The sequence below is a fragment of the Triticum urartu genome, chromosome 2 (genome assembly GCF_003073215.2).
Source record: "Triticum urartu cultivar G1812 chromosome 2, Tu2.1, whole genome shotgun sequence".
Classification (NCBI taxonomy): Eukaryota; Viridiplantae; Streptophyta; class Magnoliopsida; order Poales; family Poaceae; genus Triticum; species Triticum urartu.
The window spans coordinates 41,028,766-41,100,854 of NC_053023.1; the positions used below are offsets into that span (position 1 = coordinate 41,028,766).

The 72,089-nt window shown below is 46.1% G+C and overlaps 1 long non-coding RNA gene across 1 annotated transcript; it reads right to left on the bottom strand.

Annotated features, from left to right (window-relative positions):
• Nucleotides 1-11,161: 11,161 nt before the first annotated feature.
• Nucleotides 11,162-45,529, bottom strand: LOC125540928. The gene is made up of 3 exons (XR_007297409.1): nt 45,357-45,529; nt 11,401-11,487; nt 11,162-11,176 (listed from the first exon to the last, which is right to left on the bottom strand). It is a non-coding gene; the product is annotated as an uncharacterized LOC125540928 (long non-coding RNA).
• Nucleotides 45,530-72,089: the final 26,560 nt, after the last annotated feature.

A 72,089-nucleotide genomic window follows, 5' to 3' on the forward strand; every position in this document is an offset into this window, starting at 1 on the left:
GTCCTTTCAAGATCATTGGCAAAAGAGGTGACCTCGCCTATCAACTTGAGCTTCCGTCCAACTTCGCAAATGTGCACGATGTGTTTCATGTGTCACAGCTTCGCAAGTGTTTCAAGACTGCTGAGCGCACCATCAACTTCGAAGAGATTGATCTTCAAGAAGATCTTTCTTATCATGAGCATCCGTTGCTACTCTTGAAGAAACTGAGCATAAGACTCGCAACAAGTCTATCAAATTCCTAAAAGTGAAGTGGTCACACCATTCCGATCGAGAAGCCACCTAGGAACACGAGGACCACCTCCGTTCCGAATATGTGGAGTTCTTTCAGTCCTATATCTCGGGACGAGATCCTCTCGTAGTGGTCGAGTGTTGTAACACCCCGGATGTAACTTGCCATATTTGTAACTCCGACTCTTGGCATTTTCGGCTTTAAGTTATGAGATTCCCTTCGTGGTTGGGTTTTTGTCTTCGTTGTGCATTTTGTTCATGTCATGCATTTCATATCATGTCATCATGTGCATCGCTTTTGCATTCGTGTTCATCTCATGCATCCGAGCAATTTCCCTGTTGTCTGTTTCGCAATCCGACACTCCCAGATGCACCGGCGCACCCCTCTTGTCTCTTTTCGTGAGCGGGTGTTAAATGTTCTCGGAATGGACCGAGATTTATCAAGAGGCCTTGGTACATCACCGGTAGACCGCCTGTCAAATTCCGTTCCATTTGGAGTCCGTTTGACACCCCAATGGTTAACCGGTAACCGTAAAAGCCTCTTTGGTGTTGCAGCCCAACATCCCTCCAAAACAGCCCAACAACCCATCTAAACCACTTCCATGTCCTCCGTCGTCAGATCACGATCGTGTGGGCGAAAACTACACCTCATTTGGACACTCCAAACTCCCTCTACCTATAAATATGCATCTCCCCATCCAAAATCCGGGTCCAAAACCCTAGTCTAGCCTCCCCTCCCGCCACCAAACACGTCCGCCGCCGCCACCCGGCAAATCCCGCACCGCCACGTGTCCCCGCGCCGCTCCCACTGCCGCCGGCCCGCCGGGCCCGAAGCGGGCCCGCGAGGCCCATCGCCTCCGCGCCGCCGCCCGCGCCCTCCCGCTCCTCGCGCCGCCTCCCGCCGCCGCCGTGGCACGCCGTCACCACCCGACCCAGCGCCTCCCGCGCGCACCGCCCGAGGTCCATCGCGGACCCCGCGCCGCACTCTGCTTTCGCGCCTACTGTCGGTGTCGAAACCGGTGGATCTCAGGTAGGGGGTCCCGAACTATGCATCTAGGATCGATGGTAACAGGAGACGGGGGACACGATGTTTACCCAGGTTCGGGCCCTCTCTATGGAGGTAATACCCTATGTCCTGCTTAATTGATCTTAATGAATATGAGTGTTACAAGAGTTGATCTACCACGAGATCGTAATGGCTGAACCCTAGAAGCCTAGCCTGTATGACTATGGTAATGAGTATATCCTTTCCGGACTAACCCCTCTGGTTTATATAGACACCGGGGGGAATCGAGGGTTACATAGAGTCGGTTACATAAGAAGGAATCTTCATAGTCGGTCTCCAAGCTTGCCTTCCACGCCAAGGTGAGTCCAATCCGGACACACGTATAGTCTTCGGCCTTCATGTGTTCTCAGCCCATTAGTCCGGCCCATGGATAACAGGTCGGACGCCCGAGGACCCCTTAGTCTAGGACTCCCTCAGTAGCCCCTAAACCTGGCTTCAATAACGAGGAGTCCGGTGCGCAGATTGTCTTCGACATTGCAAGGCGGGTTCCCTTCTATCCGAACTTCAAGATAGTCTTCGGATGCGATGATAGTATCCGGACCTGTCACATACACCATACACAACCATAGAGAGAATATATTCTTACACGAGTTCCATCCGCTGACAACTTTTTTGTAGCATGATATTACATCTGACCGGCCATAATTCAAAACCGCTTTCATGTTTCGACGCCCCATGTCCCGAGACGCGGTTGCCATTGGCACGTCTTGTCAAAGCAGAGATCGTGTCCCCTTATCACGGGATTCTCATCAATGTGGGCATGGGTAACCCAACCGTGTCATTTATACAACCTTTGGGAATAGGCGAATCTTAAGGCGAGTGAGCAGACATTTAATATTCGTTGCCTTTATAAGGGGATAAGGATTCCCTCTTCCTCTCTCATGCCCTCTCTCTGTCTCCGCCTTTCCAATATCGAGCTCCAGCGCCCAAGTTCTCATCCCCTTTCCACTCAAGCAACCATGTCCGGATCTGGAGGTCAAGGCAAGTGGATGGTCTCCTCCGTCAAGGAGGAGAACATTACGGAGATTCAGGCGGTAGGATACTTGGCGAAGGAGATCACTCACCGCCTGCCGACCGAGGCACAAGTCGTCCCCACGCCGAAGCCCACTGAGAGGGTAGTGTTCATCCCCCATTTCTTACGCGGGCTAGGGTTTCCACTCCACCCTTTCGTCCGCGGGCTGATTATTATTACGGGATAGATTTCCATGATTTGTCCCCGAATTCCTTCCTCAATATCTCGGCATTTATCATCGTGTGTGAGGCCTTCCTCCGCATCCAACCCCACTTCGGGTTGTGGCTCAAAGTCTTTAACATGAAGCCGAAGGTGGTGGATGGCCAGCACGCGGAGTGCGGAGGAGCCATGGTGAGCAAGCTTTCCAACGTCTCCTGGCCCAAAGGAACTTTTGTGGACACGGTAAAGGAGTGGCACAAGCAGTGGTTCTACATCACAGAACCTCGCGGCACCACTTGGGCCGCAGCTGCCGAATTCCGCTCCGGCGCTCCCATGCGACTCACCTCCTGGGTCGAGAAGAGTCCGGACTGGGGTTCCCCTTACGAGGTGATAGCGCTGCAGACACGTGTTCAAAGCATGGTAACCAAGAACGTCAAGCTCGTTGATGTGATCCAGGTGATGCTAGTTCGCCGGATCCTTCCGTGCCAGCGCCGAAGCCATCCTCTGTGGGAGTTCAACCTGAAGAAGCACCAGACCCTGGTGAGGCTCTTCAAGACTACTCACGAAGGTGCATGGAAGTTGCTCTCTAAGGGCAATGAGAAACTGCCGGCTGCAGATTCAGATCGCGGGCACAACGCTAACCACCTCGCTAGCGAGGTATGTCTCTTTTGATGCCTTATCCACTTGTTTGTTTCAAGGATGATGCATGAGCTTTTATTGTTTCTTTTTCAGGACTGGATGGAGAGGGCGAAGCGGATCCAGTGTCCGGCTCCGCTGCCCGAAGAACCGGTCATCCCACGTCTAGCGAAGATGCTGGTGCCGGTGCCTTATAAGGCGCCGGAGAAGAAGGCCAAGAAGAAGGCCAAGGGGGCCAAGAGTGGCCCCCGTCGCAAGGGTACTTCGGACGTGACGTCCGAAGACGACGAAGATCATTCCTCTGTCCCCGAGGACAATGGCGAGGAAGAGGTGGAGGAGGAGGAGGAAAACAATCCTCCCCCTGAGGAGAGGAAGAAGAAGAGGGCGGCTTCGGCGCATCCGGAGGCGGAAACGCCTAAGAAGGGGAAGGGCGCCCCAGCGATCAACACTGCATGGGACGTTGCCAGCAGTCCGGAACGACGCCCCCGCACTAAGCCCCAGGCCACATCGTAAGTGACATGGCTCGCTCATGCGTGCATCCGGCCCTTTCTCTTCATTATCTTGACATAGTTAATTGTATTATTGCAGTCCGGCCCACGACCTTATCCAGCGATCCTCATCTGGAGGTTCGTTGGCTCCATCGGAGATGGCGAGCATGTCGCCACCGCCTACTTATTCCCCCAGGGCCAGGGACGACACTGAAGTGTTATCTCGGAGGACCGCTCCAATCCGGGGAGGAGCCCAGGACACTGTTCGGGAGGTGCCACAAGGCGAGACCTCCACTGCCGGATACATGGAGGAGCCGATCCCCATGGAGACTGGTGAAGAGGGCCGCATCCAGTTCGTCCCTCAGCCAAATACGATTCTGGAGGCCCATATGGCTCCGGAGTCGGCCAATCAGCCCCCTTTGAAGGAGGGGGGTGCGTCGCTTCCACCGGTGGCCCTTGTCCATCCAGGGGCGCCGGATAACCTGGTGGAGGCGCTTCGGGGCGCCTCCGTCGTGGATGAGCACCGTGTCCTTATGGGTGCGGTGATTGAGAAGATTCAGTCCGCCAAGAGTGGACTGAATGAAGCCTGCAGCAGCCTGTTGACAGGTGATACGTCTCCAACGTATCGATAATTTTTTATTGCTCCATGCTATATTATCTACTGTTTTGGACATTATTGGGCTTTATTATCCACTTCTATATTATTTTTGGGACTAACCTATTAACCGGAGGCCCAACCCAGAATTGCTGTTTTTTGCATGTTTTAGGGTTTCGAAGAAAAAGAATATCAAACGGAGTCCAAATGGAATGAAACCTTCGGGAACGTGATTTTCTCACCGAATACAACTCAGGAGACTTGGACCCTACGTCAAGCCAACTAACAGGAGGCCACGAGGTAGGGGCGCGCCTGCCCCCCCCCCAGGTGCGCCCTCCACCCTTGTGGGCCCCCTGTTGCTCCACCAACGTACTTCTTCCTCCTATATATATAATCATGTAACACCCTCGATGCGACTATAGCTCCCACATGTCGAGGCACGACTTAGAGACATAATCGCATTGAAGGCATATGTCGCAAGTTAGGCAATCTTCACAACATCCCATGTAATATGATAATAAAAGGGGAGATAACATAGTTGGCTTACACTCGCCACGTCAATCAAGTACATAAATAACATTACATCATCCAAACACTCATGGCCCGACTATGGTGCCAAAATAAAAGAGAACCCAACATGCGACAACGGTCCCGTTCACCCCAACTGGGCACCACTACTGATCATCAGGAAAAGAAACATAGTAACGTTGAGAGTCTTCGTCGAACTCCCACTTGAGCTCAAGCGCGTCACCTGGAGCGGAATCATCAGGCCCTGCATCTGGTGTAATAGTAATCTGTGAGCCACAGGGACTCAGCAATCTTGCACCCTCGCGATCAAGACTATTTAAGCTTATAGGTAAGGCAAGGTAAATTATATGTGGAGCTGCAGCAAGCGACTAGCAAGTATGGTGACTATCCTAATCGCAAAAGAGAGCGAGAAGAGGAGGCAAAGCGCGAGCGAGAAACTAGAGAGCATCCTGCGCAAACATTACTCCAACACCGTGTCTGCTTCCCGGACTGCGCCGAGAAGAGGCCATCACGGTAACACACTCAGTTGATTCATTTTAATTAAGTTAAGGTTCAAGTTATCTACAACCGGACATTAACAAATTCCCATCTGCCCATAACCGCGGGCACGGCTTTCGAAAGTACAAATCCCTGCAGGGGTGTCCCAACTTAGCCCATGACAAGCTCTCACGGTCAACGAAGGAATAGACCTCCTCCCATGACGTTCCGATCAGACTCGGTATCTCGGTTCTTCAAGACACTTCGACAGCTTAAAACAAGACCAGCAACACCGCCTGAATGTGCCGACAAATCCCGATAGGAGCTGCACATATCTCTTTCTCAGGGCACACTCAGATTGTCTAAACTTCCGGTAGGCCAGCCCAGAGCTGCCCCTGGTAGCCACCGGCGGCTGACAGTTTGGACCAACACTCAGAGGAGCACTGGCCCGGGGGGGGGGGGTTAAAATAAAGATGACCCTTGAGTCTGCAGAACCCAAGGGAAAGAAAAGGCTAGGTGGCAAATGGTAAAACCAAGGTTGGGCATTGCTGGAAAAGCTTTAATCAAGGCGAACTATCAAGGGGTTCCCATTATAACCCAACCGCGTAAGGAACGCAAAATCCGGGAACATAACACCGATATGACGGAAACTAGGGCGGCAAGAGTGGAACAAAACACTAGGCGAGAGGCCGAGCCTTCCACCCTTTACCAAGTATATAGATGCAAAGTTACGGAGCTATGAACAGTGGCACTTGAAACTGAAATTCCAAGGACTTAGTCGAAAAATCAACCTCCGAGATCTAGGGTTACTGTTCACCCGCGCGATCACTGTTCACCGGCGGCGGATCTGCAGCTCGCCAGCGTCGAGGGCCACGGCGGCCGGACCTGGAGGTGGCGGAGAGGGGCGCGGGCCCGGGCGGCTGGACCTAGAGGTGGTGTACGTATACAAGAAGATAATAGGTGCACCGTGCACGTACTCACGCTTCATGCCCAGCCACATCCGCGCAGGTACACGGTGGAGCTCATTTCTTTACGAAATGGTAGCCCACGTGCTAATTTGAACGCTTGTAGCGGTTGTGTACCTAGGGAGGTCGTGTACCACGCGTGCACGAAACAAAGTTCGACTTGACGCGTTGCCGCGTTATTTTTAAATAAAGTTATAGCGCTCAATGGCACGTACACAGAATATAAAATGATTTTTATGGAGGAAAAGGTAGTCCGCTCTTCAGAGTATCTCACACAAGGCTCCGGTGGCCTCTCTCTCTCTCACCGTTGGTCACTGATCCGGCCGCATCCCGTCCGTCGGGGGAAAGGGAGTGCGGTGGCCTCTCTCTCTCACCGTTGTTCGTTGATCCGGCCGCATCCTGTCCGCCGGGGGAAGGGAGTGTGGTGGCCTCTCTCTCTCACTGTTGGTCACTGATCCGGCCGCATCCCGTCTGCCGGGGGAAAGGGAGGAAGTGCATCGTTTCTCCGTTCGACGGCGCCGAGGCAGCACGTCCCGATCTGCGGTACACGTCGTTCTCTCTGACCAAGCTCCGGCGCGGCAGGGCCTATGCCACCTGCTCGCAGATTCCGCCCGCTGCCGCTCACCTAGTTACATCCCGACGACGTCCAAGTATCCCCTCCGGCCTTGCTCCACTGCCCGTTTTCCCACATTGCTGCATGTGGATCTTCCATAGTTCTTTGCCCAAAACGTAGCTCGTCTAGCGTACTTTCCATATTGCATTCTCGTCCTCACACCGTTTTGGACAAACACAATCGTGTTGTTATCTTCCCTTAGGACAAGGAATATGCTTCTTTTTTGTCATCGCATGTGTCATCAACTGTTATTGGCCAGTAATTGTTTCCTTTCTACCTCTTTTTTGCAAACAGGGCTATCCATTTCACGTCGTTGCTATTGCGACCTTTTGGTGAACTCCACAAATCACTTTTTTCTTAAGAGTGTTTTGTGCAGTTGTACTAAAATGTCACACGGGCAACGTCTCTACATTTCAGTGCGACTGCACAAAGGGAGATTGGTTTTGCTCTATCCTACTCATCCAACTCCGAGCCTAATCATCTCCAACTAGTTAGTCTTAAGAGAGACTGCAAAGGTGACCGGCTTCTATTTGTGTGTTTATTGTTTCATCACCAGTCCTCTTTTATCGTAATCACACTTGATATCTTTGGAACAGGGACCTCGGCTCTATTTTAGTGGAACTGCACAAAATGATCGGAATGTTGCATGCTCCAGATAGCTACTTTTTTCCCAACATGCCATGTTGATTTAGACAGAGCTGGGGGGACGTTGCTGCCAATGAAAGCATGTATCTATTTTAATTTAACACCTTCTCACAAACTTGTCTTCAGTTGTGATGTAATTATTAGCTCTGATCTGCTAATAATTGACATGCATTAGCAAGGAAGTTAGTTTTTTATTGTTTCCGAAAGAGCATCGATGGCAAGACACGCGAAACAAAAGCTGAAAGCTCACACCATTGTACAATTTCATGTCGCTGGAAAATTATTTGTATAGTATGTCAATTATCTAAAAAAATGATGGAAGCTTGATAGCATTGCCAGGAGCCTCTTCATCATCCGGGTCCATGTGCCATGCACAAAATTATACTCCTTCGTTCCTAAATATTTGTCTTTTTACAAATTTCAAACGGGCATATTTTAGAGTGTAGATTCACTCATTTTACTTCGTATGTGTGCTCCCTCCATTCCTAAATATTCTATTCGTCTTAACAGAGATTTCAACAAATGACTACATACGAAGCAAAATGAGTGAATCTACACTCTAACATATGTCTATATACATCCGTATGTGCCAGTCCATTTGAAATCTCTAAAAATACAAATATTTGAGTAGTCACTCGTTGAAATCTCTAGAAAGACAAATACTCCGGAGTATATTTAAGAACTGAGGGGGTAGTGCACAACCGCATGGGAGACTCAGCCCGGTCGTTGCGCCGCATTAATAGTGAGTAATGAGCAGTCAAATCATAAGCCCCACCTTTCCAACTGTAAGTTGCTCTAAAGAAGCAACCATCAATACGCTCTTCTTTGAATCCGCTCATACTACTCCATCTGTCACTGTTTATATAACGCGCTTCAGAAAAAAGAAAAAAAAATATATGGGACCAAGGCGACTAGCGATCGACCTGAAAATAGAATTGGTAGTTATAGCACGGCGTCTATTACTAGAGGGAATAATGCGTACACACATGCATGCATTGCTTCCACCCCGAGTACACACATGCATGCACTCCGTAGTAGTACACTACATGGAGAGAAAATTGTGGACTTGATTGCGGTTACCACGCACTAATTAATTAAGCATTATACCAAACACGTCTAAAGTCTCTCTGGTGGTGGAAATGCATTGAGAGAAACGCATCATAATGAAGCGCGCCCTGTAAACTGTGACGGGGGGCACTACAAGAAATATGTCAACTTGTGACCACCACTATTGGTCACTGAATGGTCACAAATTTTCATTTGTGACCTTTTTGTGACCAAAAACAGAAGGTCAAAAGCTGGCCGTCATAAACTGACTATAGCGACCTTTCTTATGGAATGGTCGTAGACGTTTATGACCAAAATACGTCTACTATGGCGTTTTGGTCACTAGCAACCTCCCCAGGCCACGTAGGCATCCAGCGTGGCAATCTGACGTGGCACAAGATTCAGCCCGGTCCAATTCGGTGTTTATATGGGCTGAGCCCATTAATTCAGCCCATTTATATTTTTTTCTGTGAATTTTTTGTCAGCTTCATGGACCAAGCCCAACATTGCAGCCTTTTTATTTTTTGCCCATGGCCTTCATTGCAACCTTTTTATTTTTTTGGCCCATGGCCTTTTTGTCTCAACAGTTTCATTTTTTCTTTTTTTGTCAGGGTCACATTCTTCATTTTCCAATTTAACGTAAATAAATACACAATATTTAAATTGGCACAGAAAACACACAAAATACTTCAAATATTACCAGCCAGTGTTGCTGCTGTACAGATATTACCAATCAATACAGAGTTGCTGCTGTACAAATAACTCTAACATACAATAGTGGAAGTCACAGTTACATGCTCCACAAGTTCAATAACATGGTACTTTACAAGCTCTACAAGTGTTATGTTCTTCAGCATGGAGCTCCTTCGACAGCGATTACAAACTAGGCACATGCTCTTCTTGCCACTGTGAGGAGGTCGATGCTCGCCATGGTGTGCTTGATGATGCACACGACCATGATCTTCTTGCCACTATTGCATCCGTGCGCGCTCGATGATGGGGGTACCAATGCATACAAGTAGAACAAAATTACAAGCATTAGCCCACAACTTCAAGTACAAGCTAAGTATGTATCAAGTGACAACAAAAACAAGTTTATATGCTAGTACAAAATCACCGTCATTAAAAAATTTATATGAGAATGAAAACAATCATCAGTACTAGATTAAACACAATGCTATCTTCATATTAGCAAACAGAATATCTTGTTTTCATATTCTCAGTAGGCAAGTACAGTCTGCTTCAACCCATGTTCTAAAAAAGATGTTTATCCCTCCCAGGAGTACATTTGATGGTTTATTATGGGACGGAGGTAATATGTATCAAGTAACTACAAAAACAAGTTGAGTAAAACAGTAAAAATGTTGCATGGAACAGACTTCTTTTATATGGGTATGTTTCAATTGCATACAACAAGACAAGTCATTAATTCAATGTGAATATCAATTCAAATTGCTGTAGCATATCTTCCAATGACAGATTATTAGTAGTCTTCCCAGGATTCAAGATGCATTATTTTGTCACCAAACTTTTAGAGTGGGCATCAGCGCAGATTACAAACAGAAACCCATACATCATCGATGGACTACCTAACAAAACCAGCTTCCCACAAACACAAGACAGTGTGCATGCGTGAGCAGGTGCAGGACCGAATGAACCATGGCGGCAGCAGCAGTGATTATGGGTGTTAAAGGGAAGGCGGAGTGGGCAGCAGCAGCAATGATTACCAGGAAGTTGTGGTAGACAAACGCCCTGGGCTCCCACGAGATGACCTCCATCCACTGTGCACCGCGCTTGCCCAGCCCCTTGCTGCACCCACCCATGAGAATATGGTATGCAAGATGCCTGCAACACATTCATACATGACAATCATTAGGAACACAGTAAATCTTGCTGCTTGTGAACTAACTTCCATTACAAGTTTTTGGGACATCCCGCCACAAACAGACAAAAGGCTAGCAGCAGGTACTTAACATACAGATCCTTCGATCCATCATCCATGCTCTTGCATCCTTAACTTGCTACTCGTCTTTCCTCGACTATAGCTAGGTAACCGCAGGATCATGGCCCATGCATTCCTCCTCATAATTATCTTGGTTGTCTACATTCTCCTCACCCTTTAATCCCCTTAGCGGAACCTAGAAGCTAAACAAGACACTACTCCCTCCGCTCCAGAATAAGTGTCGTGGTTTTTGAACTTGAGTACATCTTAAGACTCTCTCAGACCCTGTCAAGCAAACCAAAAGAGTAAGTATTCAGGCCCTAGCATACCGATGAACTACTATATACTAGGGAGGAATCAACAACATGAGATTAAGAAAACAGATTAAGTGATTAACCATATATACATACTGGAAAAGAGAAAACAAATTAACAACATATATTACCTGCCTAAGGAGGTCCACATCCTCCTCATCTCAAACCCATGATTCTATCAGGGGGAGATACGAGGAAATACGCCTGCAGACCTTGACCACTCCTGGGAAGCAAAAAAGAAACAGTACGAAGTGCATTTTCAGGCTCTAGTGTACCGATGAACTATTATAGCAAGACAGAATCAACAAGAGGAGATTGAGAAAACAAACTATTATACATACTGGAAAAGAGAAACAGATTACCTAACGATTCAGAACTATGTTTGTCTCCATGCTGTAGGCACCTTGATCTGCATAAAGAACATCACATCATGAACGACATCAACCCATCAAGCGACATTGCTGCAATTACAGAAAAGAGGAGCCGCAATCACGGATCCAAACACGAAATGGCGGGAGGGAGAAAGAGAGGGGCGCTGTGAGGAGTGGAGGGACACCAATGCCTAGTGTAAGCAGTTTGCACAGAAACAGACACCAATGCCTAGTGTAAGCAGTTTGCATAGCAGACGCCAATGAGCAATCCAAAAAGAAATAAGTAAGAGGTTAGGAGTGTTCAACTTGCATACCTCCCTTTTGAAGTGGCGCATGAGACAGCAACTTGATGGTGGTTTTGCTTCGTCTCCAGTGGCTTGGCATTCAAATTCTCTTTAAACCTGAACCAGAACACATGTGTTAAATAGAATATAGTGAAGGGAACAGAGTTATCAACACATTGTGTTTTCTAATTTCTGTAAATTTTAGAATCAGAGAATGTTTTTGGAATGAATAGACTGCTCTTTTTGCAGTACTATTCTTAGCCAATCACTAATGCACCCTGCAGTGTAGAATGTTTACTTTTTAAGAACAAAATCAGGCTAACCACATGGGAACAGAAGAATTAATGATACCCATTTTTCAGGGAAAAACAGTTTGGAATATAAACAACAACGGACAAGTTAACACCTATGGGACTGGCGGACCGAGTCCCTTTTAGTTCGGCGGGGGAGAGGGTCGCACGAAGAGCGGATCGAGGCGAAGCACACGAGCAGTTTACCCAGGTTCGGGCCGCACGGATGCGTAAAACCCTACTCCTGCTTTGTGGTTTGTATTGAGTTCTCGCTCGGGAGCGCGGAGTGCTACAGTACCCCCCAGCAGCTAACGAGACCGAGCGTGAATGTTCTCCTCTTCCTCTACGTTGCGCACGGGCCTCCTTTTATATGCTCAAAGGGTCACCGACAGGTGGCAACGGAGACAAAGGGTAAAAATGGAAAGGTGCTGCGGTAGGTACAGCTACCTGCTACAGTGTATCATACCTAACCCTGACGGCAGGGGACAAGGGCATTAAATGCCCGTCTGCGTCGCCTAAATAGTGCAAAAGGAACCGTCAGGGACGCCACCGCTCGCCACGATGGCAATCTTGTCAGCGCCGCTTGCCACCACGCGCCGCTGGCTGCACAGCCTCCCGCCACGTACGCCTAGAAGGGTCCAAGAGCGACACGTGGGTGGATGTGCTGGAGTGCGGGCACAGAGTGGTGGCTTGCCGCGGCAAGCGCCTTGCCGCGGTCGTTGTCTTGTCGCGTCCGGGAGCTTGTCGCTCACCGGGCCTTGCCGGGACGCGTGGCGCGTTGCGGCAAGTTCCTTGAGGTGCCTTGGTTGGCCTTCCCGGCAAGCTCCTCTTGCCGGGGTCTTGAGGTGCCTTGGTTTGGATACTTTGTCCTTGAATGGCTCCAAAGGAACCACGGAGGACCTTGGCGGTCACCCGGCAAGCCTTGCCGCGGGATGCTGCGACTGCCTGTGCACAAGTTCGGGATACTAGGGTACCCCTACTCTAGTACACCGACACCCTGCTCATGTCGGCGCCGCCCGAGCCTCTCCGGCTCGCCACCTGCCCCCTGGAACAGCGCGAGCTCATCCACAAGCGTGTCCACTAGCGCTCGTCGCCGCCACGACGCCCTATCTACAGAATGGCGGTCGCCGGCGACCTTATCCGCGGCCACCGTCGGAACCGACCCCGATCGCCTATTTAAGGAGCCCCGAGCTCGTCTCCGCACGCAGGCAGTCCCAAGCCATCTCCCTAGGACCCCCATTGGCAGCCAATCGACCCGGGGAGGTCTCCTTCCCATCTCCGGCAACCACGGCCGCCGCCACTGCCTCGTTCATTCCGGCACCACCAGGGCCTCCCCCTTTCCGTTCTCTTCACCAAGAACTCCCTCTTCCTCCCGTGAACCATTCCCCCTGCTCGATTTTGATCGGGACTCACCGCGGGAGAAAAATCACTTTGCCCGACGGCCACCGTCCACCGCGAAGCTCGCCGCCGGCTGCTCCGTCCACCCCCGAGACCGTAACGACTACCGGAGTGACCGTCTCCATCCCCTGAGCCCGCGGGTGACCTCCGTTTCCCGAACGATGCCGCCGTCCACCCCCGAAATCTTGACCGTTTCGACGAGGCGAACAACTTTCATGTTGAACTTTTTTCATCAGAGGTCATCTCGAGGGTCAAATCGCTCGTGCAAGACAGCTAATTATTCAAGCAGCACATCAGACATACCCACATATGTGTCTGGTTCCGGACGTCATATTTTTGCTCACTGGAGGGTCGCGCTGTGCGGGCTCTAACTTTTGCATATGACCTCGGATTGAGACGATCTTTATATCAAAATCAATCGTTTCGACGAGACAAAGACAATTCCTGTAGATCAGTTTTCAATATGGGGCAGTCTGGGGGTGTAATCAGCCAAATAGTTTTCTGAATACAAAATCTAAGTACTTCGAACACAACTTCGGCCTTAGAGATGAGACCGGATGACTATGGCCCAAATATCAAAGTTTTTCCTTATGACGATACGGAACTTTATCACTTTGAGCACTTCTCCATTTGAGGCAATCTTAATTAAGTTCTGCGCCGTGCCAAAATCTGGTGTCAACAGGTATGTCTTGACTTGATGCAACCTCCCCGGCAATGGCGCCAGAAATGGCTTGTTGGCGGGAGATCAAATCTTGACTTGACTGGTGCAACCTCCCCGGCAACGACGCCAGAAATCCTTTTTGCTACCTCTTGAGCTTGCGTTGGTTTTCCTTTGAAGAGGAAAGGGTGATGCAGCATAGTAGCGTAAGTATTTCCCTCAGGTTTGAGAACTAAGGTATCAATCCAGTAGGAGATAGCATACATGTCACCTAGTAACTGCACAAACAAACAAGAACCTCGCAACCAACTCGATAAAGGGGTTGTCAATCCCTTCACGGTCACTTACGATTGTGAGATCTGATAGAGATAATAAGATAAATATTTTTGGTATTTTTTGTATATATTGGGAAATAAAGATTGCAAAATAGAAATAGCAAATTGATAGGAAAATAATATGATGGAAGATAGACCCCGGGGGCCATAGGTTTCACTAGTGGCTTCTCTCAAGATAGCAAATTCTACGGTCGGTGAACAAATTACTGTCGAGCAATTGATAGAAAAGTGCATAGTTATGAGAATATCTAGGCATGATCATGTATATAGGCATCACATCTGCGACAAGTAGACCGAAACGATTCTGCATCTACTACTATTACTCCACACACCGACCGCTATCCAGCATGCATCTAGAGTATTAAGTTCATAAGAACAGAGTAACGCATTAGGAAAATGACATGATGTAGAGGGATAAACTCAAGCAATATGATATAAACCCCATCTTTTTATCCTCGATGGCAACAATACAATACGTTCCTTGCTGCCCCTGCTGTCACTGGGAAAGGACACCGCAAGATTGAACCCAAAGCTAAGCACTTCCCCCATTGCAAGAACGATCAATCTAGTAGGCCAAACCAAACTGATAATTCGAAGAGACTTGCAAAGATATTTAAATCATGCATAAAAGATTTTAGAGAAGAATCAAATATTGTTCATAGATAATCCTGATCATAAACCCACAATTCACCGGATCTCGACAAACACACCGCAAAAATAATTACATCGAATAGATCTCCAAGAGAATCGAGGAGAACTTTGTATTGAGATCCAAAGAGAGAGAAGAAGCCATCTAGCTAATGACTATGGACCCGAAGGTCTGTGGTAAACTACTCACACACCATCGGAGAGGCTATGGTGTTGATGTAGAAGCCCTCCATGATCGATTCCCCCTCCGGTGGTGCGCCGAAAAAGGCCCCAAGATGAGATCTCATGGGTACAGAAGGTTGCAGTGGTGGAAATAGGGTTTCGTGGTGCTCTTGGATGTTTTCGGGATATGTGGGTATATATAGGAGGAAGAAGTATGTAACACCCCGGATGTAACTTGCCATATTTGTAACTCCGACTCTTGCCATTTTTGGCTTTAAGTTATGAGATTTCCTTCGTGATTGCGTTTTTGTCTTCGCTTTGCATTTTGTTCATCTCATGCATTTCATATCATGTCATCATGTGCATCGCTTTTGCATTCGTGTTCGTCTCAAGCATCCGAGCATTTTCCCCATTGTCCGTTTCGCAATCTGACACTGCCACATGCACCGGCGCACCCCTCTTGTCTCTTTTCGTGAGCGGGTGTTAAATGTTCTCGGAATGGACCGAGATTTTTCAAGTGTCCTTGGTACACCACCGGTAGACCGCCTGTCAAATTTCGTTCAATTTGGAGTCCGTTTCATACCCCAACGGTTAACCGGGTAACTGCAAAAGCCTCTTTGGTGTTGCAGCCCAAGATCCCTCCAAAACAGCCCAATAACCCATCTAAACCACTTCCATGTCCTCCTTGTCGGATCACGATCATGTGGGCAAAAACTACCACCTCATTTGGACACTCCAAACTCCATCTAACTATACATATGCATCTCCCCGTCCAAAATCCGGGTCCAAAACCCTAGTCTAGCCTCCCCCGCCGCCACCGGACGCGTCCGTGACGGCCGGACACGTCCGCCGCTGCCGCCCGGCGAATCCCGCGTAGCAACTTGTCCCCGTGCCGCTCCCACCGCCGCCGACCCCGAAGCGGGCCCGCGAGGCCCATCGCCTCCGCGCCGCCGCCCGCGCCCTCCCGCTCCTCGCTCCACCTCCCGCCGACCCCACGCCGCACTCGGCTTCCGCGCCTACCTCGCCGCCCGGCGTCCCCTACCACCGCTCGCAGCTCCGGCGAGCTCCCTAGCGCCGAATCCGCATCCTCCAACTCCGGTTAACTCCAACTCCGGCGAACTCCAACTCCGGCGAGATCCAGTCGTGCATCGGGAAGCGTGAAAACCCTAGGTTGACCCCGATTTCGTCCAAGTCCTTTTTTCTGTGATATTATATGCCCCTATTCATCGCATCGTATCTCCATGCTCGGTGCTCCAAATGATGCATATGATATGTCGATTTGTTCATCTCGTTGAGCTCTTCATGCCAGTAGCATTTCCATGCATGTTCATGTTCATTAGGATGCCATTTCCATTGATGCAAGAGTGCTATAAAATGTTAACTGCTGGTACTTATCAGTTTATGAGGTTTGGCATTTTTGTTGCATTTGATGTGTCATCATATGAGCTTGAGGTCTACATGTGTTTTGAACTACAACAAGCCATCTTTACAAAGGTGCTTGTCTTGTATTTTGGTGATCTATGTGTTGTTATGCTTGTTTTGTCATGCAATGCTTTGTGGTGAGTGATTTGAGCTCGCAAAGTTGCTATCATAATTCTGTTTATGCCATGCTCTATTTTTCTGCTAAGTCTGAAACTGTTAATAAAACTTGCTATGTTTACATGGGTGCCATCATACCTTCCATGCCTTTTTGGCTCATGTTCATTAAGGGACTTTTCTACTATGCTTTTAGTAGAATCATGCCATGCCTTTGTTTGCTATGATATGTTCCTGTAGCATGATGTTTGCTTGCTCTAAACATTGCTTCTTGATGTTGTTTTTGACATGTTAGTATTTTCACTAAGTCTGTGAAGCTGATATCTTTTGCACTTTTGCCATGCTTGTTTGAACCTGTTTTAGTGTGATTTAGCCGTAGCTCAGTGTTCATATTTTGTCAAGCATCTCTTGTACATCACTTCCGTATGCTTTGTTGTTATGTTGGAGTGCAGTAGCTTAGTTTCTTGTTGCATTCTAGATGGCATCGTGCTGTTAATAGCAGAATTGTGTCATCCTTGTTTTGCTTGCCATTTGCAAACCGTACATCCGTTTCTGGTGATCTTTATATTGATTTCAATCGAAATCATCTCATCTTTCCAGTGGCATACTTGGTTGGCCAAGTTTATGCCTTGATCATTCTTTCCCTTCAGGAGCTTGCATATGCATTGCATATCACATCTCGCATATCATGCCATGTATTGCATCATGTTGCTTGTGCATTGCATCGTGATTGATTGTTGTTCCATTTCTTGTGTTCTTGTTTTGCGTAGATCCGGGAGACGAGTACGTGAACGAGGAACCTGTTGAGTATGCTTACGAGGATCAAGCTTTTGTCAACTTTGAGAACTTTGTAGGCAAGATGACCATACCCTCGAAATCACTTCTATCTTTGCTTGCTAGTTGTTCGCTCTATTGCTATGTAGCTCTACCTACCACTTGCTTATCATGCCTCCCATATTGCCATGTCAAGCCTCTAACCCCCCCTTTCCTAGCAAACAGTTGTTTGGCTATGTTACCGCTTTTGCTCAGCCCCTCTTATAGCGTTGCTAGTTGCAGGTGAAGATGAAGTTTGTTCCATGTTGGAACATGGATATTGTTGGGTTATCATTATTATCTATTATTTACTTTAATGCATCTATATACTTGGTAAAGGTTGGAAGGCTCGGCCTTATGCTTGGTGTTTTGTTCCACTCTTGCCGCCCTAGTTTCCGTCATACCGGTGTTATGTTCCTTGATTTTGCATTCCTTATGCGGTTGGGTGTTATGGAAACCCCTTGACAGTTCGCCTTGAAAAAAACTCCTCCAACAAGGCCCAACCTTGGTTTTACCATTTTCCTACCTACCACCATATACCTTTCCCTTGGGTTCTGCAGACTCAAGGGTCATCTTTATTTTAAACCCCCCAGGCCAATGCTCCTCTGAGTGTTGGTCTGAACCGAGTAGGCTGCGGGGCCACCTCGAGGAAACTTGAGGGTTGGTTTTACTCGTAGGATGTCTCATCCGGTGTTACCCTGAGACTGAGATACGTGCGACTCCTATCGGGATTTGTCGGCACATCAAGCAACTTTGCTGGTCTTGTTTTAGCATTGTCGAAATGTCTTGTAACCGGGATTCCGAGACTGATTGGGTCTTCTCGGGAGAAGGAATATCCTTCGCTGACCGTGAGAGCTTGTGATGGGATAAGTTGGGACACCCCTGCAGGGTATAAACTTTCAAGAGCCGTGGCCACGGTTATGTGGCAGATGGGAATTTGTTAATATCCGGTTGTAGAGTACCTGACACTTAACTTAATTAAAATGAATCAACCGCGTGTGTAGCCGTGATGGTCTCTTTTCGGTGGATTCTGGAAAGAGAACACGGTCTTGTGTTATCCTTGAACGTAAGTAGTTTCAGGATCACTTCTTGATCACTTCTAGCTTCTCGACCGTGCGTTGCTTCTCTCCTCGCTCTCTTTTGCGTATGTTAGCCCCCATATATGCTAGTGCTTGCTGCAGCTCCACCTCATTACTTTCTCCTACCCATAAGCTTAATTAGTCTTGATTGCGAGGGTGTGAGATTGCTGAGTCCTCGTGACTCACGGATACTTCCAAACAGTTGCAGGTGCCGATTATGCTAGTGCAGGGGACGCCACCGAACTCAAGTAGGAGTTCGATGAGGATTCGGGCCGCTACTATGTTTCTTTTCCGGATGATTAGTAGTGGAGCCCAGTTGGGACGATCGGGGATCTAGCATTTGGGGTTGTCTTCTTTTATTTTGGTTCAGTACTTGGACCTTTGATTGTACCTTGGATGATGTATGAATTATTTATGTATTGTGTGAAGTGGCGATTGTAAGCCAACCCTTTATCCCTTTCTTATTCCGTACATGGGATGTGTAAAGATTACCCCTCTTGTGACAAGCCTACCATGCGGCTATGCCTCTAAGTTGTGCCTCGACATGTGGGAGATATAGCCGCATTGTGGGTGTTACAAGTTGGTAATCAGAGCCATCCCCGACTTAGGAGCCCCCTGCTTGATCGAATCGCTGACGTTGTTGAGTCTAGAACAAAATGTTTTGGGTCTTAGGATTATATATATATATATATATATGAGAGTAGGATTCTTTTTACTTCTCAGTCTCTTCGTCACTCTAGTGAGGCCTCCTGACGTAGAAGTTTTGACTCTTCTCTCCTCAAATTTCATGAATTTTTTTAGGGTCACGCGGGTATCTTGGAATCATTCCGATAGTCTTGTGACGAGAACATTGTTCTTGGTGCCTCCTGCATTTAGGGCAGTGTCCCGGGGAGTTGAGCTCCGAGATGTTGTCATCACAATTTTATCTTTGCAGTTCTGGAATACCTGAGTTCGCTGACATCGAAAATCTCTTTTATGGAGTTGTTGGTGAGATAACCTCGATGCCACCCAGTACTGGGGCGGGAGTTCGGGAGTATTGCCATAACTCGTATAACGGATGCTCTTCGAAGGTTGAGGCACATGATTTACGAAGGTTTCTTGTTTATGTGTTGAAGGATGGATACAACTCGATGTAGGAATTGCTAGTTTTGGGTGAGATATTATGCTTCCCATGTATCCCCAACACCTGATTGCATAACCAGAAAGTTTCGGGAGTTTTATAGGTGGGAATTCAAGTAGCTCTAATATATTCTTCCCGCAGATATTTTGTTTGTGATTGGGTAATCCTTACCACTTATTTGTTCATATCTGTACCTTGTTGCTTTATTCATCTACCTTTATCTAAGTGGCTTCTCAACCTTATGGACGTGTGATGATTTACTTTGGAATTCATTCGTTCATCCTTGTTTGAATTTTTATTGTGAGACTTTATGTTGCATTTCCGATCCATTGATTCAGCTTGAATATCTGCCTTTCAAAATTTCTAACGGATGTCAACCTCTTCGGGATGGCTCCTCCAACACGCCAGAATCCGGACCGCAATGATGGGGATCAGTCGAACCCTCCGCCACCACCTCCACCTCCGGAGGCATGGCAAGCTGTCATGGCAGCCACCAACGCCAACACTCAGATGCTTTTGCAACTCTTGCAAGAGCGCAACCAAGGGCAAGGCAACCAAGGAAATCAAGGCCAAGGCAACAATCAGCCTCAGTTTGCTACCCTCAACCAGTTCCTTGCAAACTAGCCGAAGTCCTTCAGCAACTGTGTCGAGGCCACAAACGCCGACGACTGGCTCGTGGACATTTGCAAACATTTTGAATGTAGCAATGGCAGACCTGAGGACTTTGTCAAGTTTGCTTCGTTTCAACTCAAGGACCAAGTTGCTGATTGGTATCAACAATACAGAGATTCCAGAGGAGGTCTTGTGATCACCTGGGATGATTTCCGCTGAGACTTGAAAGCTCATCACATCCCACCAAGTGTTGCTGAGAGCAAGCGTGAGGAGTTCCGCAATCTCAAGCAAGGCAGCATGTCTGCGTATCAATACAATATCCAGTTTCATAAACTTGCTCGCTTCGCTAAACAAGACGTTCCTGATGAAAAGAGTATGATCTATCAATTCAGAGGTGGCCTTAGAGAGGATCTGCAGTTAGCTCTCGTGCTTCTTGAGCCAACCAAGTTCGGTCAATTCTACAATATGGCACTAAAGCAAGAAGCTGCTCAGCTCAAGTGTGAGGAATCTAAGAAGAGAGTCAGGGACGCAGTTCAGCCTTCTTCCTCACAAGTGGCAGCTAAGCAAGAGAAGTTTTGGTTGCCTCCTCCTCCTCCGTTTCGTCAGCCCTACCAAAAAAAGAGCAAAGATGGCAATGGATCTTCCCACCCACTCAACCTAGTCTATCAGAACAAAGCTCAGCCTCAAGCTCCAAGGTCAAGTGCTCCTTACCACCGTCCGCTCTCAGAGGTTACTTGCAACAAGTGTTAGTAGAAAGGGCACTATGCAAACAAGTGCTTCAACCAAAGGCGCCTTCCGCCTCCTCCTCCTGTGAGATCTGCCAGCAATGTAGTGGTCAAGCATAATCCCAAGCATGCTAAGGTCAACATGATGAATGCAGCTCAGGCAGAGGATTCTTCAGAAGTGATCATGGGTAACCTTCTAGTTAACTCCATTCCTGCTAAAGTCTTATTTGATACTGGTGCATCGCACTCTTTCATGTCATACCCATTTGCATCGGAGCACAATGTTGTCACAGAGGTTTTGTCCAAAGTTGTGCAAGTTGTTTCTCCGGGAAAGCTTATGACTTCTAGTTTGGTTGCTCCCAATGTCTCTGTCCAGTTGGGAGACTATAAATTTCTGTCTTCTCCAATTGTTCTTGGTGACTCGAATATTGATCTAATTCTCAGGATGGACTGGCTTTCCAAGCACAAGGCTTAGCTTGATTGTGCTACCAGGCAGATTCAATTGACACACTCTTCTGAGGAGGTGATCATCTATGCCACTCGGGACAAAACCATTCGACTGTTTTCTCTCAATGAGAAGGGCGAGTTGGATGCAATCTCTTAGATTCCAGTCGTTTGTGAATATCAAGACGTCTTTCTAGAAGAGCTTCCGAGAATGCCTCCTCACCGGCCAGTTGAATTCGTTATCGATCTTGAGCCTGGCACAGAACCTGTTTGCAAGCGTCCTTACAAGCTTGGACCAAAGGAATTGAAGGAATTGAAGAAACAGCTCGATGAACAAGAGCGTCTGGGTCTGATCAGACCGAGTTCATCTCCATGGGGTTGTGGTGTTCTTTTTGTCCAGAAGAAGGATGGCACGGACCTACTTTGTGTCGACTACCGCCCATTGAACAAGAAGACAATAAAGAACAAGTATCCACTTCCGAACATCAATGAGCTATTCAAGCAATTTAAAGGGGACAAAGTAGTCTCCAAGCTTGACCTCCGTATGGGTTATCATCAGATTCACATTCATGAACAAGATATTCCCAAGACAACATTCATAACAAGCTATGGTTCTTGTGAATATACTGTCTTATCTTTTGGCCTTGTCAATGCTCCTCCAACGTTCTCTCGCATGATGAACTTAATCTTCAACCCTTACACAAATGATTTCGTCCTGGTGTATCTCGATGATATCTTGGTCTTTTCCAAGAATAAGGAGGATCATGCCAAGCATTTGAGATTGGTGCTTGACAAACTCAGAGAGCATCAATTCTATGCGAAGTTTTCCAAGTGTGAGTTCTGGCTTGACGAAGTTCTTTACCTTGGTCATATCATCTCCGCCAAAGGCATCGCTGTTAATCCTGAGAAGGTGTCTGCAATTGTGAATTGGGAGCCTCCTCAGAATGTCAAGCAGCTTCGCGGTTTCCTTGGGCTTGCAAGCTATTGTCGAAGATTCGTTGAGAATTTCTCTAAGATTGCAAAGCCTCTTTCCAACCTCCTCTAGAAGCATGTCAAGTATGTCTGGACGCCTGAATGTGATGTTGCTTTCAACACCCTCAAAGAGAAGCTGGTCACAACTCCTGTCTTGACTCCTCCAGATGAATCCAAGCCATTTGAAGTTTTCTGTGATGCCTCCTTACAAGGTCTCGGTGCTGTGTTAATGCAAGAGAAGAAAGTTGTGGCCTATACCTCTTGTCAGTTGAAGCCCAACGAAAGGAACTACCCCACTCACGACCTTGAGTTGGCGGTAGTCGTCCATGCATTATTAACATGGAGACATCTCTTGTTGGGAAGGAAAGTGGACATATTCACAGATCATAAGAGCCTCAAGTACATCTTCACTCAACCTCAGGCAGACTCGTTGGGTCGAAATGATTCAAGAATACAATTGCTACGTCTTGAGCTTGCGTTGGTTTTCCCCGAAGAGGAAGGGATGATGCAGCAGAGTAGCGTAAGTATTTCCCTCAGTTTTTGAGAACCAAGGTATCAATCCAGTAGGAGGCCACGCTCAAGTCCCTCGTACCTGCACAAAACGATAGCTACTCGCAACCAACGCGATTAGGGGTTATCAATCCCTTCACGGTCACTTACGGGAGTGAGATCTGATAGATATAATATTTTTGGTATACAGATGCAAAGTAAAAAGTAAAAGCAAAGTAAAAAGCAAAGCAAGATTAAAATGATAGAGATTGATATGATGAGAATAGACCTGGGGGCCATAGGTTTCACTAGTGCCTTCTCTCAAGAGCATAAGTATTCTACGGTGGGTGAACAAATTACTGTTGAGCAATTGACAGAATTGAGCATAGTTATGAGAATATCTAGGCATGATCATGTATATAGGCATCACGTCCGTGACAAGTAGACCGAAACGATTCTGCATCTACTACTATTACTCCACTCATCGACCGCTATCCAGCATGCATCTAGAGTATTAAGTTAGAAACAGAGTAACGCCTTAAGCAAGATGACATGATGTAGAGAGATAAATTCATGCAATATGAAATAAACCCCATCTTGTTATCCTCGATGGCAACGATGCAATACGTGCCTTGCTGCCCCTTCTGTCACTGGGAAAGGACACCGCAAGATCGAACCCAAAGCTAAGCACTTCTCCCATGGCAAGAACTACCAATCTAGTTGGCCAAACCAAACGGATAATTCGAAGAGACTTGCAAAGATAACCAATCATACATAAAAGAATTCAGAGAAGATTCAAATATCATTCATAGATAGACTTGATCACAAACCCACAATTCATCGGTCTCAACAAACACACCGCAAAAACAAGATTACATCGAATAGATCTCCACAAGAGAGGGGGAGAACTTTGTATTGAGATCCAAAAAGAGAGAAGAAGCCATCTAGCTACTAACTATGGACCCGAAGGTCTGAGGTAAACTACTCACACTTCATCGGAGAGGCTATGATGATGTAGAAGCCCTCCGTGATGACGACCCTCTCCGGCGGAGCTCTGGAACAGGCCCCAAAATGGGATCTCGTGGATACAAAAAGTTGTGGCGGTGGAATTAGGTTTTTGGCTCCCGTTCTGATCGTTTGGGGGTACGTATGTATATATAGGAGGAAGAAGTACGTCGGTGGAGCACCGAGGGGCCCATGAGGCAGGGGGCGCGCCCTAGGGGGGGCACCCCCCACCCTCGTGACTGCCTCTTTGACTCCTTGGAGTAGGGTCCAAGTCTCCTGGATCACGTTCTGTGAGAAAATCACATTCCCAAAGGTTTCATTCCGTTTGTTCTCCGTTTGATATTATGTTTCTCCAAAATACTGAAATAGGCAAAAACAGCAATTCTGGGCTGGGCCTCCGGTTAATAGGTTAGTCCCAAAAATAATATAAAAGTGGAAAATAAATCCCAATATAGTCCAAAATAGTAGATAATATAGCATGGAGCAATCAAAAATTATAGATACGTTGGAGACGTATCAGGCATCCCCAAGCTTAATTCCTGCTCGTCCTCGAGTAGGTAAATGATAAAAAGAGAATTTTTGATGCGGAGTGCTACTTGGCATAATTTCAATGCAAATCTTCTTAATTGTGATATGAATATTCAGATTCTAAATATTCAAGACAAAAGTTTATATTGGCATAAAAATAATAATACTTCAAGCATACTAACAAAGCAATTATGTCTTCTCAAAATGACATGGCCAAAGAAAGTTATCCCTACAAAATCATATAGTCTGGCTATGCTCTATCTTCACCACACAAAGTATTTAAATCATGCACAACCCCGATGACAAACCTAGCAATTGTTTCATACTCTAGCTTTTTCAATCTTCACGCAATACATGAGCGTGAGCCATGGATATAGCACTGTAGGTGGAATAGAATGGTGGTTGTGGAGAAGACAAAAAGAAGGGGAAGATAGTCTCACATCAACTAGGCATATCAACGGGCTATGAAGATGCCCATCAATAGATATCAATGTGAGTGAGTAGAGATTGCCATGCAACGGATGCACTAGAGCTATAAGTATATGAAAGCTCAAAAAGAAACTAAGTGGGTGTGCATCCAACTTGCTTGCTCATGAAGACCTAGGGCAATTTGGGGAAGCCCATCATTGGAATATACAAGCCAAGTTCTATAATGTAAAATTCCCACTAGTATATGAAAGTGATAACATGAGAGACTCTCTACTATGAAGATCATGGTGCTACTTTGAAGCATAAGTGTGGTAAAAGGATAGTAACATTGTCCCTTCTCTCTTTTTCTCTCATTTTTTTAAATTTTTTTTAAATTTTTTATATATTTGGGCCTTTTCTCCCTTTTTTGGCCTCTTTTTATTTGGGCTTCTTTGGCCTCTTTTATTTATTTATTTTTTGTCCGGAGTCTCATCCCGACTTATGGGGGAATCATAGTCTCCATCATCCTTTCCTCACTGGGACAATGCTCTAATAATGATGATCATAACACTTTTATTTTTCTTACAACTCAACAATTATAACTCGATACTTAGAACAAAATATGACTCTATGTAAATGCCTCCAGCGGTGTACCGGCATATTCAATATGACAATGATGAATGTGTCATGAAAGGAACAGTGGAAAGTTGCATGGCATTATATCTCGGAATGGCTATGGAAATGCCATAATAGGTAGGTATGGTGGCTATTTTGAGAAAGGTATATGGTAGGTGTATGATACCGGCGAAAGGTGCGCGGTATTAGAGAGGCTAGCAAAGGTGCAAGGGTGAGAGTGCGTATGATCCATGGACTCAACATTAGTCATAAATAACTCACATACTTATTGCAAAAAACTAGAAGTTATCAAAGCAAAGTATTACGCGCATGCTCCTAGGGGGATAGATTGGTAGGAAAAGACCATCGCTCATCCCTGACTGCCACTCATAAGGAAGACAATCAATAAATAAATCATGCTCCGACTTCATCACATAACGGTTCACCATACGTGCATGCTACGGGAATCACAAACTTTAACACAAGTATTCTTTAAATTCACAACTACTCAACTAGCATGACTTTAATATTATCACCTCCATATCTCAAAACAATTATCATGCTTCAATATTTTCTTAGTATTCAACACACTCAAAAGAAAGTTTCACAAATCTTGAATACCAAGCATATTATTATTAAGCAAATTACCATGCTATTAAGGCTCTCAAAATAATTTAAGTGAAGCATGAGAGATCAATAGTTTCTTTAAAACAAATCCACCACCGTGCTCTAAAAGATCTAAGTGAAGCACACATAGCAAAACTACATAGCTCAAAAGAGATAAGTGAAGCACATGGAGCAAAATTATAACGCTCAAAAGATATAAGTGAAGCACATAGAGCAAAACTACTTAGCTCAAAAGATATAAGTGAAGCACATAGATTATTCTATCAAATTTTAATTCATGTATGGATCTCTCAAAAGGTGTGTACAGAAAGGATGATTGTGGCATACTAAGACACAAAGACACAAATAATACAAGACGCTCCAAGCAAAACACATATCATGTTGGTGAATAAAAATATAGCTCCAAGTAAATTACCGATGGAAGTGGACGAAAGAGGGGATGCCTTCTGGGGAATCCCCAAGATTCGACTTCTTGGTGTTCTTGGATTATCTTGGGGGTGCCATGGGCATCCCCAAGCTTAGGCTCTTGCCACTCCTTGTTCCATAATCCATCAAAAGAATTCACCCAAAACTTGAAAACTTCACAACACAAAACTCAAAATAGAAAACTCGTGAGCTCCGTTAGCGAAAGAAAACAAAAGACCACTTCAAGGTAGTGTAATGAACTCATTATTTATTTATATTGGTGTTAAACCTACTGTATTCCAACTTCTCTATGGATTATAAACTATTTTACTAACCATAGATTCATCAAAATAAGCAAACAACACACGAAAAACAGAATCTGTCAAAAACAGAACAGTCTGTAGTAATCTGTAGCTAGCGCAAGATCTGGAAGCCCAAAAATTCTAAAATAAATTTCGGGACGTGAGGAATTTATCTATTAATCATCTTCAAAAATAATTAACTAAATATCACTCTCCAAATAAAAATGACAGCATTTATCGTGAGCGCTAAAGTTTCTGTTTTTTACAGCAAGTTCAACAAGACTTTCCCCAAGTCTTCCCAACAGTTCTACTTGGCACAAACACTAATTAAACACAAAAAACACAACCAAAACAGAGGCTAAATAATTTATTTACTACTAATCAGGAGAAAAAAGCAAGGAATAAAAATAAAATTGTGTTGCCTCCCAACAAGCGCTATCGTTTAACGCCCCTAGCTAGGCATAAAAGCGAGGATGGATCTAGGTATTCCCATATTTGGTTTTAGAGAAAAAGAGAGAAAAATTGTTATCTATGGAATTAATCTTTCTATTTTGGCAAAGTACATGTCCATTAGTGGTAGAAGAAAGATTAAGAATGTTGCGGAAATTGGCATCTAGGCTAGCTTTTATCTCTTTAATAGATTCGTTTTGGTAAGAAAGCAAGAGAGATGTGATTTCAGCTTTCTCATTAATGGGGTGCCCAAATATAGTTTTCATCCTCTCATAGGTATCTATGGGGTCCCCTTCAAGAAAACCCCCTCGAAAATAGAATCTAAAACTTGTTTGAACAAAGCGGGTAGCCCAACATAAAAGCTTTTTAAGTAAACCTCAATTTGATATTGGGGTACATAGCTAGCCCGGATCCTTAACAGCCTATCCCAAGCATCTTTCAAAGATTCATCAAGTAAATAATGAAAAATTCCAGAATCATCTTCATCAAAATTACTAAGGTTCTCATTGATAACTCTGGCAAGTTGTTCTATAGCATTCGTATTTATGAGTTTAGATAAGATAGCAGGATTGTCTAAAGCACTAGAACTTGGGAGAGAACCCCCAACTCTTTTTGGTTCTGACATGGCGAGGAAAAATAGGAAAATAGAGAGGGAGGATAGAGAGAGAGAGAGGGTGAATAAAATGGCAAGGGTGAAGTGGGAGAGAGGAAAACGAGAGGCAAATGGCGAATAATGTAATGCGAGAGATAGGGATTGTGATGGGTACTTGGTATGTTGACTTTTTGTGTAGACTCCCCGGCAACAGCACCAGAAATCCTTATTGCTACGTCTTGAGCTTGCGTTGGTTTTCCCCGAAGAGGAAGGGATGATGCAGCAGAGTAGCGTAAGTATTTCCCTCAGTTTTTGAGAACCAAGGTATCAATCCAGTAGGAGGCCACGCTCAAGTCCCTCGTACCTGCACAAAACAATAGCTACTCGCAACCAACGCGATTAGGGGTTGTCAATCCCTTCATGGTCACTTACGAGAGTGAGATCTGATAGATATAGTATTTTTGGTATTTTTGGTATAGATATGCAAAGTAAAAAGTAAAAGCAAAGTAAAAAAGAAAAGCAAGATTAAAGTGATAGAGATTGATATGATGAGAATAGACCCGGGGGCCATAGGTTTCACTAGTGCCTTCTCTCAAGAGCATAAGTATTCTACGGTGGGTGAACAAATTACTGTTGAGCAATTGACAAAATTGAGCATAGTTATGATAATATCTAGGCATGATCATGTATATAGGCATCACGTCCATGACAAGTAGACCAAAACGATTCTGCATATACTACTATTACTCCACTCATCGACCGCTATCCAGCATGCATCTAGAGTATTAAGTTAAAAACAGAGTAACGCCTTAAGCAAGATGACATGATGTAGAGAGATAAATTCATGCAATATGAAATAAACCCCATCTTGCTATCCTCGATGGCAACGATGCAATACGTGCCTTGCTGCCCCTTCTGTCACTGGGAAAGGACACCGCAAGATCGAACCCAAAGCTAAGCACTTCTCCCATGGCAAGAAAAACCAATCTAGTTGGCCAAAGCAAACAGATAATTCGAAGAGACTTGCAAAGATAACCAATCATACATAAAAGTATTCAGAGAAGATTCAAATATTATTCATAGATAGACTTGATCATAAACCCACAATTCATCGGTCTCAACAAACACACTGCAAAAAGAAGATTACATCGAATAGATCTCCACAAGATAGGGGGAGAACTTTGTATTGAGATCCAAAAAGAGAGAAGAAGCCATCTAGCTACTAACTATGACCCAATGGTCTGAGGTATACTACTCACACTTCATCGGAGAGGCTATGATGATGTAGAAGCCCTCCATGATGACGGCCCTCTCCGGCGGAGCTCCGAAACAGGCCCCAAGATGGGATCTCGTGGATACAGAAAGTTGCAGTGGTGGAATTAGGTTTTTGGCTCCCGTTCTGATCGTTTGGGGGTAAGTATGTATATATAGGAGGAAGAAGTACGTTGGTGGAGCACCGAGGGGACCACGAGGCAGGGGGGCACGCCCTACGGGGGGCCGCCCCCCACCCTCGTGACCGCCTCTTTGACTCCTTGGAGTTGGGTCCAAGTCTCCTGGATCACGTTCGGTGAGAAAATCATGTTCCCGAAGGTTTTATTCCGTTTGCACTCCGTTTGATATTCTGTTTCTCCGAAATACTAAAATAGGCAAAAAACAGCAATTCTGGGCTGGGCCTCCGGTTAATAGGTTAGTTCCAAATATAATATAGAAGTGGAAAATAAAGCCCAATATAGTCCAAAACAGTAGATAATATAGCATGGAGAAATCAAAAATTATCGATACGTTGGAGACGTATCAACACTCCGTGTATTGAATATACTCCAGGCAAGGCCAATGTCATTGCAGATGCTTTGAGCAGGAAGTCTTACTGCAACAGCTTAATTCTCATGCCCTTCCAACCGGACCTTTGTGAAGCTTTCCGCAAACTGAACCTCCGAGTTGTTCCTCAAGGCTTTCTTGCCAACCTCCAAGTCTCTCCTACTTTGGAAGATCAAATTTGTGAGGTACAACTCCTGGATTCCATGGTGAAGAAGGTGAAACATGGGATTGCCAAGAGCCAACCCAAATACAAGTGCTATTGCATTGATGACAAAGACACTCTATTCTTCGAGGAGCGGATTGTGGTTCCGAAAGGTGATCTAAGGAAAGTCATTATGAACGAGGCGCATAATTCCCTTCCATCCATTCATCCTGGAAGTACGAAGATGTATCATGACCTCAAGCAGTCGTATTGGTGGACTCGAATGAAGCGAGAAATTGCTCAATTCATGAATGAATGTGATGTCTGCAGAAGGGTGAAAGTTGAACACCAACGGCTAGCTGGTCTCCTCCAACCTCTTGCTATTCCAGAATGGAAGTTTAATCATATTGAAATGGACTTCGTGACTGGATTTCCCAAGTCCAAGCGTGGAAATGATGCTATCTTCGTTGTCGTCGACAAGCTTACTAAAGTGGCTCATTTCCTTCCAATCAAAGAATCAATCACAACAGCTCAATTGGCAGAGCTATACACCTCCATGATTGTCTCTCTGCACGGCATTCCGCAATTGATATCTTCAGATTGTGGAAGCATTTTCACCTCCAAGTTCTAGGACTCCTTCCAGAAGGCCATGGGCACCAAAATTCGCTTCAGCACAGCCTTCCATCCTCAAACTAGTGGCCAAGTCGAGCGAGTCAATCAAATCCTTGAAGATATGCTCAGGGCTTGTGTCATTTTCTTCGGTATGAAGTGGGAAGATTGTCTTCCATATGCCGAGTTCTCCTACAACAACAACTTCCAAGCAAGTTCGGGCAAGGCCCCATTCGAAATTCTCTATGGCAGAAAGTGTCGTACTCCTCTCAATTGGTCAGAGACTGGTGAACGCCAACTTCTTGGCAATGACTTAATCACAGAAGCAGAATAAATGTGTAAAGTCATCCGTGAAAATCTCAAAGCCGTGCAATCGCACTAGAAGATTTACTATGATAGCAAGCATCGTGACTTCGCTTTCGAGATCGGAGACCATGTCTACCTCCGTGTCTCTCCAATGAAAGGCACTCGTCGCTTCGGTATCAAAGGGAAGCTTGCCCCTAGATACGTGGGTCCTTTCAAGATCATTGGCAAAAGAGGCGACCTCGCCTATCAACTTGAGCTTCCGTCCAACTTCGCAAATGTGCACGATGTGTTTCATGTGTCACAGCTTCGCAAGTGTTTCAAGACTGCTGAGCGCACCATCAACTTCGAAGAGATTGATCTTCAAGAAGATCTTTCTTATCATGAGCATCCGTTGCTACTCTTGAAGAAACTGAGCATAAGACTCGCAACAAGTCTATCAAATTCCTAAAAGTGAAGTGGTCACACCATTCCGATCGAGAAGCCACCTAGGAACACGAGGACCACCTCCGTTCCGAATATGTGGAGTTCTTTCAGTCCTATATCTCGGGACGAGATCCTCTCGTAGTGGTGGAGTGTTGTAACACCCCGGATGTAACTTGCCATATTTGTAACTCCGACTCTTGGCATTTTCGGCTTTAAGTTATGAGATTCCCTTCGTGGTTGGGTTTTTGTCTTCGTTGTGCATTTTGTTCATGTCATGCATTTCATATCATGTCATCATGTGCATCGCTTTTGCATTCGTGTTCATCTCATGCATCCGAGCAATTTCCCTGTTGTCTGTTTCGCAATCCGACACTCCCAGATGCACCGGCGCACCCCTCTTGTCTCTTTTCGTGAGCGGGTGTTAAATGTTCTCGGAATGGACCGAGATTTATCAAGAGGCCTTGGTACATCACCGGTAGACCGCCTGTCAAATTCCGTTCCATTTGGAGTCCGTTTGACACCCCAATGGTTAACCGGTAACCGTAAAAGCCTCTTTGGTGTTGCAGCCCAACATCCCTCCAAAACAGCCCAACAACCCATCTAAACCACTTCCATGTCCTCCGTCGTCAGATCACGATCGTGTGGGCGAAAACTACACCTCATTTGGACACTCCAAACTCCCTCTACCTATAAATATGCATCTCCCCATCCAAAATCCGGGTCCAAAACCCTAGTCTAGCCTCCCCTCCCGCCACCAAACACGTCCGCCGCCGCCACCCGGCAAATCCCGCACCGCCACGTGTCCCCGCGCCGCTCCCACTGCCGCCGGCCCGCCGGGCCCGAAGCGGGCCCGCGAGGCCCATCGCCTCCGCGCCGCCGCCCGCGCCCTCCCGCTCCTCGCGCCGCCTCCCGCCGCCGCCGTGGCACGCCGTCACCACCCGACCCAGCGCCTCCCGCGCGCACCGCCCGAGGTCCATCGCGGACCCCGCGCCGCACTCTGCTTTCGCGCCTACTGTCGGTGTCGAAACCGGTGGATCTCAGGTAGGGGGTCCCGAACTATGCATCTAGGATCGATGGTAACAGGAGACGGGGGACACGATGTTTACCCAGGTTCGGGCCCTCTCTATGGAGGTAATACCCTACGTCCTGCTTAATTGATCTTAATGAATATGAGTGTTACAAGAGTTGATCTACCACGAGATCGTAATGGCTGAACCCTAGAAGCCTAGCCTGTATGACTATGGTAATGAGTATATCCTTTCCGGACTAACCCCTCTGGTTTATATAGACACCGGGGGGAATCGAGGGTTACATAGAGTCGGTTACATAAGAAGGAATCTTCATAGTCGGTCTCCAAGCTTGCCTTCCACGCCAAGGTGAGTCCAATCCGGACACACGTATAGTCTTCGGCCTTCATGTGTTCTCAGCCCATTAGTCCGGCCCATGGATAACAGGTCGGACGCCCGAGGACCCCTTAGTCTAGGACTCCCTCAGTAGCCCCTAAACCTGGCTTCAATAACGAGGAGTCCGGTGCGCAGATTGTCTTCGACATTGCAAGGCGGGTTCCCTTCTATCCGAACTTCAAGATAGTCTTCGGATGCGATGATAGTATCCGGACCTGTCACATACACCATACACAACCATAGAGAGAATATATTCTTACACGAGTTCCATCCGCTGACAACTTTTTTGTAGCATGATATTACATCTGACCGGCCATAATTCAAAACCGCTTTCATGTTTCGACGCCCCATGTCCCGAGACGCGGTTGCCATTGGCACGTCTTGTCAAAGCAGAGATCGTGTCCCCTTATCACGGGATTCTCATCAATGTGGGCATGGGTAACCCAACCGTGTCGTTTATACAACCTTTGGGAATAGGCGAATCTTAAGGCGAGTGAGCAGACATTTAATATTCGTTGCCTTTATAAGGGGATAAGGATTCCCTCTTCCTCTCTCATGCCCTCTCTCTGTCTCCGCCTTTCCAATATCGAGCTCCAGCGCCCAAGTTCTCATCCCCTTTCCACTCAAGCAACCATGTCCGGATCTGGAGGTCAAGGCAAGTGGATGGTCTCCTCCGTCAAGGAGGAGAACATTACGGAGATTCAGGCGGTAGGATACTTGGCGAAGGAGATCACTCACCGCCTGCCGACCGAGGCACAAGTCGTCCCCACGCCGAAGCCCACTGAGAGGGTAGTGTTCATCCCCCATTTCTTACGCGGGCTAGGGTTTCCACTCCACCCTTTCGTCCGCGGGCTGATTATTATTACGGGATAGATTTCCATGATTTGTCCCCGAATTCCTTCCTCAATATCTCGGCATTTATCATCGTGTGTGAGGCCTTCCTCCGCATCCAACCCCACTTCGGGTTGTGGCTCAAAGTCTTTAACATGAAGCCGAAGGTGGTGGATGGCCAGCACGCGGAGTGCGGAGGAGCCATGGTGAGCAAGCTTTCCAACGTCTCCTGGCCCAAAGGAACTTTTGTGGACACGGTAAAGGAGTGGCACAAGCAGTGGTTCTACATCACAGAACCTCGCGGCACCACTTGGGCCGCAGCTGCCGAATTCCGCTCCGGCGCTCCCATGCGACTCACCTCCTGGGTCGAGAAGAGTCCGGACTGGGGTTCCCCTTACGAGGTGATAGCGCTGCAGACACGTGTTCAAAGCATGGTAACCAAGAACGTCAAGCTCGTTGATGTGATCCAGGTGATGCTAGTTCGCCGGATCCTTCCGTGCCAGCGCCGAAGCCATCCTCTGTGGGAGTTCAACCTGAAGAAGCACCAGACCCTGGTGAGGCTCTTCAAGACTACTCACGAAGGTGCATGGAAGTTGCTCTTTAAGGGCAACGAGAAACTGCCGGCTGCAGATTCAGATCGCGGGCACAACGCTAACCACCTCGCTAGCGAGGTATGTCTCTTTTGATGCCTTATCCACTTGTTTGTTTCAAGGATGATGCCTGAGCTTTTATTGTTTCTTTTTCAGGACTGGATGGAGAGGGCGAAGCGGATCCAGTGTCCGGCTCCGCTGCCCGAAGAACCGGTCATCCCACGTCTAGCGAAGATGCTGGTGCCGGTGCCTTATAAGGCGCCGGAGAAGAAGGCCAAGAAGAAGGCCAAGGGGGCCAAGAGTGGCCCCCGTCGCAAGGGTACTTCGGACGTGACGTCCGAAGACGACGAAGCTCATTCCTCTGTCCCCGAGGACAATGGCGAGGAAGAGGTGGAGGAGGAGGAGGAAAACAATCCTCCCCCTGAGGAGAGGAAGAAGAAGAGGGCGGCTTCGGCGCATCCGGAGGCGGAAACGCCTAAGAAGGGGAAGGGCGCCCCAGCGATCAACACTGCATGGGACGTTGCCAGCAGTCCGGAACGACGCCCCCGCACTAAGCCCCAGGCCACATCGTAAGTGACATGGCTCGCTCATGCGTGCATCCGGCCCTTTCTCTTCATTATCTTGACATAGTTAATTGTATTATTGCAGTCCGGCCCGCGACCTTATCCAGCGATCCTCATCTGGAGGTTCGTTGGCTCCATCGGAGATGGCGAGCATGTCGCCACCGCCTACTTATTCCCCCAGGGCCAGGGACGACACTGAAGTGTTATCTCGGAGGACCGCTCCAATCCGGGGAGGAGCCCAGGACACTGTTCGGGAGGTGCCACAAGGCGAGACCTCCACTGCCGGATACATGGAGGAGCCGATCCCCATGGAGACTGGTGAAGAGGGCCGCATCCAGTTCGTCCCTCAGCCAAATACGATTCTGGAGGCCCATATGGCTCCGGAGTCGGCCAATCAGCCCCCTTTGAAGGAGGGGGGTGCGTCGCTTCCACCGGTGGCCCTTGTCCATCCAGGGGCGCCGGATAACCTGGTGGAGGCGCTTCGGGGCGCCTCCGTCGTGGATGAGCACCGTGTCCTTATGGGTGCGGTGATTGAGAAGATTCAGTCCGCCAAGAGTGGACTGAATGAAGCCTGCAGCAGCCTGTTGACAGGTGATACGTCTCCAACGTATCGATAATTTTTGATTGCTCCATGCTATATTATCTACTGTTTTGGACATTATTGGGCTTTATTATCCACTTCTATATTATTTTTGGGACTAACCTATTAACCGGAGGCCCAACCCAGAATTGCTGTTTTTTGCATGTTTTAGGGTTTCGAAGAAAAAGAATATCAAACGGAGTCCAAATGGAATGAAACCTTCGGGAACGTGATTTTCTCACCGAATACAACTCAGGAGACTTGGACCCTACGTCAAGCCAACTAACAGGAGGCCACGAGGTAGGGGCGCGCCTGCCCCCCCCCCAGGTGCGCCCTCCACCCTTGTGGGCCCCCTGTTGCTCCACCAACGTACTTCTTCCTCCTATATATATAATCATGTAACACCCTCGATGCGACTATAGCTCCCACGTGTCGAGGCACGACTTAGAGACATAATCGCATTGAAGGCATATGTCGCAAGTTAGGCAATCTTCACAACATCCCATGTAATATGATAATAAAAGGGGAGATAACATAGTTGGCTTACACTCGCCACGTCAATCAAGTACATAAATAACATTACATCATCCAAACACTCATGGCCCGACTATGGTGCCAAAATAAAAGAGAACCCAACATGCGACAACGGTCCCGGGGCACCCCAACGGGGCACCACGACGAGCAGCAGAGAAAAGGAAACAGAGGAACGGGGAGAGGCGGCGTGCGAACGCCCACGGAGCGCCAAAGCGCGGCACCGGTGAAGCGGAGAGCAGCAGCGCCCGCAAGCGGGGGAAGGAAGCGGGAGCCACCAGGGAGCGCCAGCAAGCGGGCACCCGCAGCCGAGCAAGACGAGGGAAGCGGAGAGGGAAGCCAAGGGAAAAGTAGAGGGAGCGGCAGCAAGCGTGGACCGAGCAAGGGGGACGAGCCGAAGCGCAAAGAGAGCGAGACAGAGGAGGCAAAAGCGGCGGAGGCGGAGGAAACGAGAGAGCAACCTGCCGAGCAAAGCAGGACGCCAACACCGGGGGGCGGCCGGACGCCGGCCGAGGAAGAGGCCAGACGGAACACACGGCAGGGGGAGCAGGGAAGGAAGGGAAGGGGCAGGGAGCGACAAGCGGACAGGAACAAAGGCCAGGGCCCAGAGCCGCCGGGGCACGGCGGGCGAAGGACAAAGCCCGCAGGGGGGGCAACGGAGCCCAAGGACAAGCGGCGACGGGCAACGAAGAAGAGACCGAGGCCGGCCCAGGACGGCCGAGCAGACGGCGGCGGAGCGCGGGCGCGGGCAAGGACACGGCGACAGGGTAAAACAAGACCAGCAACACCGCCGGAAGGGCCGACAAGCCGAGAGGAGCGCAACAGAGCGCGGGCGCAGGGCCACGCAGAGGGCGCGAAACGGCCGGGGAGGCCAGCCCAGAGGCGGCCCCCGGGAGCCACCGCGGCGGACAGGGGGACCAACACGCAGAGGAGCACGGCCGGAGGGGGGGGGGGAAAAAGAAAAGGACCCGCGAGGCGCAGAACCCAAGGGGAAAAAAAAGGCAGAGGGGGCAAAGGGAAAACAAGGGGGGGCAGGGCGGGAAAAGCGGGAAGCAGCGCGATAATATCAAGTGGGCCCAGTAGAACACCGCGGAAGAAACGGCAAGCCCGAACAGGGGCGAGCCGAGACGGGCGAGGAAAAAAAAAACAAAGAAAAAAAAGGCAGAAGGAAGAAAAAACCAGTGTCCCAAAGAGCAAAAAAAAAAACAAAAGAAAAAAAGAAAAAATAGGGCAGGAACACGGATGAGAGGAAAAAAGAAGAAGAAAGGAAAGAAGCACCGGGGGAAGCCGGCAGACGGCCCGTGCACATAAAAAAAAGGAAGAAATGCCCGAGGAAAAGAAAGAAAGAAGAGAGGATCCGGAACAGGCCGGCGAGCAAATCGCAATTGATCAGGAACCCAACACAGACGGCAACAAAAACCGAGATGGACGGGCCGCGCCGCAGGCGCAGAACACACGCAGACGCAAAGGGCAATAAAGCGATAGCACACAAAAACGAGAAGAACGACAAAAAAAAGGAAAAAGGAAGAGACAAAAACAACGCGAACAGATAAGGAAAAAAAAGAAAAGAGAAAAAAGGGCCGCAATAACCCTGCCAAAAAGATGGACCCAAAAAGGCAAAAGAAAAAAGAAAACACAAGAGAGGAAACAAAAAAAAAGCGCGAAAACATAATCTATATAGATGATATTTCAATAGTCTTTCTCGATTCATTTATGTAAAAAAATAAAAAAAAAAAATCTCTATTAAAAAAAATATTAATTGTTAAAAAATAACGCCGCCACCAACTCTATTCTCATATTCTATCATAATAAAAGCAACGCCCATGTGCAAAAAAAAAAAATACATTCTCTTTACGACAGACAGACTCAGCCAACACCGCAAAAAGATTTAAAACCCTAACAAAAAACGAAAACTCCTAACCTATGCTTTCTCTCATCGCTGCCCAGTGCATAATAAATAAAAAGTATTATAGACGAATTTTTGAGAAAAGAACTATACAAACCACTGAAAAGCAAAAAAAAGAAAAAAAAATAAGGTCATACAAGAAAACCTCAAAAGCAAGTAAAAAAAACACACAATCAAGCCACGAATAGATTTACAACTACCCAACAAACTCCTCAGCGACCAACCGACATATGACGGAAACTAGGGCGGCAAGAGTGGAACAAAACACTAGGCGAGAGGCCGAGCCTTCCACCCTTTACCAAGTATATAGATGCATTAAGATAACATAGCAATATAATGATATCCCAACAAGTAAATAAATGTTCCAACAAGGAGCGGCCTTCGATCTTCACCTGCAACTAGCAACGCTATAAGAGGGTTGAGCAAAGCGGTAACATAGCCAATCAACGGTTTGCTAGGACATGGTGGGTTAGAGGTTTGCGTGGAAATTTTGGGAGGCTTGAAAGCAAGTGGTAGGCATCGTAGCATTGGCATAGCAAAAGAGCGAGCAATCTAGCATAGCAAAGATAGTAGTGATTTCGAGGGTATGATCATCTTGCCTGCACAGTTGTCAGAGTTGACTGGATCCTCGAAAGCAAACTCAACGGGCTCCTCGTTAGCAAACTCGTCTCCCGGCTCTACCCAAACAAGAAAAACAAGCAACAAGGACACAATCAACCACGTGCAAGGAACAAACGATATGATGCAAAGATGATATGCTATGCGAGTTGCGATGCGAGATGCATATGCAAGATGTGACAAGGAATGCATGAACCTGGACTCAAATTGGAAATCCAAGTGTGCCACTGGAAAAATGAGATGAAATCGCTTGAAAACGATATAAAGAACGCCGGAATCGGAGCTACGGTTTGGAAATGACAAGCGATTCAAATATGACACCGGTCTGCGATTTACAGCAAGTAGGCATCTAAATGCAATGAGATGAACATGCTACAGCACCCAAACATGACAACAAAATACATGGCAGGGATTCATTCAAGATGCTTAACAAAAGTCTAGCACTGAGCTACGGCCAATTCATTCATTAACAGGTTCAAACAAGCATGGCAAAAATGCATATGACAAACAGATTTCAGACTTAGTGAAATTAACACTTGTCTGGAATTTCAGATCAGGTAGCACTCTTCGGAGCAACAAAACTACATGCTACAGGAACTGAACATGGCAAAGTAAAGCATGGCATGGAGCTACTCAAAGAGCTTAACAAAAGTCCCTTAGTGACCTTGACCCAAAAGGGATCATAAAATACAATTGCAAGCATGTGAACATAGCAAAAACATAATCAGTTTTCAGACTTAGTGAAAGTTGACACATGCTGAAACATAACTCAAGTAGGCATATTTACGAGCTCGATGCACTAACTACGGAGCAAGTCATGACCAACTAAGCATACATCTATCAATAACACACAAAATTCAAGCTAGACAAGGCAAGAACAATAGCATAGCATGCACGTATCAACTACAACATCATCGGCAAAATTGCAAACAAGTTGACAATCTGCCCAGATTCACAAAGTAGCAAAAGTAGAGCTCGATTGACTCAAACTAGGGTACTCCATAATTGCAAAAAAAGACATGGACGGATAGAGCACTATAATATTAACAAAACATCCTTACTGATCATCCTCAAAAGAGGCACGGATCACTAGGAAACAACATGAACATATGGCATCATGAGATAAACAGCTCAAGGACTTAGTGGAAATGCTAAGTCCCTGAAAACAGAATTATCAAGTGCACCACTTTGCAAGCTTGCACTAGTCACCGCACACATCACAAAAATACATGGGTTGCACCTCTGGAAAGATGACAAAACCCTTAACAAAACACATGTAGAGCATCAAGGCATAACAAGCACACATTAATCATGGCAAAAATGACAAAAACCTAAATGGAGCAGCAGATCTGACAATTAACTCAAGTAGCCCTCTTCTAACGGAATTTCGGGCATCAAGATGAACTCCAATGAAAATGATGCAATGGAATGAAATGATTTACTCTCTGAGATGAACAATTTGATATGCAATATGCATGAATCGGAGCTACGGATGCAAAGTTACGGAGCTATGAACAGTGGCACTTGAAACTGAAATTCCAAGGACTTAGTCGAAAAATCAACCTCCGAGATCTAGGGTTACTGTTCACCCGCGCGATCACTGTTCACCGGCGGCGGATCTGCAGCTCGCCAGCGTCGAGGGCCACGGCGGCCGGACCTGGAGGTGGCGGAGAGGGGCGCGGGCCCGGGCGGCTGGACCTAGAGGTGGTGTACGTATACAAGAAGATAATAGGTGCACCGTGCACGTACTCACGCTTCATGCCCAGCCACATCCGCGCAGGTACACGGTGGAGCTCATTTCTTTACGAAATGGTAGCCCACGTGCTAATTTGAACGCCTGTAGCGGTTGTTTACCTAGGGAGGTCGTGTACCACGCGTGCACGAAACAAAGTTCGACTTGACGCGTTGCCGCGTTATTTTTAAATAAAGTTATAGCGCTCAATGGCACGTACACAGAATATAAAATGATTTTTATGGAGGAAAAGGTAGTCCGCTCTTCAGAGTATCTCACACAAGGCTCCGGTGGCCTCTCTCTCTCTCACCGTTGGTCACTGATCCGGCCGCATCCCGTCCGTCGGGGGAAAGGGAGTGCGGTGGCCTCTCTCTCTCACCGTTGGTCGTTGATCCGGCCGCATCCTGTCCGCCGGGGGAAGGGAGTGTGGTGGCCTCTCTCTCTCACTGTTGGTCACTGATCCGGCCGCATCCCGTCTGCCTGGGGAAAGGGAGGAAGTGCATCGTTTCTCCGTTTGACGGCGCCGAGGCAGCACGTCCCGATCTGCGGTACACGTCGTTCTCTCTGACCAAGCTCCGGCGCGGCAGGGCCTATGCCACCTGCTCGCAGATTCCGCCCGCTGCCGCTCACCTAGTTACATCCCGACGACGTCCAAGTATCCCCTCCGGCCTTGCTCCACTGCCCGTTTTCCCACATTGCTGCATATGGATCTTCCATAGTTCTTTGCCCAAAACGTAGCTCGTCTGGCGTACTTTCCATATTGCATTCTCGTCCTCACACCGTTTTGGACAAACACAATCGTGTTGTTATCTTCCCTTAGGACAAGGAATATGCTTCTTTTTTGTCATCGCATGTGTCATCAACTGTTATTGGCCAGTAATTGTTTCCTTTCTACCTCTTTTTTGCAAACAGGGCTATCCATTTCACGTCGTTGCTATTGCGACCTTTTGGTGAACTCCACAAATCACTTTTTTCTTAAGAGTGTTTTGTGCAGTTGTACTAAAATGTCACACGGGCAACGTCTCTACATTTCAGTGCGACTGCACAAAGGGAGATTGGTTTTGCTCTATCCTACTCATCCAACTCCGAGCCTAATCATCTCCAACTAGTTAGTCTTAAGAGAGACTGCAAAGGTGACCGGCTTCTATTTGTGTGTTTATTGTTTCATCACCAGTCCTCTTTTATCGTAATCACACTTGATATCTTTGGAACAGGGACCTCGGCTCTATTTTAGTGGAACTGCACAAAATGATCGGAATGTTGCATGCTCCAGATAGCTACTTTTTTCCCAACATGCCTTGTTGATTTAGACAGAGCTGGGGGGACGTTGCTGCCAATGAAAGCATGTATCTATTTTAAATTAACACCTTCTCACAAACTTGTCTTCAGTTGTGATGTAATTATTAGCTCTGATCTGCTAATAATTGACATGCATTAGCAAGGAAGTTAGTTTTTTATTGTTTCCGAAAGAGCATCGATGGCAAGACACGCGAAACAAAAGCTGAAAGCTCACACCATTGTACAATTTCATGTTGCTGGAAAATTATTTGTATAGTATGTCAATTATCTAAAAAAATGATGGAAGCTTGATAGCATTGCCAGAAGCCTCTTCATCATCCGGGTCCATGTGCCATGCACAAAATTATACTCCTTCGTTCCTAAATATTTGTCTTTTTACAAATTTCAAACGGGCATATTTTAGAGTGTAGATTCACTCATTTTACTTCGTATGTGTGCTCCCTCCATTCCTAAATATTCTATTCGTCTTAACAGAGATTTCAACAAATGACTACATACGAAGCAAAATGAGTGAATCTACACTCTAACATATGTCTATATACATCCGTATGTGCCAGTCCATTTGAAATCTCTAAAAATACAAATATTTGAGTAGTCACTCGTTGAAATCTCTAGAAAGACAAATACTCCGGAGTATATTTAAGAACTGAGGGGGTAGTGCACAACCGCATGGGAGACTCAGCCCGGTCGTTGCGCCGCATTAATAGTGAGTAATGAGCAGTCAAATCATAAGCCCCACCTTTCCAACTGTAAGTTGCTCTAAAGAAGCAACCATCAATACGCTCTTCTTTGAATCCGCTCATACTACTCCATCTGTCACTGTTTATATAACGCGCTTCAGAAAAAAGAAAAAAAATCTATGGGACCAAGGCGACTAGCGATCGACCTGAAAATAGAATTGGTAGTTATAGCACGGCGTCTATTACTAGAGGGAATAATGCGTACACACATGCATGCATTGCTTCCACCCCGAGTACACACATGCATGCACTCCGTAGTAGTACACTACATGGAGAGAAAATTGTGGACTTGATTGCGGTTACCACGCACTAATTAATTAAGCATTATACCAAACACGTCTAAAGTCTCTCTGGTGGTGGAAATGCATTGAGAGAAACGCATCATAATGAAGCGCGCCCTGTAAACTGTGACGGGGGGCACTACAAGAAATATGTCAACTTGTGACCACCACTATTGGTCACTGAATGGTCACAAATTTTCATTTGTGACCTTTTTGTGACCAAAAACAGAAGGTCAAAAGCTGGCCATCATAAACTGACTATAGCGACCTTTCTTATGGAATGGTCGTAGACGTTTATGACCAAAATACGTCTACTATGGCGTTTTGGTCACTAGCAACCTCCCCAGGCCACGTAGGCATCCAGCGTGGCAATCTGACGTGGCACAAGATTCAGCCCGGTCCAATTCGGTGTTTATATGGGCTGAGCCCATTAATTCAGCCCATTTATATTTTTTTCTGTGAATTTTTTGTCAGCTTCATGGACCAAGCCCAACATTGCAGCCTTTTTATTTTTTGCCCATGGCCTTCATTGCAACCTTTTTATTTTTTTGGCCCATGGCCTTTTTGTCTCAACAGTTTCATTTTTTCTTTTTTTGTCAGGGTCACATTCTTCATTTTCCAATTTAACGTAAATAAATACACAATATTTAAATTGGCACAGAAAACACACAAAATACTTCAAATATTACCAGCCAGTGTTGCTGCTGTACAGATATTACCAATCAATACAGAGTTGCTGCTGTACAAATAACTCTAACATACAATAGTGGAAGTCACAGTTACATGCTCCACAAGTTCAATAACATGGTACTTTACAAGCTCTACAAGTGTTATGTTCTTCAGCATGGAGCTCCTTCGACAGCGATTACAAACTAGGCACATGCTCTTCTTGCCACTGTGAGGAGGTCGATGCTCGCCATGGTGTGCTTGATGATGCACACGACCATGATCTTCTTGCCACTATTGCATCCGTGCGCGCTCGATGATGGGGGTACCAATGCATACAAGTAGAACAAAATTACAAGCATTAGCCCACAACTTCAAGTACAAGCTAAGTATGTATCAAGTGACAACAAAAACAAGTTTATATGCTAGTACAAAATCACCATCATTAACAAATTTATATGAGAATGAAAACAATCATCAGTACTAGATTAAACACAATGCTATCTTCATATTAGCAAACAGAATATCTTGTTTTCATATTCTCAGTAGGCAAGTACAGTCTGCTTCAACCCATGTTCTAAAAAAGATGTTTATCCCTCCCAGGAGTACATTTGATGGTTTATTATGGGACGGAGGTAATATGTATCAAGTAACTACAAAAACAAGTTGAGTAAAACAGTAAAAATGTTGCATGGAACAGACTTCTTTTATATGGGTATGTTTCAATTGCATACAACAAGACAAGTCATTAATTCAATGTGAATATCAATTCAAATTGCTGCATTGCTGTAGCATATCTTCCAATGACAGATTATTAGTAGTCTTCCCAGGATTCAAGATGCATTATTTTGTCACCAAACTTTTAGAGTGGGCATCAGCGCAGATTACAAACAGAAACCCATACATCATCGATGGACTACCTAACAAAACCAGCTTCCCACAAACACAAGACAGTGTGCATGCGTGAGCAGGTGCAGGACCGAATGAACCATGGCGGCAGCAGCAGTGATTATGGGTGTTAAAGGGAAGGCGGAGTGGGCAGCAGCAGCAATGATTACCAGGAAGTTGTGGTAGACAAACGCCCTGGGCTCCCACGAGATGACCTCCATCCACTGTGCACCGCGCTTGCCCAGCCCCTTGCTGCACCCACCCATGAGAATATGGTATGCAAGATGCCTGCAACACATTCATACATGACAATCATTAGGAACACAGTAAATCTTGCTGCTTGTGAACTAACTTCCATTACAAGTTTTTGGGACATCCCGCCACAAACAGACAAAAGGCTAGCAGCAGGTACTTAACATACAGATCCTTCGATCCATCATCCATGCTCTTGCATCCTTAACTTGCTACTCGTCTTTCCTCGACTATAGCTAGGTAACCGCAGGATCATGGCCCATGCATTCCTCCTCATAATTATCTTGGTTGTCTACATTCTCCTCACCCTTTAATCCCCTTAGCGGAACCTAGAAGCTAAACAAGACACTACTCCCTCCGCTCCAGAATAAGTGTCGTGGTTTTTGAACTTGAGTACATCTTAAGACTCTCTCAGACCCTGTCAAGCAAACCAAAAGAGTAAGTATTCAGGCCCTAGCATACCGATGAACTACTATATACTAGGGAGGAATCAACAACATGAGATTAAGAAAACAGATTAAGTGATTAACCATATATACATACTGGAAAAGAGAAAACAAATTAACAACATATATTACCTGCCTAAAGAGGTCCACATCCTCCTCATCTCAAACCCATGATTCTATCAGGGGGAGATACGAGGAAATACGCCTGCAGACCTTGACCACTCCTGGGAAGCAAAAAAGAAACAGTACGAAGTGCATTTTCAGGCTCTAGTGTACCGATGAACTATTATAGCAAGACAGAATCAACAAGAGGAGATTGAGAAAACAAACTATTATACATACTGGAAAAGAGAAACAGATTACCTAACGATTCAGACCTATGTTTGTCTCCATGCTGTAGGCACCTTGATCTGCATAAAGAACATCACATCATGAACGACATCAACTCATCAAGCGACATTGCTGCAATTACAGAAAAGAGGAGCTGCAATCACGGATCCAAACTCGAAATGGCGGGAGGGAGGAAGAGAGGGGGCGTTGTGAGGAGTGGAGGGACACCAATGCCTAGTGTAAGCAGTTTGCACAGAAACAGACACCAATGCCTAGTGTAAGCAGTTTGCACAGCAGACACCAATGAGCAATCCAAAAAGAAATAAGTAAGAGGTTAGGAGTGTTCAACTTGCATACCTCCCTTTTGAAGTGGCGCATGAGACATCAACTTGATGGTGGTTTTGCTTCGTCTCAGTGGCTTGGCATTCAAATTCTCTTTAAACCTGAACCAGAACACATGTGTTAAATAGAATATAGTGAAGGGAACAGAGTTATCAACACATTGTGTTTTCTAATTTCTGTAAATTTTAGAATCAGAGAATGTTTTTGGAATGAATAGACTGCTCTTTTTGCAGTACTATTCTTAGCCAATCACTAATGCACCCTGCAGTGTAGAATGTTTACTTTTTAAGAACAAAATCAGGCTAACCACATGGGAACATAAGAATTAATGATACCCATTTTTCAGGGAAAAACAGTTTGGAATATAAACAACAACGGACTGGAAATCACATTTCAGAATGCAAAATGACCATGCACAGTGGTGTTGAACAAAGAGCAACCCAGAAAAACAAACTGAAGATGTTAGGAGTTTATTACCTTGCATATCTCCCCTTAGAAGCGGCGTGTGAAACTGTGACTTGGTGTTGCTTTGGCTCCTCATCTGGGCCAGCGAATTCCCCTTGTACCTTGAACCATAACATATGATTTATTCGGCATCACAGTAAAATGAAGCAGAGTCGTCAACACAGTCTATTAATATTCTAATTTCAGCAACCCCAAGAATTCTATTAATAATTTGTTCTCAGACACATTTGCAATTTCAGCAAATTTAGAACCATAAGAATTCGTTGCCGTATACATTTATAATTTCAGCCCTAAGGAATTGTTTTTAGATCCATACGAATCGAACAGGACTAGAGCAAATTGACATATCAGAACAGCTAGACGGAACATGACTAGAGCAAATTGACACCAATGCCTAGTGTAAGCAGTTTGCACACCGGCTTCAAAAGGGAGGTATGCCTAGTGTAAGCAGTTTGCATAGTGATCCAACCTCATGTTCCTACTTCTAGTAGGCTGGTTAATTCTCGCATTGCCTAGTGTAAGAAGTTTGCACAGCAACAGACACCAATTCCATGACTCACAGAGAGAACAGCTCCGTCGAGTTGAAGAGCTCCGGCGGGATCTCGGTCAGATTCCAGAATCCAGTGATGTTCCTGCATGATCCAGAGCCCAGCCGTCAATCCACAAGCAAAGGCACCGGGAAAACCAAAAAACCAGAGGCCTCGGGCGAGCGGGGAAGACAGGGAATGAACAGGTGCGTGATGCAGCACACGGGCCAGCGGTCGCAACTGCAGCCGACGGACGCATTCTGCGCGAAGGACTCGATCCAGTCCCGCATCCCGCACAGGTGCCCCGGGTTCACCGTCGGGCCGCACCGGAGACCCCACAGCTGGAACAACGCGAGCAGGGCGGCCGCTGCGAGGGGAGGAGGGGACAGGAGAGATCTGTGAGTCAGGGGCCATTTCGATCCGTCAGGGCGTACCACAGCGGAATGGACGGGGAATTGGGGAAGGGGGAAAGGGACTAACCCTGATGAGGTCGATGCGACGGGCGGCAACGTGGAGTCCTCCTTGAGCGCGAAGACGTGATCCTGGAGGCGGCTGCGTAGGTCCTTGGAGACGACGAGGTTGAGGCGGAGCAAGCGGTCGGGCACGGGGAGCAGGGGGCACACTTGGTCGGGCGCCGCACCCCGCCCACGACGCCAGCTAGTGGTGGTGCCCTGGACCGGATCCAGTGCGGCACCTCCAGCCCACGGCGGTGAGAGTGAGAGGGGGCGGCGGCGCGTCGAGATCCAGAGGGAGGGAGTGGGGTTGGGGGCGGCGGCGGTGGATCCAGAAGGAGGAGTTGTGTGCGGCGGCGGTGGATCCAGAGGGAGGAAGAGGGTGAGAGCGCTAGGGTTCACTGCGCAGGGAGAAAGAGGAGTGGTGTGCGGTGGGTTTTTTTGAGGGGTAGCTCGCGGTGGGTGGGTGAGACCGTGAGACGAGGGTCGTTGGATCCAGGAGGATCCGACGGTGATTTATCCATGATCCGTGTGAGAGGCCCATGGACCAATTAGAACGCAGTATACATGTATTGATATTTTGACCATTTAAATTGGTCGTAATTGATTAAAAGTAAGATGCTAAATCATGTTAGCTATTTTATTATGACCTGAAAATTTGAAAAAAAACAACTTCTTATTGTGTCAGCAAATTTGACTATAGTTTTCCAGAATAATCATAAATTGAAATAAGACAAATATTTTTTTAAAAGAGTTACGAGAAATGAGTTCTTTTAAATTATTTTTTCATTTTTCGAGTGCCTAAAAGGAGTTTTTTTTGTGAAGGACCTCCCAAATATTTGTTGTAAAATTGTACCAAATCAATTTTCTAAAATACTAGACCATATTTAATGCACAATTGACCAAATGATTGGGTATAAAAAGTTTTGATCCACCTCTCGCGAAAAAGATAAATTTTCGTCGATTCAGCTGGAAGCGGGTCAATTTTGAACTGTAGCTGCCTCATAGTTTACTATTTATTTTTTCCAAAAATCATTTCTAGGTACATAAGTATCTATTTTATCAGATAAACACGAAAAAAAATTCAATATTCAACCACTAGCTAGGAACGGTCATTCCCGCAGTTTTGACCGCATTTTGAAACGGCCATAAAAAATTCAAAAAAATCAAAAAATTGGGAAACCTTCGCATTGTATCATAATATGTGGCCAAGTTTCCAGGAAAAATAACAAACTTGTAATACGGCAATTATTATAAAAAAGTGTTCTCAGAAACGAGCTATCACGTGTGGAGATCAATGGCTTTCAAGCCAGATGATCAATCTTATGGCCACATTCATGGCATAGTTTGTTCAAATGATCTCATATTGTGCACAAGGGTGCATATTGGAATGGCAAATAATGTTGCCTAAGGAAGTTTTCATTTTCATTGGACGAAAAAACCATTTTTCATTTTTCGAGTGCCCGAAAGGAGGTTTTTTTGTGAAGGACCTACCAAATAATTGTTGCAAAATTGGACCAAATCATTTTTCTAAAATACTAGGCCATATTTAATGCACAATTGACCAAATGGTTGGGTGTAAAAAGTTTTGATCCACCTCTCATGAAAAAGACAAATTTCCGTTGATTCAGTTGGAAGCGGGTCAAATCTGAACTATAGCTGCCTTGTAGTTTGCTTTTTATTTTTTCCAAAAATCATTTCTAGGTATATAAGTATCTATTTAATCATAAAAACATCAAAAAAATTCCAAGATTCAACCACTAGCTAGGAACGGTCATTCCCACCGTTTTCACCGCATTTTGAAACGAGCATAAAAAAATATAAAAAAATCAAAAAATTGGGAAACCTTCGCATTGTGTCATTATATGTGGCCAAGTTCCTAGGAAAAATAACAAACTTGTAATACGGCAATTATTTTATGTTGCCTAAGGGAGTTTTCATTTTCTTTGCACGGAAAATTCATTTTCCATTTTTCGAGTGCCCGAAATGAGTTTTTTTTGTGAAGGACCTACCATATATTTGTTGCGAAATTGGACCAAATCAATTTTATAAAATACTAGGCCATGTTTAATGCACAATTGACCAAATGGTTGGGTGTGAAAAGTTTTGATCCACCTCTGGTGAAAAAGATAAATTTCTCGTCGATTCAGCTAGAAGCGGGTCAAATTTGAACTGTAGCTACCTCGTAGTTTGCTCTTCATTTTTTACAAAAATCATTTCTAGGTACATAAGTATCTATTTAATCAGAGAAACACCAAAAAAATTCCAACATTCAACCGCTTGCTAGGAACGGTCAAGCCCGCCGTTTTGACTACATTTTGAAACGGGCATAAAAAATTAAAAAAAATCAAAAAATTGGAAAACCTTCGCATTGTGTCATTATATATGACCAAGTTTCCGGGAAAAATAATAAAATTGTAATACGATAATTATTTTAAAAAGTGTTCTCAGAAATGAGCTATCATGTGTGAAGAATCATGGCTTTCAAGCCAAATGATCAATCTTATGGCCACATTCATGGCATAGTTTGTTCAAATGATCTCATATTGTGCACAAGGGTGCATATTGGAATGGCAAATAATGTTGCCTAAGGAAGTTTTCATTTTCATTGGACGAAAAAACCATTTTTCATTTTTCGAGTGCCCGAAAGGAGGTTTTTTTGTGAAGGACCTACCAAATAATTGTTGCAAAATTGGACCAAATAATTTTTATAAAATACTAGGCCTTATTTAATGCACAATTGACAAAATGGTTGGGTGTAAAAAAATTTGATCCACCTCTCGTGAAAAAGACAAATTTTCGCCGATTCAGTTGGAAGCGGGTCAAATTTGAACTGCAGCTGCCTTGTAGTTTGCTATTTATTTTTTCCAAAAATCATTTCTAGTTACATAAGGACCTATTTAATCATAAATACATGGTTTGGTGGCGATACGTCGAGGTTTGGGCGGTGGCCGAGGGCCTCAACTCTAGAGCGCGTAAACTCGCATGCTCGTCGCATGGTCACCGCGTGACCGTAATGTTGCCATGTGTTCTGGGCAGCCTAGGCATGTCTAGTGGGTTGGGCACTCCCCAGGTTGGTGCTAGGAAGAAAATTACAACATAAGATTCTCACAAGGAGACCGATCGACGCTCAAACATGAATTAGCAGCCAAGTGTTTGATTAGCGGTATGGAAAATGCACATGGCAAATGGGCGTGAGTTTTGGCTGAGGATGATCATCTACTAAGGAGAATGTCTTCACAAATTTTTAGATCAAAAGGAGGATCCTAGGTGGTACTTGCTTTACAAAGTACCACGCTGGACAAAAATATGAATGTTGAAGCTGGGCTCAAAATAATGAATGGATTGAGCTGAAATTTTGTGGAGGATGGTTTTTTGGGCATAGGAAAGCATTGTAGAAAATTGATACCATTTGGACATGCCAAAGTGGTACTTCCTTCACAATGCTCTTCTATGGATAGAAACTTGGGAAAACTAGTGAGAGAGATTGGATGAATGAAATGAGCTCAAAATTGGTGTAGGTAAGTTACTTAGGTATGGTCATGCGCTGGTAAATTTTCAGATCATTTTGGTAAGCCTAGCTAGTACTTACTTCACAAAGCTTCTCTCGAGGTAGAAACTTTGGAAATTTCCTGAGAAAGATTTACTAGGAAAATTGAGCTGAATATTATCATGTGGCAATGATTTGGGTATGGAAGAGTGCCCGAACAGTTTGAGGGTAATAGGAGGGGTCTATATAACACTTGCTTTGCAACGTGCCAATTTGGCCATAAAATATAAATTGAACCTGGGCTCACATAGATGATTTGACTGAGCTGCAATTTGGAGGAGGGTGATAGTTTGGGCATATGAAGGAACTATATAAATTTCATGTCATTTAGAGATATAAAAAAGGTACTTCCTTCACAATGCTTCTAGGTGGACAAAAACTTTGGAAATTTGCCGAGGAAGATTTGCTAGGCAAATGGAGCTGAATTTTGTCATACGGTAATTATTTGGATAGGAAAGAGTGCCCAAAAATTCCTAGGGCAATCAAGAATATATAAATAGCACTTCCTTCATAAAGTGTTGTTGTGAACATAATAGGAAAATGAATATTGTTGAATTAGTTTTGAACTAGGCAAGGAGGGATTTTTACATATTTGATGAATATATGACCCAAAGAATTTATGAGATTTTTTTGGGAATTTTGGGAATGATAGAAATATAGGTTGCTTCACAACCTAGGGCAAAAACTGCCACATGGACATGACACATAGGCAAAACTGATGAGATGGCGCCTAGTCATCACAACCCATCACAATCTACAAGGCTATGACCATCTATATTGGTCATGATCAGCTAGAAATAAGGCAGCGGACTAGCACTGTTTGCTTTGTGACCATTTCGTGTAAGGAAATTACGACCTTTCTGACCAAAATGGTCGCAATGGTTCAGGGTTTGGAGCCCCCTGAATAGCTTTTGACCAATTGGTCTAAAATGGTCATAGATTTATGACCAATTCTTCGAGGGTCACTGACAGAAGGTCATAAGTTGACATATTTCTTGTAGTGGGGTGGAGTAGTATGAAGGTGCAAAACCAAGTACGCGTACTACTGCACTTGGCTCTTCGCCCCTTCATGAAGTCGAACAATGATGGTACTCCACATGTTGGGTACTACAGTGTATGCCTTTGACAATCTGACACTGAATGGACTAATGCATGTCCACCGAGGGTAGGTTGCATTAGTCAAAAGGTGTAAGCGAGCTTCACCTTGTCTTGCAAGCTTCTCCTTGTTCTGCAAGTTGACGGGACACACCAAAAAGTAGTGCTAGTCCATACTCCCTCCTTTCCGGTTAATATGGCTTAATATTTTTTGCGGGTAAATGAGAGAGCTTTATTCATATATAAGCATTCTTAGGACGATCAGCCAAGACACTGGTCACTAGGAAGCGAGGTACCTCGCAAAAAAAGAAATAGGAAGCGAGGTGTTTCATCAAGCTAGCTCTCGGCCACATTCAAAGTGCAGCAAGCACGGTTCGCACGAAGATGCGCCGCAAGGTTTGCTGACCTGTTTACATGCCGAATGACAAAAAAAGAGGAAATATTACTGAGCGCTACTATTTTTAATAGGATATGAGCCAGAATTAAGCGAGAATTGTGGCGAGTGTTCCATGCAATCAACTTCCATTATCACATGCGAGAACCCTCGAAGAGAACCAATTGTGTTGAAGATTGCTTTATCACATTTTAAAATTATAATAAGAGTGCAGACGCTCCTCCATCCGGTTCCTAGTACTAGTATAGTACGTACCTTTATGGACTATAGTAGTAGTACTAGTAAACTTTGCGCATGGCTATTCGGGAAGTCGAACAATAATAGCACTAGTAGTATAGTGTATGCTTCTGGCAATCTGACACCGAATTAACTGTTGCACGTCCACTGCCTGAGTGAGGGAGAGCTTGCATTAGTCAAAAGTTTCTCCTTGTCCTGCGAGCCACCGCGCGCAAGCTTCTCCCGCCGTGCAAGCTTCTCCTCGTTCGGCAAGTTGACGTGACACAGCAAAGTAAGCTAGTCCATGCTGCCTCCTCTCCGGTTAATATTGCTTAATTTCAAATGAGATAAATACACTGTCTTTCATTGTATATTTGTAAAAATACGGTTGGTGGACTTCATAATACGCTCATTGCGCTCAATATATATATTTTCCGGTGTTCATACGGTCACTAGCTCACCCTGACTGAGTATGTGTGTGCATGCACGTGTAGATTGAGCACTTGAGCGTGACCGTGTGTGTTCTGTCGTGTGCTCGGACATGCATGCATTAGGGCGTCGCACGTGTTTTTGCGTCCATGTGTACGTGTGACTGTTGCATACCCGTAGGGGGAGTACGTGTAGGGGCCACTAAGGAGCAGTCAAATCACACAGTAAGTTAGTCGGAAGAAGCAACCATCATTTCACTCTTGAATGACACGTACGCAATATAAAATGGTTGATATGGAGAGAAAAATAAAACCACTATATATACACTAGCAGGAGCCTAAGCTACAAGCCTGCTTGCTTAGGTTGCTCTCTTCACAAGCATAGAACGACGGGCCTGATCCCGCAGCTGGGGGAAGGGAACAATGTTCTGCGTAGACGCGGTCGACATCGGCGAGGGAGAAAACCCACAGTCGGTGCGTCCCAATCGGGGGTCACCGCGGTATGGGGCGATGTCGCGTCCCAACCGCCCTTCTAGCTACAGCCCGACGTCCCAGGTAGTCCACCTTCCTTTTGGAGCCGGCTTGCTCCACTGCCGTAGCTCCATCTCCATGTCGATCTTTCTCTACTTCTACCGGCTTCTATTTGTGATGAGTTTATGTTTCATGAACTAGTGCCAATACTATTATTCTAATCACACTTCTTCAATATCTTTGCCATCAGGGATGCTCAGGTCAATTTTAGTGGAACTACACAAAAGCATCGTATGATCCAAGGGTGCTAGCCGTCTTTCCTTCCCGACATGGAAAGTGCTATGGAACAAGAGGTACCAGAAGGTGGAGAACCAAAGAGTGCTGCTTCTATTGTTGCTGACATTCTCACTAAAGAATCTCCCTCTAGCACATTCCTTCGACAGGTTCTACCTGGCCAGGAAATTAAATCATGTTTAGGGCTTAGGGTTTAAGTCGTAGTGACTCCATCAGTAGTTTTTCTATCGTACACGCTCTCACAACTTTTTTCTTTAGTTGTGAAGTAAATATTGGCTATGATCTGTGAATCATTGAGATGCATCAGCATGCATGTTAGTTTTCCTTTGTATTTGATGGGATGTTGTAACGGGGCAACCTTGGAATACGAATGAAAATGGAGTGGAAAAGTTTCTGTTTTTCTGGAGAAAAAATGGAAATGGAGAGAAACCAACGTTTCACTTCGTTGGATCATGCCATCGAGCAAAACCAACGTTTAAATCACATATGTCGTGTTCGTGTCTCACCCTCCTCCACGGCTCGACCCCACACGGTCGCTCGGCATGCCACTCATCGCAACCGAGTAGTATACCATAACTTTCCCGCCTGCTTGTCGATGGATCGCGCCATGGAGTACTAGCACTACTGGAAGAGATTGACGAGCTGGGGGAGAACAGCTAGCTGTAGCACGGACTCCCAAGAACTTACTACTGGAAGAGATTGCGCATGTTGTAGCCGGCTATTGCAACCTTTGAACGCGGAGCAGCCGCGTGCACCTAGAAGCGGCGCGGGCGACGCTCTCTCGGCCGGCGCGCCGCAATCAATGCCGGCGCCAGTGAGAGGTCGCGTCCGCTCTGGCCGGGAATGAATGCGGCACTGACCTTTTCGGGCAGGAAGCACGCGCGGGTGATGAAGAGGGTTCGGGTTGGTCAGGACCGGCCATGGTAGCGGTTCGGACGTGCGCAAACAAGAGATGTTGTATGTTAATATTGCTGCGTATATAATTAACAACGTAAATAATGTGCCAGTTGGACAAATATGATTGGAGATGGAGATGGAAATGGAATTTTACGTAAACATGAATATGCATGTCTATGTCTATGTGTGTGTGCGCGACAACTCTCGCGACCTGGAAGCGGGGGCGTGTTTTTGATCGAGTTTTCTTTCTTGGTATGTTAGAAAATCAGTTTGTCTAATTCACATCTAGATGTTATTTATGGATATCACATCTAAGCTCCCACAAGTATATAATGTAGCAACAAGAAACAAAAAAACTAGGAAAAGACCACAAACAGAGTGGACATCAACTTATATGTGACATAACTATGTCACATCTAGATGTGTCCTAGACAGACCCTTAAAAAATTGTCCGCCAGTTTTCGTTTCTTTTTTCCGGGAACGCGCGTATTCTATTTAAAACCACTGTTATGGAGAAATTTTTTTACTCCATTATAGCCTCTTGTTTCATAGAGTTTCTCGCGTCTCGCTCTCTCACCCTCTCCGTATGAAAACAAGATGACAGTGTCCACTCTATCTCTCTCCTCACCGGTGGTCACAGATCCGGTCGAATCCTATCCGCTGCGGGAGGTGAGGAGGTGCAGCGTTGCCGTTGTCGCCGTCGGTGACGGAGGAAGCTGATGCGCACCGTCCTCTTGGAGCCGGTGCTGGCGCGGACGAAGATCCTCCGTGCCCTTGTTCGCTGCCGTCGTGTGGGCAGATCCCGCCCGCCTAAACGACATCTCGCCCACCTATGGTATAACTTCTTGTACTGGTCCAGCTCCCCAGGTCGCTGCGTGCGGGTTTTCTTCTATGCGACTACTCCCCAGCTCCCCATGCATAGTAGCTAGGGTTCGTCGACTGGTCTAACATCACCTACTAGTACTATTATAGAGGAAATGCCACTCAAAAAGTTGTCCTGATTTATGCCTCGGTGGAGGTATACATGTTGTTTCGACAAAAAGTACATGGTGGTTGTGCGGTCATTGTCCATATGGTGATAGTACTATCACTGGTTAAATGAAGAAATGCTTTTTTTTCTTGGGTATCCTGGTTTAGTTCCCATCAAGATAATTATGATGCTTCTATTTGTTGGTGTACTTTTCATTAATTCTTATTGACAATTGAGATGTCGTTGCTAACCCTTTTTTATATTTTTGGAAACAGTGATGTGTGTCTCCATACCCGGGCATGTCTTCCTCAATTTTAGTGGAACTGCACAAAATTGGATTGCCATTGTTGTTCCGCCTCACTGTCCTCTGCCACGTGGTTCTTCCTTCCTCGAGCTTGATTACTGAGAAGAAACAGACCACGGTGAGGATTTGTCAAACTTCTTAGGTGCCTCACCCAAACTTGATGCCAGATGGATGATGCATCACCACGATGACCTATCGATGCTCATGGTTGTGCCTCATGGTTGCGTCGGCTGGTGAAGCTGATCGATTTTCGACGAAAAACAAGCTGTCTTCCATCAGTGCTCTTTGCTTGTTACGCACAAAGATGATATCCTTCATCATTTCACCTTGGTTGCGTTGGAGACGCAGTCGTCTTTCACGTTGGTGCAATTTTCGCTAGGGTTTTACGACAGGTGGGCCCAAAATGTGGCTGACTCACCTATCATACAGCCAAAAGCAGGTGCAGTGAAGGCACCGGAGCTCAGTCCGTACTACAGTAGTATATATATAAGCGGGAGCCTCAGTGCTTGTTCGCTAGGGTTTGCACTCTCCACACGCTTGCCGCACTACATATATGTTACTCCCTCTGTTCCGAATTACTACTTGTCTTAGATTTGTCTAGATACAAAGGTATCTAGCACTAAAATGAGTCTAGATACATTTTCTAGGGTTTGCTATATTCACAGTCTCTCACCCTCTCTTCACGAGATCTAAACAAGACTGCATTGGCCTCTTGTCTCTCTCTCCCCCTCACAGCTGGTGAAGGAGGTGTCTGTATCCCGTCGCACCGGGAAGGGGAGGAGGTGCAGTGTTCACTCTATCGCCTTCGGTGAGGGAGGCAATCCACTGCCGGCTGCGCTATTCTCTTTCACCCAGCGCCTGTGTGGGAGGGCCAGCGACCCCTTCTTCCTCGCTGTTGTACTTAGTGTGGGCAGATCCGGCCTCCCGCCGCACGCCTTGCCACATCCCGACGACCCTAAGGTATAAGTTTCTTTGAAACCGTCGTTGCTCTAGCTGCATGTGGATCTTTTTCGATCTGTAGTGGAATCTAGGTCTTGGTTCAAAGAGGAAAGAAGGGTGCGGTGGGCTAGAGCAAGAATCTAGGACGTGGTTCAATGAGGAAAGGAGGGACGGAAAGTAGTATAGACTGGCTATCCAGCAGCTTTGTAGGTCGAAAAGGGAAAAAGGGGGTAACCCAGTACACATATCTGTAAGGAACCGATCCCTTTGTTGAAAAGGGAAAGAAACTGGGGGGTCGGGTAGTTTGTGCACGACTAGGTTTCCCGCCCTCACATAGGAAGAAGGTTCAAAGAGAACAAATATGGGACCAGCGCATATATGCTGCTTGGCTACATACTCTGCATCACCCTTTTATATGTGTGGACGCACATGGTGCTGGCATGTCCCATGTAGCTCTTTTGCTATTGTTAATCTCAGAATTAACTACTGATCTGTTTTAAAAGAATTTCTCTGTTAATATGAATCAATGCAACCGTTTTAGAAATGCTACTGTCCTATACTTTGTTTTCCATCAAGATAAGGTAGATGCTTCTTTTTGTGGCCGCATGTTTCATCCTCCTTTATTGGCCAGTAATTGTTTTATTTTTTGCCTCTTAAAACAGGGATATCTATTCAACTTGTTTCTATAGAAAACTTAAATGTCACACCGGCAATTTGCTTGATTTCAGTGCAACTGCACAAAACATGATTGGATTTCCTATTCGTGTTGGTAGATTCGTATTTTATGTTGGTCGTCTCATGAAAGGTCAGTACAGGCCTTCATCCACATGATTGTGCAGTGTGCTTTGAGATGCTGTGCTACTTGTATTGGTACTGTTTTAAATAAATGATGAATTGAAGCTATTGTATTGCTGTCTTTTCCCATTAAGTAGTGAACAAAAATGGGACCAACGCAGACATGATGCTTGTTGCTTTGTTACAACAAATTCAGCATCACCCCCTTTATAAGCCAGTAATTGATGCCACTCTCAGAATTAACTACTGAATCTTATTTCAAAACTGGTACACTTGTTAGGGATTGGCGGGATTACCATTTTTGTGGCCGCATGTTTCATCCTCCTTTATTAGCCAGTAATTGATTCCTTTTTCGCCTCTGTTTATATAGGGATATCTATTCAACTTGTTGCTATTGTGACATTTTGCTTCGCTACGCAAAACACTTTGCTTGATTTCAATGCAACTGCACAAAACGAGATTGGATTTCCTATTCGTGTTGGTAGATTCGTACGTGATCTTGTGTGCGTCATGACAGGTTGGTACTTGCCTTCATCCACATGATCGTGCAGTGTGTTTTGAGATGATGTGCTACTTGTATTGGTACTGTTTTAAATAAATGATGAATTGAAGCTATTGTATTGCTGTCTTTTCCCATTAAGTAGTGAACAAAAATGGGACCAACCCAGACATGATGCTTGTTGCTTTGTTACAACAAATTCAGCATCACCCCCTTTACAATCTTTGTCATTCTTTATACATGTTGAAACAAGGCATTGTTAAGATAATGTCTCAGTCAATATGAATGAATCACACTGATGGAGAATTGCTACTCTCCTGCTTTGTTTCCCATTAAGATAAAGTAGATCAGTAGATACTTTTCTTCTGGGAGTACAAGTCATCAACCGTTATTTCTTAGTAATTGTTTCCCTTATACCTATTGTTGCTTACAGGGATATCAAAATTAAAGCTCAGTTTTATTCCGACTTCGATTTTAGTTGAACTGCACAAAAGGAGCCAATGTGTAAGGAAAACTGCTGCATTACTGGGTCTAGTTGGTCGTTCCACTTTGCAGAAAGAAGCAGTCACTATTTGCGCTACATTACAGAAGGAATGACTGAGAAGCTTTACAGAGTATTATTAGACACCGGTGACATGACTAGTCTGCAGAGACCATTGGCAATTTAACAATACGTGGAGTGCCCTTGGCAAAAAGTGCCCAAACAAGTATAAAAGCTATGACAGGACTCCACGATCATAGGCATTACATATTTTGAATGGGAAAAGCTTGTCAAAGTTTAATAATTGATGTTAGCAAGAAGACGTTAGTTTAATATATTGGAATTGGAAAACCACGTCAAAATTTGCTCATTGATGTTAGCCAGAAGACATGCATTTGATATTTTTGAGTGGTCGAATGTTTTTTCCTATTCATGTGTTGAGTTTAGAAGTAAATAGTTACTCTGCTGAGATATTCCTGTGTTAAGAGTTTGTTCTAAATATTGTCTATGTAATGCCAGGCCCTGTGTTTGATTGCAAAGTTGAACTTGGAATGTTGTGGCATGCGGCATCACGAGCTGTTCACTGTGCCTCCTGAGAATAATGATTTGTATTGTTTTGCATGTCGATCTAATGCCAGTGATTTGCTTGTTAAGAAGACCATCCTCTTCTGCTGTTTCCGTGCTTAAGAAGTTCATCGTCTGATGTTTCATTAATAGCATATACGACAACTCGGGTAGGTTAGACGTGAAACCATATGATCTTCCGACCAACTCATGATATTAGGCCGTGATTGGATCATCGTTTTCCAACCAAAACCGCTTGTAAAATTGACGCTTCTAAATTAAAGCAGATGGTCTCGGGCAAAGGCGCTTGGTTGGTCGATTTCGACTAGTAAAATATCGGAAGTACTTGACACACGATAAAAACGCTGAACGACACTCGGACGATTGCTAATCCATCCGTTAGCTGTTGTTTCAGCCTTGTCCATGGATGGCATGATACGCACATCGTGCATGTATCGTCTAGTAATGTTGTCCATATAGTAGTGCTCGTAAAATATACATTGGTCTCTCAAATTACACACGTAACCTGCCGGTTTTACTTACAGACCTCGGGCCCTCGGTTTCATTATGCCTGTATTTTACGCGTTGTTTTCTATGACGAGTAAATTACACTTGTATGTTAATACAGGTTTGAAATAAACTAGAGCTCCCAAGCGCGGCCTTACCGTTTCATGCCGTCTCAATTTCTCGAAGGTGCTCATAGGTGTACGATGATCCTGGCTTCCTGAATGAGTAGCGGGCGCTGTATCAGACCATCCGTAGGGCCCGCGAGGCCCTGTCCGTTGTCCTTCGAGTTGTTGTGCTCGCCATGGCGCCGAGCATTGTTAACATCGTCAATGAACATGAGGATTCAGGAGATGACTTTATTTTGACTGGATGACACTAGGGACCCACTAGGGCCATAGCCGTACGTACGCAAGTGCCTCCTTATTATGTACAACTATATTTTTTTTGCTTTCTCCTGGTTTCCTGACATCACGGTCCCACACCATTGTCAACCTATGTAGTCAATATAAACGAGAGAATTGCACAAGGTGCGGCCGACAGCTGGGACCAAGCAGCTCGAGCAGTATTTGTGTTTTTGAGGCGTGAGCACTGTAGAGTTTTTCTTCGTGATGATTTCGTTGTTGTTCAGAGGAGAGTAGGGTATTAACTGGGCGAGCTGTGGCTCGTCTAGCCCAGGCCAGATATCCAGCCCAGATACTAATTTTTCAAGATGAAAATGGCTAGGCCAGCTATACGTCTTTTTGAGGAATACCCAGGCAAGGTCAACTTTACTATACTAATTCTCCGCCCCGCTGGGCTGCAAATCTTTCCTAGGAGGGATGCATTATGCTTAACAGGAAAATGGGCTTTAAAAAATAATAAATGAGATGTAATTATAAAAATTGGGCAGTAACTATAAAAAATGCACCAACCACGAAATTAGTTTATAAAATATTATTTATGGATTTTGAAAATCTTAAATTCTCATTGTTGCGCGCGCAATGTTTCGTTGGATTTTTATGTAATACAAATTTATATTTAATCTGACTAGAAATTTCGGGATAATAATATTTCGGAGCCCATCAAAATGTGGGAAATTTTATTGAATTATGCTTCAACGGTTGGTTGAAATTATTAATCATTGTCCTAGCTAGAAAATGGGTTGTACTTTTAACAAACTGTAAATGAGCTGTTGTAAATTCCATTAGAATTCCAAAATGGGATGTACATTCTTACAAAACACAAATGGGTTATAAGTTCTCTACCACACACTTGTGGGCCTACTAAGTGATGCGTCCCCTAAAAAATAAGTTGAGGCGTATGCAAGGCTTTGCCAACTTATTATAGTCAACACACGGTTCTAGCAGCAGTAGCCGTTGGATGTCTATCCAACGGATGTCGTGCTTCTTCTTCAATCTCAGATATTCTTAGCTTCGGCCGCCCAAAAAATGATTCCTCCCCCTGACATCTGGGGCGCACCGTTTCGGAGGCTGGCCAGTGGGCCTACTAAGTTGGAGCGTACCAAGGGCTTTGTCAACTTAGTCAATAATAAACCACTACAAGAAATATGTCAACTAGTGATCTTCTGTCAGTGACCCTGAAAGAAATGGTCATAGATCCATGACCATTTCAGACCAATTGGTCAAAAGCTGTTCGGGGGGCTCCAAACCCTAAACCATTGCAACCATTTTGGTCAGAAAGGTCGTAATTTCCTTACACAAAATGGTCATAAAGCAAACAGCGCTAGTCCGCTGCCTTATTTCTAGTTTTTAACGACCAATATAGATGGTCATAGCCTTGTAAATTGTGGTGGTTTGCGATGACTAGGCGCTATCTCATCAGTTTTGCCTATGTGTCATGTCCATGTGGCAGTTTTTTCCCTAGGTTATGAAGCAACCTATATTTCTGTCATTCCCAAAATTCCGAAAAAAATCTCATAAATTCTTTGGGTCATATCTTCGTCAAATATGTAAAAACCTTCCTTGCCTAGTTCGAAAATAATTAAAAAATATTTATTTTCCTATTCTGTTCACAACAACAGTTTGTGAAGGAAGTACCATGTTGACATGTCCAAATAGTATCCATCATCAAAGGGGTACTGCGTTTTGATTGGTCCAAAACCATCTCACGCGGATCATGGATTAGCACCGTCGGATGCGCCCGGATCCAACGGCAGCCCACACCCCCTCCTCGTCGCTCTCCCCCTCCCTCTCATCCTCATCCACCCACGAAAACCCTAGCTCACTTATCCCCATCGTCGCTACCGCTCCCGTTCCCTGTTCCCCCGCCGCCGCCTGTCTCCTCCCATCGTACTCCTCCTCCCTCGTCCTCATCTCGTCGCCGCCGCCACCTCCTCCCTGTCCCCGGCCTCCTTTCCTCCCCGTCCCCGGCCTCCTCTCGCGGCGCGCGATCCCCTCTCCTCTCCCCTCCCCTCCCGATCCCACCCACCGAACTGATCCCGGCCGGATCTGCCGACAGCCTACACCCCCCCTCCCACATCGCCACTGCCGCACACACCGCTGATCCCCTCACATCCGGCCGGTGGCCATGGCCTCCCGTATCTCCCCGACAGCCACCACTCCCGTGCCCTCTCCAGTCCCCTCCCCTCCCATCCCCTCACCAGAAGAGGAAGAGAAGAGGTAGGGAGACCGAGCGGCCGCCATGGCGCGACCAGATCCGCCACGGTTGCCCATGGTTTCTTCGACCTGGGCCTCACGGAGGTCGCCATGGCCTGCTCCGTGCCGATCCTATCTTCCTCACCTCACATCAGGCGGCGGCCAGATCGAGGCGGATTCGCGCCATCGTCAATGGCCTTGACGGAGGTGCTCGCATGCCGGCTTCTTCCTCCTGCTTCTGCTCGGCCGCTGCCGACGACACGGAGCTTCCTAGCCTAGCAGGAAGGGGGAAGAAGAGACAGCGGGACGGAAGGAAGGAGGCCGCCTGGGAGCGACGTGTTGTACTCGACGGAGATAGCTGATGCCCGGGTAACCCCTTCCTCTTCTCCTCTGGTCCATTCCCCTGCATTGCAACCTATCGCTAGCACTGTTAGATTAATTATGGATTTGCTTGGGTGACGTATGACGCCCATGACTATGTGTTTCTGTTTGTGTAATACAGAGGTCTGCCCTGCCGCACATAGTTATACCTTACCATCTCTTTTAGATTAACTCTGTAAGTGGACAAACGACCATGGGTTATGGATGGGATCTTGTTTGTACCCTCGCCTCCCATCCATGGCAGCCTCTTTCTCCTAACACAACTAGTATTTGTCTATTATTTACAATTCTAAATGGCTTCTTGTGGCATTCTTTGTTGAATAAGGGACTGCCGATTTGTCGACGACTCAACTGAGTTGGGCTTTGGTTTGTGTGTCCCTTTCAGGTGGCTCGATTAGTATTGCTGCAAGTCATCCAGTTTCTGTGTGATGGATGGTGGCGACGTTATCTATGCTGTTGTAGAGTTGTTTATAGGGTTGCAAATTAGGAATGAAAAATTCATTTAATTTGGTAGTACCAGTAAGTATTGTTATTAAAATACCTGGTAATTTCTAGGTTCTGTAAACTGATGCATGTGAGATATTACGGTATTTGTGACGTGAACTTCTAAAATCTCAACTTATTTGTTATTTCTCGTGAGTGGTTGGCAGATGAATACATATGTGGGAATGTGAGTCTGCTTAGAAATAGTTCTCTACCATGCCAGAATAGTGGTACTGAGGTCTGTTCATTTAGGGATATTTGCTGTTTTGAATAGAAACTCATTTCCACATATGTTTTGTATGTTTATTATGTTCTGATTCTGGTTGATCCTACCATGAGCTTGAATGGTCTAGTAGCAGAACAACATCAAGTTAATTTGTAGCAGCGAGGTCATGGAATTGTTTTCTATGCCATGGTACAATTATGATTGGAATGAGCCACTTTACAGAATGCACAAGTTTATTACATTCTATCTAGGTTTGTCAGCAATGGATGATTGGCACTGATAATATTTTACATTTGAAAGATACATGGCATGTTCCTAGTTCTCACCTTTGTTGCGCCTGAGTAATTGGAACCAAATCTGAACCTCTTGGTCTAAAGAGCCACATCTCACTTTTTTCTTTCTTTCACCGCAGCTTGCATTGACCATAGAGGCGCCCCATAGAATCCAGCCAGGACCTACATCCTTGAATCGGAAGGTGAAGCCATACACGTAAGTTTGACCACAGCCATACAATATCTACAACACATGATCATGCATTACTATTCTCTAGGAATGTTGCCATGGCTAGCAATGTGTGACCTTTCTAAGACTTGATGCACCTTCAAATGTGCTCTTGTTTGCTTGAAGGAGTAATTAACTGAAACATTTTCAGTTAATTAAAATTTGGTGTATACTGCTTGCTTGCATCAATAGTGCACTACTCTTATTGCTTGCACTTGTTTATACTTGGAGCGCGCGCACACACACACGCACACACTTGGGATAAATCTAGTAGCTTGGAATTAACCGGAACTCTTTTAAAACTAAATGAATCTTTTCATTTAAATGGAACCTTTTTCTTCAATTAATTTGTTTGGTTCTAGTAATTTAGTGTAGGACATCAATAGTATAGCACTTGCTGATGGTTGCATCAGTACAACTCTTTTTTGCATCATTAGTCTTCCTAGTGCATCGTTAAGATTATAAGCATCATTTTCACGGAATCCTGGTTACATATTTGTGTGTACTCAAGCTGAAAATGGGACTTGGAATAATGTGCAAGTTTCATCTTTTTTATTGCAGCGAGTGTGTCAATTATGCACTGGCAACATCGTTGATACTAGCGGTGTGCGCGATGGTCCGGGCCAAGCAGAGAAAGATAGGTGAGATATGCAAGGCCTCTGGCACGATGACTACACGCTGTACAAGTGTGTGTCCCCATTTTCATGCTCGCCATTGTACATGATGTAAGTGATACTGAGATGCTCATGCGAGTGGTGGTTCTTAATCTGTGAATGGTGTGACTATGTGTTTATGTTGTATCCTGGTAGAATTATTATGTTTAGCTCTCTACTCTAGTATAGTGCTGCCTGTAGAGGCCATCGTGATTTTGTTATACACATGATGATGATGCAAGTATGGACTGCTGGTTGTTTCATATGTAGTTATTTACCGCCATCATATAAATGCCTGCCATGTTCTTCATCTCCCCTCCCTCTGATTCCTCCTGCCTGCGTTTTGTTTTGTGTCTCAGATCTGTAGAAGCTGTCGCCGCCACCGCTGCCGCTGTTGCAGGTGGAACAGGAAGAAGCCCTGATGGCTGCTGCACATCCGAAGTGGTGGGCGCCACCCCATATTTTTGGTACTGTGAAGTGTTAGTTGGTACTGTGAAGTGTTAGTTGATGATCGATTAGTCTATTAGTCCAAGTATTCTTACATGCTGTGAATATATTCTGCAATCCTATTTTTTGTGTGAAAAATGTACTAGTTTTCTGCAATACAAGCTAGACATGAACCAGCTCTTGCTACTAAAGGAACATAGTCTACTCAACTGGTGTAGCTAGCTGGACTATGCAGCCATGAATCAGGAAGTAGCATATTCAGTTTTGCTAATAGAAAATAAATGTATTAAAAACTTTAAAAACTGCATAATAAGTGCTTGTTCATGTTTGGTTTTCTCTAAACTTTGTTTGTATGATTGACGGCAAATTTACTTGGTTCTTTTCTTTAAACTGTGCTTGGAACATTCGTTTTTATGATCTGAAATTGCCTTCGTGTGATGATGCAGGTGCCTAGTTTGTGCTCGCTACCGAAGGAGCTCCATGTTGAAAAAGATTGAAGACACTTGTAGAGCTACAGGGTTAACACCAGGGCACCGTATCACGTGTAGAGCTTGTAGAGCTTGTATATGTTAGAGCTTATTATGTGTAGAGCTTGTAAAGTATATGTTATTTGTACAATAGGAGCTTTGTACTGAATCTGGCTGATAATATTTGGAGCATTATGTGTGTGTTTTGTTTGTGCCAATTTAAATACTGGTTATTTATTTACTGTTAAATTGAAATATGAAGAATATGAACTTGCTAGCTGGGACCCACGTACCTGAACCTGACATTTGGGACCCATTTGACTAGTGGACTGTTTTTATATTATAAAAAACTAAAATTTTCTAGCGGAAAAGGCCACGGCCCAAAAATGAGAAGGCTTAATTGTTGGGCTTGGCCCATCTACCTAGCCAAAATTAATATGAGAAATACACTAATAGGCTGAATTAATGGGCTCGACCCATGTAGAATACCGAATTGGACCGGGCTGAATCTTGTGCCACATCAGCTTGCCACGCTGGATGCCTACGTGGTCTGGGGAGGTTGCTAGTGACCAAAACAAAACAGTAGGCATATTTTGGTCATAAACGTCCACGTCGTTAATTTCAGTTTACGACCGCTAGCTTTTGACCTTCTGTTTTTGGTCAAAAAAAGGTCGCAAATGAAAAATAATGACCTTTCAGTGACCAATAGTCAAGGTCACAAGTTGACATATTTCTTATAGTGAACGTTTCTAGCTTCAGTGACCGTACGATGTCCATCCAACAGCCATAGTGCTTCTTCAACCTCTGGTCTTCTTGGTCCAGCCCCCAAAGCAGTGCCGGTCGTTCCGCCTACTCCTGCCTCCCGTGGCCGGCTGTGCTGTCGCGGAGGCCTCATCGCCCCCATACTACTCCCACCGCTGGCCAGGCCATCCCTCCACTCACCCACACCCCCTGTTATTCTGCGGCGACGGCAGCCTCACACCGCAGCCGAACCAGTGAACCCTCGTACTCCTATCCGCACGGGCTTCCACTGCTGCGTCTTCCCCGGCTCCACGTCGTCCCCTTCCTAGGCCTCGCCGTCGTCCAGACCACCACCCTGGTGCTGTCGGCGTGGTGTGGTCAATGTAGTCAACGACCGACTTCCATCGGAAGAGTACTGTATGGTGAGAGGCTGACAGCTGGGTCCAGGCGGCCGCAAGGAAGTGCCTCCTTATTACACGTAAAATAATTATTCCTCCACCTTACAGTAGGGACCCACCGGACGGGCCACCTTATTTCGCGAAAAAAATGTTTCCCCCCTGACTGCTCGGACCCACCGGACGGGCCAGTGTATTTCTCGAAAAAATGTTCCCCCCGCTGTTAGCTCGGACCCACCGGAAGTGCCTCCTTATTACACACAAAAAATGAATACTCCCCCTGCTAGCTGGGACCCACCATGGTGGGAGGCTGACTTGTGGGCCTACTAAGTTGACTGGGACGGGGGCCTTTGTCAACTATAGTCAATATGAACGATTCTAGCTCCAGTGACCGTACGATGTCCATCCAACGGCCGTAGTGCTTCTTCAACCTCTAGTCTTCTTGCTCCAGCCGCCCAAAGCAGCGCCGGTCGTGCCGCATGCTCCTGCCTCCTGTGGCCGGTTGTGCTACCGCGGAGGCCTCACCGCCCCCTACTATTCCCACCGCTGGCCAGGCCCTGCGGCGACGGCAGCCTCACACCGCAGCCGAACCAGTGAACCCTCGTACTCCTCTCCGCGCGGGCTTCCGCTGTCGCGTCTTCCCCGGCTCCCTGTCGTCCCCTTCCTAGGCCTCGCCATCGTCCACCACCTTGGTGCTCTCGGCGCGGCGTGGTCAACGTGGTCAAGGAACGACTTCCATCGGACGTGGATTGTACATGGAGAGGCTGACAGCTTGGTCCACGGCCGTAGCAAGGAAGTGCCTCCTTATTACGTGCAAAATAATTATTCCTCCACCTGACAGCGGGGAACCACCGGACGGGCCACCGTATTTCGCGAAAAAAACGTTTCCCCCCTAACTGCTGGGACCCACCAGCTACACCTTTGCACGCAAGGAAGTGCGTCCGGGCAAAAAAAACAAAACGATTCGCCCCCCTGACTACTGGGACCTGAAAGTGCGTTATATCGACTAGAGGGGGGGGTGAATAGGCGATTTTTATGAAAGTCTTCAAAACATGAGAGTTATGAGGACAAACAGCGAAGATTATGCCTATTACTATGCAGCGGAAGTTAGATTACACTAGGCCAGCCATGGTCATGTATTCAATAGAGTGAAAGCACAATGACAAACAACTGCGGTGTAATAAGGATCAGGTAGGAAGGAGTTATGAAGCCAAACAGATCATACATTCAGGTTGTGAAGACAAAAGATAAAGCAAGCATGCAATGGCTTCACAATGTGTAACAGTAAGAAAAGGAAGTGAAGATGAAACCAGTGACTCGTTGAAGACAATGATATGTTGGACCAGTTCCAGTTGCTATGACAACTGTACGTCTGGTTGGAGCGGCTAGGTATTTAAACCTTAGGACACACAGTCCTGGACACCCAGTCCTGAACACACAGTCCAGGACACCAAGTCCTCACCGTATTCTCCTTGAGCTAAGGTCACTTAGTCCTCGCCCAATCACTCTGGTAAGTCTTCAAGGTAGACTCCCAAACCTTGACAAACTTCGTTCACTGGCAATCCACAATGCCTCTTGGATGCTCTGAACGCGACGCCTAACCGTCTGGAGGATTCACAGTCCTCAAGTGTAATAAGTCTTCAGATCACACAGACAAGAAGACTCAAGTGATGCCCAATTTGCTCTGGCTCTAGGTGGTTAGGGGTTTTCTCCTCACTGGGAATTTTCTCTCAAAGGCTTCGAGGTGGGTTGCTCTCAAACGACAAAAGCCGTGCACTGAAATCTGAGCAGCCAACCATTTATGGTTGTGGGGGTGGGCTATTTATAGCCACTTGGCAACCCGACCTGATTTGTCCGAAATGACCCTGGGTCACTAAGGAACTGACACGTGTCGCAACGGTCAGATTTCAAACTCTCATGGCAACTTTACTTGGGCTACAAGCAAAGCTGACTTGTCCGGCTCTGGACAAGATTCGCTCTCATTGTCTTCACTCGAAGACATAGGTTTTTGGTTTTGAGCATCACTACAGTCATTCTGACTGGTTCTCCTGGACCCCACTTAACAGTACGGTGGTTCCTATGACTCAATCAAAAGAAAAATAACTACGAAAGATCTAATTCTTCGAGCTCCATAGGCTTCATAACGTGTCTTGTTTTGTCATAGTCTTCAATGTGAATATCTTCATATACCACCTTTGGCTTCAATGTCTTCATACATTTTTAGGGGTCATCTCTGGTAGTAAAACCGAATCAATGAGGGACTTCTACCTGTGTTATCCTGCAATTCTCACAAACACATTAGTCCCTCAACTAGGTTTGTCGTCAATACTCCAAAACCAACTAGGGGTGGCACTAGATGCACTTACAGGACCCACCAGCTACATCTTCGCACGCAAGGAAGTGCCTGACAGTCGGGACCCACTTGGTCGAAGCGTACGTAGCGTTTTCATTCTGGTCGCGAATGTGTACATACATATATACTGGTCGATGTAGAGGCGCATGTGTCGTAGTAGAGGCGCACACGTAGCATGTACACGTACGTACATCGGTCAGGGTGCAAGAAAGAAAATACGGCCACGTATGTGTACATATGGGCAGGGTCTCGAACGCCTACGTATGTGTACGTACGGCGAGGGCTCGTGTACATGGCTGGGTCGGAACAGAGAAACAGCGTCGTCGTCGTGTTCATGGGGAGGCAACAGAATGCATCATGTTCATGGGGAGGCAACGGAATGCGTCGTGTTCATCGGGAGGGCTTGGACGGAACAGGCGATGGAAAGGAGGCCTGGCGTACCGCAGAACGGAGGAAACGACCTTGTGTTCGACCGACCACGTTCGAAACGGGATCTTGTTCATCGGGAGGGGTGTGGCGTACCGCAAAACGGAGGAAACATACCTCCTACAGTCGAAACGGGGGTCCTGTTGATCGGGAGGGGTGTGGCGTACCGAAAAACGGAGGAAACAGACTTGTGTTGGAGCGCTACGGTCGAAACGGGGGTCCTGTTCATCGGGAGGGGTGTGGCGTACCGCAAAATGGGACTCCACGGGATACTGTTCATCTCCACCGTCGACCTCCTCCAGCTTCCACGGGCTCCTGTTCATCCAGCCTCCACGGGCTCCTGTTCATCCAGCCTCCACCGTGCGCTACTCCACCGGCTACTGTTCAACCACCCCTCCACCGTCTAATATTCATCCAGCCCTCCACACCACGGGGTCCTGTTCAACCACCCCTCCACGGGCACCCCTCCACCGTCTACTGTTCATCCAGCCCTCCACACCACGGGGTCCTGTTCAACCACCCCTCCACCGTCTACTGTTCATCCAGCCCTCCACACCACGGGGTCCTGTTCATCCACCCCTCCACGGGCACCCCTCAACCGTCTACTGTTCATCTAGCCCTCCACCACACCACGGGATCCTGTTCACCCAGAGGCAACGCCACCGCTCACTGTTCATCCAACCCCCCCCCCCCCCCCCCCCCCCCCCCCCCCCCCCCCCCCCCCGCAACGCTCACTGTTCATCCCATCGATCGGCTTCAGTTAGCAGTAGTAGCAAAGGAATTGCTCGATCGGGTTCAGTTAATAGCCATCGATCGATCGCTCGGGTTTAGTAACGCGTAGCCTGAAGTGAAATCGCTCGGGTTCAATTAGAGCCCAACGCCTCGCTCGGGTTCAGTTAGAGCCAACGCCTCGCACACACGCGCGTACGTGTACGAGAGAAACGCGCATTGCTCGGCCCTCGACCTCCCACCGTAACCGGGAACTCCTCGAAATTTTCCTCCCCATCGCTTCTACCACGGTTTTTTCCAACATGGACGGCCCAAAGAATGTCATGCAGCTACGTCTCCGGCCCGCCCAGGACGAAAAGCCCATTTTCTGTCATGATTTTTTGTCATAGAAGTAGGAGCCCACCACATCTATGATGATACCGGGTTTTGTCACAATTATCGTCATAGAAGTGTCATATGTATGACAGAAATTTTTTTCGTTCGGCCCAAAATGCCACGGATGTGTCTTTTTTTGTAGTGACCCCTATTTGCGTTGGTTGCGAGGATTTATTTGTTTTGTGCAGGTACGAGGGACTCATGCGTAGCCTCCTACTGGATTGATACCTTGGTTCTCAAAAACTGAGGGAAATACTTATGCTACTTTGCTACATCATCCCTTCCTCTTCGGGGAAAAGCAACGCAGTGCTAAAAGAGTTAGCAAGAAGGATTTCTGGCGCCATTGCCGGGGAGGTCTACACAAAAGTCAACATACCAAGTACCCATCACATACCCTTATCTCCCGCATTACATTATTTGCCATTTGCCTCTCGTTTTCCTCTCCCCCCAATTCACCCTTGCGTTTTATTCGCCCTCTCTCTCTCTCTATCCTCCCTCTCTATTTGCCTCTTTTTGTCCGCTTGCTTTTTGTTTGCTTGTGTGTTAGTTTGCTTGTTTGTCGCGATGGCTCAAGATAATACTAAATTGTGTGACTTCACCAATACCAACAACAATGATTTTATTAGCACTCCGATTGCACCTCTTACCGATGCTAAATCTTGTGAAATTAATACTTCTTTGCTGAATCTTGTTATGAAAGATCCGCTCTCCGGCCTTCCTAGTGAAGATGCCGCTACCCATCTAAATAGCTTCGTTGATTTGTGTGACATGCAAAATAAGAAAGATGTGGATAATGATATTGTTAAATTGAAGCTATTTCCTTTTTCGCTTAGAGATCGTGCTAAAGCTTGGTTTTCGTCTTTGCCTAATTATAGTATTGATTCATGGAACAAGTGCAAAGATGCTTTTATCTCTAAGTATTCTCCTCCCGCTAAAATCATCTCTCTTAGAAATGATATTATGAACTTTAAGCAACTTGATCATGAACATGTTGCACAAGCTTGGGAGAGAATGAAATTAATGATACGTAATTGCCCTACTCATGGTTTAAATTTGTGGATGATTATACAAACATTTTATGTCGGATTGAATTTTGCTTCTAGAAATCATTTGGATTCGGCCGCGGGAGGCATTTTATGGAAATCACTTTAGGAGAAGCAACTAAACTCCTAGATAATATTATGGTTAATTATTCTCAATGGCATACTGAAAGATCTACTAATAAAAAGGTGCATGCGATAGAAGAAATTAATGTTTTGAGTGGAAAGATGGATGAACTTATGAAATTATTTGCTAATAAGAGTGTTTATTCTTATCCTAATGATATGCCCTTGTCTACTTTGATTGAGAATAATAATGAATCTATGGATGTGAATTTTGTTGGTAGGAACAATTTTGTTAACAACGCGTATAGAGGAAATTTCAATCCTAGGCCTTATCCTAGTAATCCCTCTAATAATTATGGTAATTCCTACAACAATTCTTATGGTAAAACATCGTGTCCCCTGCCTCCTGTTACCATCTGCCTAGACGCATAGTTCGGGACCCCCTACCCGAGATCCGCCGGTTTTGACACCGACATTGGTGCTTTCATTGAGAGTTCCTCTGTGTCGTCACTTTTAGGCCCGATGGCTTCTACGATCATTAACAGCGATGCGATCTAGGGTGAGACCTTTCTCCCCGGACAGATCTTCGTATTTGGCGGCTTTGCATTGCGGGCCAATTCGCTTGGCCATCTGGAGCAGATCGAAAGCTACGCCCCTGGCCATCAGGTCAGATTTGGAAGTTTGAGCTACATGGCCAACCTCCGCGGAGACTTGATCTTCGACGGATTTGAGCCGCAGCCGAGCGCGCTGCACTATCACGATGGGCATGATCTAGCTCTGCCGCCGAACAGTGCCCTGGAGGCCGCACCCGCATCAGCCCCGACCCTTAATTCGGAGCCAACTGTGCCAATCGAGGATGGGTGGTTGGACACCGCCTCGGGGGCTGCAATCTCTACGGCGATCGAGCCGAACACCAGCCCTATTCTCTGCGAAGCCCGTGACTCCAAGGAGCCGGACTCCTCTCCAGACTCCGAGCCCTCCACGCCCCTACCGATCGAACCCGATTGGGCACCGATCATGGAGTTCACCGCCGCAGACATCTTTCAGCTCGCCCTTCGGCGATATTCTGAATTCACTAAAGTATCTCTCTTTATCAAGAGAGCCCTGGTCGGACTATGGTCAGCAAGGTTAGGATGCGGATAATGAAGAAATTTAAAGCCCACCCACCACCCACTTTGTAGCCACTGTCGATGATTTAACCGACATGCTCGACTTCGACTCCAAAGACATCGACGGTATGGTCGCCGATGCAGGAGACGATCAAGAACCAGTGCCTATAGGGCACTGGAAAGCCACCTCGTCGTATGATATATACATGGTGGACACCCCAAAAGAAGGCAATGGCGATGGAACGGCGGAGGAGGACCCATCCAAGAAGCAGCCTAAGCGCCGGCGTCAGCGGCGCCGCTCTAAATCCCGCCAAAGCAAAAACGGTGATTCCGGCACAGGGGATAATAACACCCCGGACAGTGCCGAAGACAACCA